The 71,129-nt window shown below is 49.1% G+C and overlaps 3 protein-coding genes across 3 annotated transcripts; 1 reads left to right on the forward strand and 2 right to left on the reverse strand.

Annotated features, from left to right (window-relative positions):
* Positions 1–2,927: 2,927 nt before the first annotated feature.
* On the reverse strand, positions 2,928–3,896 carry LOC140265364 (olfactory receptor 14J1-like). Its single transcript, XM_072361279.1, has one exon. It carries the CDS (start codon positions 3,894–3,896, stop codon positions 2,928–2,930), a length of 969 nt encoding a protein of 322 aa, XP_072217380.1.
* Positions 3,897–35,420: 31,524 nt separating this feature from the next.
* LOC140265424 (olfactory receptor 14J1-like) lies at positions 35,421–36,353 on the reverse strand. Its single transcript, XM_072361346.1, has one exon. The coding sequence runs from the start codon at positions 36,351–36,353 to the stop codon at positions 35,421–35,423; it is 933 nt and encodes a 310-aa protein (XP_072217447.1).
* A 2,852-nt stretch (positions 36,354–39,205) lies between these two features.
* Positions 39,206–52,557, forward strand: LOC140265377 (olfactory receptor 14J1-like). The gene is made up of 3 exons (XM_072361293.1): positions 39,206–39,889; positions 41,193–41,328; positions 51,566–52,557. Exons 1-3 carry the CDS (start codon positions 39,206–39,208, stop codon positions 52,555–52,557), a joined length of 1,812 nt encoding a protein of 603 aa, XP_072217394.1.
* The last annotated feature ends 18,572 nt before the right edge of the window (positions 52,558–71,129 follow it).

A 71,129-nucleotide genomic window follows, 5' to 3' on the forward strand; every position in this document is an offset into this window, starting at 1 on the left:
GGCCTGCACAAAGGAGAGGACTCAAGTCCTCAGTGCATTGTGGCAGTGTAACGAGAGCAGGAATGGAATGATGTGCAATTTATGAAAGCTGGAATAGTGCTTATTGCAACAATCTGCTGAGAGCGTGCTTGATCTCCCTGTTTCTCATGCTGTAGACAATAGGGTTAACTGTTGGAGGAGCCACTGAGTAGAGAAGTGCCACTGTCAGATGAGGAGCTTAAAAAGAAACCAGCAAGTTTCAAGGAACGTAATGGTCCTTAGTCCTCTATGCGATGCTCTTAAGATGGAGGGACCAGGAAAAGAATAAAGGAGAGATTAAGGAGTAAAGTTGAAAAAACAAAACAAAACAAAAACAAACAAACAAACAAAAACCAAAAACCAAAGGGGTTTGCTGTGACCTGGCATGTGCTAGCCCTGAGCTCTGGGAGAGGGCAAAGGGCAGAGGGTGAGCAGATAGTTTTAACAAAGAGAAAACACAGTGGCAACAATCTGTGGAGGAAGGTTAATTTACTAAATGTAACCAAATCAAACGAAACAAGAGAGAGAAGAGTACCCAAAACAGGAGTCAAACGACGATAGTGTGAGGGCATCACGTGCTTTTCCCTGCGGGGAGCTGAGACAGCCAGAGTCAGAGAGCAGCTGGGGTACGGTCCGGAGTGCAGCGATAGAATGTAAGGGCACAGGAGATATACGTTGGGTGCCATCAAGAAAAATTAAGCCAGAGGTTGGTGGTGAAAAAGAAATTGTCAGGGAATTAACAAGAGCTGAGTATCCTCTTCTAGGACCTCTTGATCGGATGCCCAAGGAATCCTGAACTGACGGAGCGCAGAAGAACTTCCTTGTGGATACTGAAGAAAAAGAAACCTAAGATCCCAGAGAAACAATCCCTGCTGCCTACAAGAACTACCATGTTAATGCTGTTTTGTCTTTTGTCTCTGTGTTGGTCACCGGTGGGGGGTGTTCATTTGATTCAACAACCTGGGAATTTGTGGGTTACTTGGGCCAAACAAACAGGGCGAAGGGACAGGGATCAGAGAGATATATCTGGAACAACTTCACTGCAAAGGCACTACTGCCAGGTATATCTTTGATTTGTGGTGACCGGACATGGCAAGGGGTACCAGCAAATGCTGTGGAGGGACCTTGTTATCTGGGAAGGCTAACCATCCAGTCCCCACGTGCCTTTGAGTGGGTACAGTTGGCCAGAGACATGACTAAAGCTCAGAAGAAGCAGAACATCCATACGCTGAAGACGGACTGCGGTGACGGAGTTCGCCTTTGGGGACCAACTGCATGAATCTTCGCATCCATTTTAACCCCAGGAGTTGCCGCAGCGCAGGCACTGAAGGAGATAGAAAGACTAGCCTGTTGGTCCATAAGACAGGCCAATGCAACTTCCGCACTGCTAAGTGAACTACTCGTGGACGTTGATAGCATTAGACATGCCGTGCTTCAAAATAGAGCGGCGATTGATTTCTTGCTTCTAGCACAGAACCATGGGTACAAGGATTTTGAAGGGATGTGTTGTTTTAATCTGAGTGATCACCGTGAATCTTTACATAAGAAATTGGAGTGGTTAAAAGAACATACGGGAAAAACTGGAATACAAGATAATCCTTTTGGGGATTGGTTGGAGAGCTGGTTTGATAAAATTGCACCATGGTTCAAGCAGTTGCTTAAGATGTTAGTTGTAGGGCTTCTTATGCTTTTTGCATTAATGTTGTGTGTGCCATGTGTATTTCACTGCTTGCTAGGTTGCTTACAGCGTATGGCTGAAAAGATGATTTTCACGCAAATAGAATATCATAAGATGCAGGATAGGCTTTAGGGTAAGAATTAGGGATTAGGTATTAGGAATGAATGGGGTTTATTAGTTGGGTGTATTAGTGGGTTTACAGTGTTGAGTATTGTAACAAGTTAGGCTTTCTTAGCATGGGGAGGGGGAGATGTTGTGTATTAGGCGAAATACGGGGAATATCGGGCTGTTACGTGGCAGGCCCTCCCCCATTTCTGGAAGGATCAGTGACGTGTACAAGGTAGTAGGCGTATTTGAAAGGCATAGTTTATATAAGTGTGTGTTTGCGTCAATAAATCGCCATTTTACCGCTCATCTCCTTGGTGTCACTTTGGTAACTGGCCTAGCTGCGAACTTCTAGGGAGTCAAGATTGTAAAGTCATCAGTGGCCGTAAAGCCTTCACCGGAGTCCCACCCTGCTTCCTCTTCATGCCACGTCCCCTGGGGATGCCGACCCCACAACCCCCAACCGGGAACCCAAAATGCCCCAAACAGTGGCAACACAGAAGGAGGACATTAACTCTTTAACTTCCACTGTTCTGCGTGATGTTCTGTTGTGGAATATCAACAATAGAAATCACAACACCACCACACAGAGGCACTGACAGACGTGAACCTGAAAGCACAGACCCCAGACAGGAGCCCAGGGATGCCCCGTCAGATGTTGCAGGATGAAGTCACCGCACAGTTTGATGAACAGCCGTGTGCTTCCTGCTGGGCTGTGGGTTTCTGAGAACATCGGACACCAACAGCTCCAGAAATGTCTCACAAGAAGGAGGGCAGACAGTGTCACTGCACATCCTTTATTCTGTTGAGGTTCACAGAGAGCCTGGTTCATTATGTACAGTGCGTCTGGTCTACACTACAAAGGTACAAGCTAAAGAGTAATTGATTTGAATAATGTTGTTATAGTGAATAGCAATACAGTATATATATATATATATATATATATATATATATATATACAGTATATATATATACAGTATATATACAGTATATATACAGCAATACAGTATATATATATATATATATATACTGTATATATACATATACACATATATATAAAAGAATATGTTTTAATACATTACAGTTATAAAAACTGATCAAAACAAAAAGAAACAAAGAGTTTGCATCAGTAAAAAGCATGAATTCTAAAAGAAGGGCAGTTCAATATTTGTGAAACACATTTTGTCATCATTTTCCTCACTGCATCCTTGACTTCCTGGCTCCTCATGCTGTAGATGAGGGGGTTCACTGCTGGAGGTACCACAGAGTACAGAAGTGCCACCATCAGGTCCATGGATGGGGAAGAGAGAGAGGGGGGTTTCAGGTAGGCAAAAATGCCAGTGCTGACAAACAGGGAGACCACAGCCAGGTGAGGGAGGCACGTGGAGAAGGCTTTGTGCCGTCCCTGCTCAGAGGGCATCCTCAGCACGGTCTTGAAGATCTGCACATAGGACACAACTATGAAAACAAAGCACACAAAGCCTAAACTGAGACTAAAAATGAGAAGCAAAACTTCCCTGAGATTGGAGCCTGAGCAGGAGAGCTTGAGGATCTGGGGGATTTCACAGAAAAACTGGTTGACAACATTGCCTTGGCAGAGAGGCAGTGAAAACGTACTGGCAGTGTGCAGCAGGGAATTGGGAACCACAGTGCCCCAGGCAGCTGCTGCCATGGTGGCACAAGCTCTGCTGTCCATCAAGGTCCCGTAGTGCAGGGGCTTGCAGATGGCAACGTAGCGGTCATAGGACATGATGGTGAGAAGGGAAAGCTCTGCTGAGAAGAAGAAGACAAAGAAAAAGATCTGTGCAGCACATCCTGCGTAGGAGATGGCCCTGGTGTCCCAGAGGGCGTTGGCCATGGCTTTGGGGAGAGTGGTGGAGATGAAGCCCAGGTCGAGGAGGGCCAGGTTGAGCAGGAAGAAGTACATGGGGGTATGCAGGCGCTGGTCGCAGGCTACGGCTGTGCTGATGAGGCCGTTGCCCAGGAGGGCAGCCAGGTAGATGCCCAGCAAGAGCCAGAAGTGCAGGAGCTGCAGCTGCCGCGTGTCTGCCAACGACAGCAGGAGGAACTCGCTGATGGAGCTGCTGTTGGGCATCTGCTGTTCCTGGGCTTGGAGTCCTGCTCAGAGTAAAGAAAATAGTGACAAGTCCAAATCAATCTCAGAGACAGTCCTGCTATACTATAAAAGTTCTCCTTTGCCTTTGGAAAACGATCATTTACCTCCAGAAGCTGAATTAATTTTCATGAGCTTCACCATCCCTTAAGAAGATTAGGGAGCTCTTGCTTTCTTCTCATTTCATAATAGTATCCCAGCCTCCTGTATATTTTCCTCTTTACTGCAGCTGCTCTTAGAGACCCCAGCCCCTGCCTCTGTGCACTTCAAATTGTCTCAGAGAAATCAGTGTGTTAACAGGACAAGTGAACTATTACTGTCTGCAGAAAAAAACTATAACTGAACATTTTAGGAAGGAGAGGCTGAAAGTAATACCTGTGTGAATGTTCACAAAACAACAGATGGATTGCAGAGATATTGGGGAGTCTCAGAGCTGTGTTCAGATTTGACAGCCCCTTTTAGATTGCTACCTGCAACCCTCTTTTCTCTCTCTAAGAACAGGAAATGGAAAATCCCTGCCTTGGTGCTTCTGTTGCAAAGAGCCCATAGAAACATCCTGCTGTGCAGTGGAGCTGTGATCCCCCTGCCCCAGGCAGCAGCTGTGGCAGCACAAGCCCTGCCGGGGGGCATCTTTCCCCCCACACGTCTCCCCGCAGCACCCTGGACAGCTCCCCGGGCAGGCTGAGTGCTGAGCCTGGCAGGCGGCAGAGTCCCATAGCCGGCACACAGCCCCTGGGGCACAGCAGGGACCCTGCTCTGCAGGACAGCCCTGGGCGCCCGCCTGCAGCCCCACATGCACAGCCTGCAGCCGTGCAGGGACACGCAGCCCTCAGGGCTGTGCTCTGATGCTTCAGCACGGAAGCCCTCAGCTGGAGCAGAAGGCTTTTTCCACAATAAAGAAACATGCAGTGCCTGCAGCCAGATCTGCTATGGGATGTCTTAATTTAGGTAACCCTCTGTTAAAAGCAGCTCACGGTCTGCACTGAGACTTACCATGTCGTGGTCTGTGAGCAATGCTCCTGCAGTGAGCTCACAGCCCGCTCACACCGTTCACATCCTGGAAGCTCTCTCCCCTTCCTCTCCTCTCTTTCTGTCACCTGCAGGCTGTGCTGTGCACATGAGCTGCTCCTGGGCACAGCTGTCTCTCTGCAGCACTGCCCACTTGTATGAGCTTGCTGTGTCCCAGGAGCCCAGCCCAGCTCAGCAGCAGAGGATGTCATCTTTATCCTTCCCACTCCTCTCCCCTGAGATGTCCCTGCATCTTCATGGTCAACATCTCCTGAAAGACAACAGCGTCATAGCAGTACATTAATGTCTGTTTAATTTAACACCAGATTTCTAGTGGTCAGTAACTAATTCCGGACATGTGGTGAGTCCTTCCAGAGAGTGTTTGCTGAAACAAAAAGGACACACATACCAGGACAAGATATCATAGTATCATAGAATCACCATGTTTGGAAAAAACCTAAAAGATTATCCTGTCCAACTGTTCACCTATCACTAATAGCTCCCACTAATCCATGTCCCTCAATACAACATCCAGTCATTCCTTGAATACCTCCATGGTCAGTGACTACACCAACCACCTGGGCAGTCCATTCCAGGTCCCAAAGTGCAGGACGTGGCATTTGGTCTTGTTGAACCTCATCCCACTGACTTCAGCCCAGCTCTCCAGCCTGTCCAGATCCCCTTGTAGGGCCTCCCCTTTCTTCATAGGGGAGATGCTCCAGTCCCTTCACTACCTTTGTGGCCCTCTGCTGGGGTGTTTCCAAGAGGTCCCTGTCTTTTTTTGTACTGGGGAGCCCAGAACTGGACACTGTTCTCCAAATGATGCCTTACCAGGGCAGAGTAAAGGGGTAGGATCACCTCCCTCGACCTGCTAGACATTCTCTTTTTCATGCACCCCAGAATGCCATTGGCCTCTTTGGCCACGAGGGCACACTGCTGGCTCATGGCCAACCTTTTGTCCTCCAGGATGCCCAGGTCCCTCTCTGCAGAGCTCCTCTCCAGCAAGTCTTCCCCCAACCTGTCCTGGTGCATGCAATTATTTCTTCCTAGGTGCAAGACTCTACACTTGCTTTTGTTAAACCTCATCTGGTTTCATACCGCCCAGCTCTCCAGCATGTCCAGGTCTCGCTGAATGGCAGCACAGCCTACAGGCGTGTCAGCCAATCCTCCCAACTTTGTGTCATCAGCAAACTAGATGTTGGTGGCCACTATTCCCTCATCTAGGTCACTGATAAAGATGTTGAACAAGACTGGACCCAGCCCTGACCACGGAGGAACACCGCTACTTACAGGTCACCAACCAGACTCTGCGCCGCCAACGACAATCCTCTGTGCTCTGCCAGTCAACCAGTTCTCATTCCACCTCACTGTCCACTCATCTATACCACACTTTCTCAGCTTTCTTATAAGAATGTAATATGAGACAGTATCAAATGCCTTGCTGAAATTAAGGTAGGCTACATCCACCGCTCTCGCCCCGTCGACCAAGCAAGTGAAAAAGTCATAGAAGGCGACCAAGTTGGTTGATCATGACCTCCTCTTGGTGGACACATGCTGACTACTCCTGATATGCTCCTTTTCTTCCAACAGTCTGGAGATGGCTTCCAGCACAAGCTGTTCCATCACCTTTCCAGGGACTGAGGTGAGGCGGCCTAGCCTGTAATAACCCAGATCTTCCTTCTTGCCCTTTTTGAAGACCGGAGTGACACTGGCTATCCTCCAGTCCTCTGGCACCTCCCCCATTCTCCATGACCTCTCAATAATGATAGAGAGCGGTTCAGCAATAACCTCTGCCATCTCCCTCAGCACTCATGGATTCATCCCATCAGATCCCATGGCTTTATGAACATTGGTGTGGCCTAGGCGCTTACGGACCACCTCTTCCCTGACTAAAGGCAAGTCTTCCATTCCCCAGACCCTCTTACTGGGTCTGGAATTTTTAAGGGAGAGCTTTTTCACTGAAGACAGAAGCAAAGAATGCCTTCAGTATCTCCAGCGTCTCAGCATCCCTCATTACCAGAATACCCCCCTCACTTAGTAGGGGACCCACAGTCTCCCTAGTCTTCCTTCTATTCATAACATACTTTAAAAATAAATAAATAAATAAATAAATAAATCTTTATTATTTTTCTTTTTTAATGAGTGTCAACCAATTTATGTAATACTACGTTCTTCTTGCAAGGAACTGTGTGAGAGATGTGGGCCAATCTGTGCTGGTTCTGGTGTTTATAACTGAATAATACAGACTGTTAATGGAAAAGTTATATGGTAGTAAGGGTGTATATGGATCTAAAAAACAGTATTGTTTGACAAACTGTTTTGATGGTAAAAGAAAGTGTAATTGTTGATGGCATATGGAAGTGTACTTGAGGGTATGTGGAAGTGTAAATGAGGGTACAAATAGTGTAATAGTTTACAGAGGAAAAAAGGGATGAAGAGGAAGTGAGTTTATCTGCACTGACATGAGAGCAACTCTCCTCACCTTTCCCCTGCGAGCAGATCAGAGCAGAGTCACAGTGCCCATGTATCATGTAGTGTTATTCTACTTACCAAATGGAGGAGGTCACAACAGAAGAGGCAGGCCTTCCTCTCTGCTCCATCTGTGGCATACTCTGGAGTTCAAGGCATTGCAAAGCTATGGCACATGTACGGTCTTTCACTGATGACACCTTAATTTGCTCTGGGCTCTCATTTCACTTGCAACTAAATAACTCTGGGGTCATGCCCATTGACAGGAAGCTGGCAAATGTTGTCTCCTTGTAAGGAAGAGCAAGAAAGATGACATGGGCAATTATGGACCTGTCAGTCTCACTCCAGTGCCTGGTGAAATTATGGAGGCAATGGTGGTGGGAGTTATGGAAAAACAGCTGAAAGACAATTCTGTCATTGGTCGCAGCCAACACAAGTTCCTGAGGGGACGGTCCTGTTTAACTTCAGGTTCTTTTATGACACGGTTATCCATTTAGCTGACCAAGGTAATCCAGTTGAAAATGGATGAAATCCTTGAGGATATCAGTAGAGCTTTTGATACTATTTCTCACAGCATCCTTCTAGACAGAATGTCCTGCATGCAGCTAGACAGAAAAAGAACGTAGTGGGTGAGCAGTTGGCCAACAGGTCAGGCCCAAAGGATTACAGTCAATGGGATCCATCGGGCAGGTAGATGGTCACTATCAGGGTTCCTTAGGGCTCCATTTTAGGGCCACTTCTCTTTCATGTTTTTGCAGATGACCTGCATGCAGGATTTGGAGTTGTTCTGAGCAAATTTGCTGATTGGAGGTGCTGTTGCCTCCAGTGAGGGTGGAGAGGACTTGCAGTGAGATGTGGACAAGTCAGAGAACCAGTTGTTCCTAAGCACCAAGTGCATAAAGCATAACAAGAACAAGTGCCTGATTGTGCACCTGGGTAGGAGCAACCCTGGACCTGGTGCTGTTGCATCCAGTGAGTCCTGGTAAACATCAAATTGAACATGAGTCAGCAGTGTGCCCAGGCACCCAGGAAGCTCAGCGGTCCATTGGAGTGCATCAAGCAAGGTATTACCAGGTCAGTGAGGGAAAGGTTTGTCCCTGTCTGCTCTGCACTGCTGCTGCCTCACCTGGAGCACTGGGTGCACTTCAGGGCACCACAGAACATAAAGGACGTTAAACCAAGGTAGGGTGTGCAAAGGAAGGCACTGGACCTGAGAGATCTGAAGTTCAGAGTTTCATCGGGATTGACTGCTTGTTCAGACTGGGCCCTTCTCACATCCCACAGCCTGCGATGAGACACGGGGCACAGATTGGACATGAACCTCACAGTGTCCCTGCAGCCCATGCAGAGCCTGGGATCTTCTGTCCCCATGTCTTTCATTTAACATCATACTGACCTCCAACCCACTGCCCCAGGAAGGATCCTTAGTCAGCATGAGGTTCTCTCTACCAAGGGTCTGGGGATCAGGACATGGCCTGTCTGCTTCATAAGACAAAGAAAGGGTTTCTAAGCATCTAGGCCACCATGCCTTTCATTGCCTGTAGTCATATCTTCCAATTATCTTCTCTAACGAGTCCCTTGGGAAGCTTGCTTGTTAATGTTCCTCAGTGGGCCCATTAATACTCCCAGAAACTTCACTGTTACTTCTGACTTTGTCTTGCTGAGCACTCTCTGCAAACTTCTCTCTGCACTGGAGGTTGATGGACTCAGCGTCAAATGCACCCTGGGGCTCATTATAATCTGAAGAGTCTCCTGTGCCTTGTGCCTTCCTGTTATCTTCTTCAAGTTTTCAGAACTTGTGCAGCAAAATGGAGGGGTACCTGGATAGATCTTAAAGAGGAAGAATCCAGCAGACATTTACTGTCTATTTATTTAGAGCTGGATATAAACAAGATTTAAAGCAGCACTGTGCAACTGGTATCAATCCAGGATGTCCCCAATGCGTTCTATTCTGTGTCGAAAAATGTTCTTCTCAACCCCCCCACCCCGTTTCTACTCACATTGGCCCCATGGGACTTGCATCACTTTTCCTCACATCACTATTTCTTTTTTTTTAATTTTCTTTTTTTTTTTTTCTTTTTTTTTTCTTTTTTTTTTTTTCTTTTTTTTTTTTTTTTTTTCTTTTTTTTTTCCAACAAACAGTAGGAAAGGTGATGCAATTGAATGAACGGTAAAACACAGTGATCTACTGCATGCCATGTCCAAGCTGCTTCTATTGAGGTTTGACATTCACAGGGAATAACTGTACAAGAAATGAGTTAGACAGAGATAGGAAGGGATTGATGGAATCACAGTGAAGGACTTGACAACTTGTGATCTCAAGCGATGTGGGCCTGGCAAAGAGCAGGATCAGGACACTGAACTTTAGAAGAGCAGATTCAAGCTACTCAATGGACTGCTAGCCAAGATCCCCTGGCGTGCTGCCCTCAAAGACAAGGATGTTGAGGAGAGCTGGCTGCTCTTCAAGGATGCCCTCCTGGAAGCACAAGAGGTCTCCATTCCACTGAATAAGAAAGTGGGCTCCACTGAATAAGAAAGGTAGGAAACCGGCATGGCTCAGCAAGGACCTGCTGAGAGAACTGAGGGCGAAGAAAGGGGTGTACAAGCTCTGGAAACAAAGCTGTGTCACCTCAGAAGAATACAGGGATGCTGTCCAGACTTGCAGACGTTGGATCAGGGAGGCCAAGGCGCAGGCAGAACTGAACTTGGCAAGGGATGTGAAAAACAATAAGAAAGCCTTCTACAGGTACATTGGCCAGAAAAGACGGGCCAAAACAGGTGTACCTACTTTGGTAAATTTAAAAGGAGAACTGGCTTCAACAGATGAAGAGAAAGCTGAGGTGCTGAATGAGTTCTTCACCTCGGTCTTCACTGGTGGCCAGGATTCTAGTCTTTTTCATGTCCCTAAGCCCTGCATCCCCAAACCTTTATGTGGGGACAGTAAGGGCACAGTAAGGGCAGAGCAAGTCCAAGAGTGCCTCCTTAGACTGAATGTGTACAAGTCTATGGGGCCAGATGGCGTGCATCCCAGGGTCCTGAAGGAGCTGGCTGAGGTGGTTGCCGAGCCGCTCTCCATCATATTTGAGAAGTTGTGGCTGTCAGGTGAGGTCCCGGATGACTGGAGGAAAGGTCACGTCAGTCCCATATACAAGAAGGTGAGCAGGGAGGACCCGGGGAACTACTGGCCGGTGAGTCTCACCTCCATGCCTGGGAAGATCATGGAATAGATCCTCCTGGACAACATGCTCAATCACATAAAGAATGAGCATGTGATCCGAGACAGCCAGCACAGCTTCACCAGGGGAAGGTCATGCTTAACTAATCCTGTGACCTTCTGTGATGGAATGACAGCTATGGTGGATGAAGGGAAGGCGACCGATGTCATTTACCTGGACCTGAGCAAGGCCTCTGACATGGCCCCCCACCACATCCTCATCTCCAAATTGGAGGGAAGTGGATTTGATGGGTGGACAACTCGATGGATAAGAAATAGGTTGAAAGGCTGCAGACAGAGGGTGGTGGTCAATGGCTCTATGTCCAGGTGGAGGCCGGTAACGAGCGGTGTCCCTCAAGGGTCTGTCTTGGGACCGGTGCTCTTTAGCATCTTTATTAATGACATCGATGAGGGAATGGAGTGCACCCTCAGCAAGTTTGCTGATGACACCAAGCTGAGTGGTGCAGTCGATACGGTGGAGGGAACGGATGCCATTCAGAGGGACCTTGACAGGCTGGAAAGCTGGGCTCAGGTGAACCTAATGAGGTTCAACACAACAAAGTGCAAGGTTTTGCACTTGGGCCGGAAGAACCTCAGGCACCTGCACAGGCTGGGAGCAGAAGTCCTTGAGAGCAGCTCGGCAGAGAAGGACCTGGGGGTCCTGATGGACGAGAGACTCAACATGAGCCAGCAGTGCGCTCTGGCAGCCCAGAAGGCAAATGGGATCCTGGGCTCCATCAGGAGAGTGGTGGTCAGCAGGGATAGGAAGGTGGTTGAACCTCTCTTCTTGACTCTTGTGAGGCCCCATCTGGAGTACTGTGTCCAGGTATGGAGCCCTCAGAACAAGAAAGATGTGGAACTGTTGGAAAGGGTCCAGAGGAGGGCCACGAAGATGATCAGGGGGCTGGAGCACCTCCCCTATGAGGACAGGCTGAAGGAGTTGGGTTTGTTCAGCCTGGAGAAGAGAAGGTTGCGGGGTGACCTCATTGCAGCCTTTCAATACCTGAAGGGAACTTACTCCCAGGAGGGGAGTAAACTCTTCGAAAGGGCTGATAATAGCAGAACAAGGGGAAATGGTTTTAAGTTGAAAGAGGGAAGATTTAGGTTGGATGTTGGGTGGAAGTTCTCTACTAGGAGAGTGGTGAGGTCCTGGAACAGGCTGCCCAGGAAGGTTGTGGATGCCCCGTCCTTGGAGGTGTTCAAGACCAGGTTGGACGGGGCCTTGGGCAACCTGATCTAGTAAAGGCGTATGTTTGGTGGCCCTGCCAGGCAGGGGGGTTGGAACTCCATGATCCTCGAGGTCCCTTCCAACCCGGGTCATTCTGTGATTCTGGGTTTTTTCAAGGCGTGTATATGTCCAGCCTCAATAGGCAGCTGTCCACCATACATCATTCCATACACTACAAGAGTCCCTCATTCACATCAAAACTATCAGTTGGTCCCTGTGTTACTGTCAAATTTTACATTTTCCAGATAATTATCAGGATAACGAATGGGTACAGCAGTAAATACTCCTCGTTACAACATGGAAAAACTTTTGTGAGCATTAGTTCTATAGAGGTTATAATACTCTCCCACTTACATATACAATTTATTCACCTATCTGAGGAGAAGTTAAAGGTTAGTTAAAATAATAGTACAATATATATATATGCGTATAGAAAAACTTGTCATGATTTCCTTCTAATTCTTTTCTTTTAAAGGTTTTTCTGTGGCAACAGTTCCCACGCCTCTGGGCTGGTGGGTGCCTTTACCAGTGTGTATGAGTCCATCCTTTCTCGGCATCCTCACAGCTGTTTCAGTCATTAGAAGTACTTGGAACGGTCCTTCCCAGTCAGGCTGCAGCTTTGTCTCCTTCCCCGTCTGGATCAGGATCCAGTCCCCAGCTTGAAATAGGTGAACTACAGATTTCAAAGATGATGTTGGTGCTAATAGTCCTTGGATCCTGGTCAGTAGCAGTTACTGCATAAACTGCCTTACATTCTCCTTGTCTCACAGAACTGCAGCTGTCAGAACCCACTTTGGACCCCTCAGGACCCACCAGGACCCCCATAGAAGTACGCAGGTCTTCCATAGGACCCATCAGGACCGCCTTAGGAGAACCCAGGACCCCCATAGGACCCATCAGGACCCTCTTAGGACCCATAGAACCCACCAGGAACTTCTACATCTTCTAGGGATTTGTCCTTCAGGTCTGACTGACCATCTGAAATGTGCAGCTCCATTTGTTTCAAAGCAGTCAGGAGATACTGGTACTCCAGGTGTTCCGCAAAGGAAAGATACTGGGTTGACAATATTAGTTACAATTATTTCTACATCATCCTGCTCTGTCAGGATGGGCCTGGTATTTCAGGGATCTTTGGGGTGAGAGCCAATGTCCCCCTTTTGCCTCCAATACAGTAAACACTGTATGAGATATTAAAACTGGCATCCTTTGGCCCAATGTAGATTTACAGGCTTCTTGAATATTGAGCACCAGTGCAGCCACCGTCCTCAGACACCCTGACCGTCCCTTACTCACTTCATCAAGCTGTTTGGAGCTTTACGACCAGTCCATGGCTGTGCATCCACAGTCAGCACCATCCTGTCATTCCTGGGAATGTATGGAGTTCCTTGGCAATGTGCGGCTCAGGGGTTTGTCAGATGGCTTCTTTCCTGGCGATCCTTAAGGTTCAAGGTCCAGCTGTAATCTCCCAAATATGTCACTTGCTGTTGAGTTATTTGTGCTTTCCGTCAACCAAGAAACTCAGCAGACTCACAGACCATTGCACCGCTCTCTTTTGTTGCTGTGGCATCCACCTGCTGCAATTAAGTTCCACCCTGGGCTGGAGGATCCCAGGTCTCAGGCTCACGAGTTGACCAGTTCTCAACAGTCATTAAGCTGTTCTCACAGCCCTGGGTAACACTGTGCTGGTTCACTGAGTCTCTTCTCACCAGATTGGCCAAACCAGGCAGAAGAGACGTGCTTCAAATCCAGAAGGTAAACTCCACCTGTTCATTCCTTAACTGGGTTAATGAGGTGCATGGATTTGCCACCACTGAGTGTATCCACTCAACAATTCCATTACTTGCCCTCAAGTCTTGTACCAAACGATTGCACTTGCGATCTAGCAATAGGTTGCAGAATATATTAGCAATAGTTTTCAGGCACTGGAAATCAATGAGGATGTGAGTGGAGAGAGGATGGAGGACCTGCCTAAAAGATTAGATTGTTGCTGCTGTATTTATTTCCATTTTCCCTGTCTTCTTCTCCTTCTGGGCCAGCGGCCAGCGGGCCGACTACCCCCTTTCATGGGTGCAGGTAGATTTTAGGGTAACCTATGACATGCAGTTTGAGCCAGGAGAATTCAAAAGTCAGTAGGGGTCAATGGGAGTCAATGGGAGTTAATGGGAGTCAATGAAAGTCAATGGGGGTCAACAGGAGTCAATGGGGGTCAATGGGAGACAATGGGGGTCTATGAGCGTCAATGGGAGTCAATCGAGGTCAATGAGGGCCAATGGGAGGCAATGAAAGTCAATGGGAGTCAATGGGGGTCAATGGGAGTCAATGAGAGTCAATGGGAGTCAATGGGGGTCAATGGGAATCAATGGGGGTCAATGGGGGTCAATGGAAGTCAATGGGGGTCAATGGGAGTCAATGGGAGTCAATGGGGGTCAATGGGAGTCAATGGGTGTCAATGAGGGTCAATAGGAGTCAATGGGAGTCAATGGGGGTCAATGAGAGTCAATGGGAGTCAATGGGAGTCAATAGGAGTCAATGGGGGTCAATGCAGGTCAATGGGGGTCAATGGGAATCAATGGGGGTCAATGGGAATCAATGGGAGTCAATCGAGGTCAATGGGAGTCAATGAGAGTCAATGGGAGTCAATGGGAATCAATGGGAGTCAATGGAGATCAAAGGGGGTCAATAGGGATCAATGGGAATCAATGGGGGTCAATGGGAATCAATGGGGGTCAATGGGGTCAATGGGAGTCAATGGGAGTCAATGGGAGTCAATGGGAGTCAATGGAGGTCAATGGGAGTCAATGGGAGTCAACGAGGGTCAATGGGAGTCAATAGGAGTCAATGGGTGTCAATGGGGGTCAATGGGAGTCAATGGAAGTCAATAGGAGTCAATAGGGGTCAATGGGAGTCTATCGGGGTCAATGGGAGTCAATGGGAATCAATGGGAGTCAAAGAGGGTCAGTGGGAGTCAATGGGAGTCAATGAAGGTCAATGGGGGTCAGTGGGAGTCAGTGGGGGTCAATGGGAGTCAATGGGAGTCAATGGGATTCAATGGGAGTCAATGGGAGTCAATCGAGGTCAATGGGAGTCAATGAGAGTCAATGGGAGTCAATGGGAATCAATGGGATTCAATGGAGATCCAAGGGGGTCAATAGGGATCAATGGGAGTCAATGGGAGTTAATGGGGGTCAATGGGAGTCAAAGGGGGTCAATGGGAGCCAATGGGACTCAATCGAGGTCAATGGCAGTAAATGAGAGTCAATGAAAGTCAATGGGGGTCCATGGGAGTCAATGGGAGTCAATGGGAGTCAATGGGAGTCAATGGGGGTCAATGGGAGTCAATTGGAGCCAATGGGAGTCAATGGGGGTCAATGGGAGTCAATGGGAGACAATGGGGGTCAATGGGGGTCAATAAGAGTCAGTGGGGGTCAGTGGGAGTCAGTGGGAGTCAATGGGGGAAAATGGGAGTCAATGGGAGTCAATGGGAGTCAATGAGAGACAATGGGGGTCAATGGGAGTCAATGGGGGTCAATGGGAGTCAATAGGAATCAATGGGGGTCAATGGGAGTCAATGGGGGTCAATGGGAGTCAATGGGGGTCAATGGGGGTCAATGGGAGTCAATAAGAGTCAATGGGGGTCAGTGGGGGTCAGTGGGAGTCAATGGGAGTCAATAAGAGTCAATGGGTGTCAATGGGAGTCAATGGGAGTCAATGGGAGTCAATGAAGGTCAATAAGTGTCAATGGGAGTTAATGGGAATCAGTGGGGATCAATGGGAATCAATGGGAGTCAATCGAGGTCAATGGGAGTCAATGAGAGTCAATGGGAGTCAATGGGGGTAAATGGGAGTCAATGGGAATCAATGGGAGTCAATGGAGATCAAAGGGGGTCAATGGGTATCAATGGGAGTCAATGGGAGTCAATGGGAGTCAATGGGGGTCAATGTGAGTCAATGGGGGTCAATGGGGGTCAGTGGGAGTTAATGGGAGTCAATGAGAGTCAATGGGAGTCAATGGGAGTCAATGGGAGTCAATGGGGGTCAATGGGAGTCAATGGGAGTCAATGGGAGTCAATAGGCGTCAATGGGTATCTATCGGGGTCAATGGGAATCAATGGGAATCAATGGGAGTCAAAGAAGGCCAGTGGGAATCAATGGGAGTCAAAGAAGGCCAGTGGGAATCAATGGGAGTCAATGAAGGTCAATGGGGGTCATAGGGAGTCAGTGGGAGTCAGTGGGGGTCAATGGGAGTCAATGGGAGTCAATGGGAGTCAATGGAGGTCAATGGGAGTCAATGGAGGTCAATGGGAGTCAATGGGAGTCAATGGAGGTCAATGGGAGTCAATGAGAGTCAATGGGAGTCAATGGGAATCAATGGGAGTCAATGGAGATCAAAGGGGGTCAATAGGGATCAATGGGAGTCAATGGGAGTTAATGGGGGTCAATGGGAGTCAAAGGGGGTCAATGGGAGTCAATGAAAGTCAATCGAGGTCAATGGGAGTAAATGAGAGTCAATGGGAGTCAAGGGGGGTCAATGAGAGTCTATGGGAATCAATGGGAGTCAATGGGAGTCAATAAGGGTCAATGGGAGTCAATGGGAGCCAATGGGAGTCAATGGGGGTCAATGGGAGTCAATGGGAGACAATGGGGGTCAATAAGAGTCAATGAGGGTCAATGGGAGTCAATGGGGGTCAATGGGAGTCAAAGGGGGTCAATGGGAGTCAATGGGAGTCAATGGGAGTCAATGGGGGTCAAAGGGGGTCAATGGGGTTCAGTGGGAGTCAAAGGGGGTCAATGGGAGTCAATGGGAATCAATGGGGGTCAATGGGAGTCAATAAGGGGTCAATGGGAGTCAATGGGAGTCAATGGGGGTCAATGGGGGTCATTGGGGTTCAATGGGAGTCAATGGAGGTCAATGGGGGTCAATGGGAGTTAAAGGGGGTCAATGGGAGTCAATGGGAGTCAATGAGAGTCAAGGGGGGTCAATGGGAGTCATTGGGGGTCAATGGGGATCAATGGGAGTCAATAGGGGTCAATAGAGGTCAATGGGGTTCAATGGGAGTCAATGGGAGTCAATGGGGGTCAATGCAGGTCAATGGGGGTCAATGGGCATCAATGGGAGTCAATGGAATTTAATGGGGGTCAATGGGAATCAATGGGGGTCAATTGGCATCAATGGGAGTCAATCGAGGTCAATGGGAGTCAATGGGAGTCAATGGGAATCAATGGGAGTCAATGGAGATCAAAGGGGGTCAATGGGTATCAATGGGAGTCAATGGGAGTCAATGGGATTCAATGGGGGTCAATGTGAGTCAATGGGGGTCAATGGGGGTCAGTGGGAGTTAATGGGAGTCAATGAGAGTCAATGGGAGTCAATGGGAGTCAATGGGAGTCAATGGGGGTCAATGGGAGTCAATGGGAGTCAATGGGAGTCAATGGGGGTCAATGGGAGTCAATGGGAGTCAATGGGAGTCAATAGGGGTCAATGGGAGTCTATCGGGGTCAATGGGAATCAATGGGAATCAATGGGAGTCAAAGAAGGCCAGTGGGAATCAATGGGAGTCAATGAAGGTCAATGGGGGTCAATGGGAGTCAGTGGGAGTCAGTGGGGGTCAATGGGAGTCAATGGGAGTCAATGGGAGTCAATGGAGGTCAATGGGAGTCAAAGGAGGTCAATGGAAGTCAATGGGAGTCAATCGAGGTCAATGGGAGTCAATGAGAGTGAATGGGAGTCAATGGGAATCAATGGGAGTCAATGGAGATCAAAGGGCGTCAATAGGGATCAATGGGAGTCAATGGAAGTTAATGGGGGTCAATGGGAGTCAAAGGGGGTCAATGGGAGTCAATGGGAGTCAATGGGGGTCAATGGGAGTCAATGGGAGCCAATGAGAGTCAATAGGGGTCAATGGGAGTCAATTGGAGACAATGGGGGTCAATAAGAGTCAATGAGGGTCAATGGGAGTCAATGGGGGTCAATGGGAGTCAGTGGGAATTAATGGGAGTCAATGGGAGTCAAAGGGGGTCAATGGGAGTTAATGGGAGTCAATGGAGGTCAATGGGAGTCAATGGGAGTCAATGGGAGTCAATAAGGGTCAATGAGAGTCTATGGGAGTCAATGGGAGTCAATGGGAGTCAATGGGGGTCAATGGGAGTCAATGGGAGCCAATGGGAGTCAATGGGGGTCAATGGGAGTCAATGGGAGACAATGGGGGTCAATAAGAGTCAGTGAGGGTCAATGGGAGTCAATGGGGTCAATGGGAGTCAATGGGAATCAATGGGAGTCAATGGGAGTCAAAGGGGGTCAATGGGAGTCAATGAAAGTCAATCGAGGTCAATGGGAGTAAATGAGAGTCAATGGGAGTCAATGGGGGTCAATGGGAGTCAATGGGAGTCAATGGGGGTCAATCCAGGTCAATGGGAGTCAATGGGAGTCACTGGGATTCAATGGGAGTCCATGGGAGTCAATGGGGGTCAATGGGAATCAATGGGGGTCAATGGGAGTCAATGGGAGGCAATGAGAGTCAAGAGGGGTCAATGTGAGTCAATGGGAGTCAATGGGAGTCAATGGGGGTCAATGGGAGTCAATGGGAGTCAATGGGAGTCAATGGGGGTCAATGGGAGTCAATAAGAGTCAATGGGGGTCAATAGGGGTCAGTGGGGTTCAATGGGAGTCAATGGAGGTCAATGGGGGTCAATGGGAGTCAAAGGGGGTCAATGGGAGTCAATGGGAGTCAATGGGAGTCAAGGGGGGTCAATGGGAGTCATTGGGGGTCAATGGGGGTCAATGGGAGTCAATGGGAGTCAATGAGAGTCAATGGGGTTCAATGGGTGTCAATGGAAGTCAATGGGGGTCAATGCAGGTCAATGGGGGTCAATGGGCATCAATGGGAGTCAATGGAATTTAATGGGGGTCAATGGGAATCAATGGGGGTCAATGGGAATCAATGGGAGTCAATGGAGATGAAAGGGGGTCAATAGGGATCAATGGGAGTCAATGGGAGTTAATGGGGGTCAATGGGAGTCAAAGGGGGTCAATGGGAGTCAATGAAAGTCAATCGAGGTCAATGGGAGTAAATGAGAGTCAATGGGAGTCAAGGGGGGTCAATGAGAGTCTATGGGAGTCAATGGGAGTCAATGGGAGTCAATAAGGGTCAATGGGAGTCAATGGGAGCCAATGGGAGTCAATGGGGGGCAATGGGAGTAAATGGGAGACAATGGGGGTCAATAAGAGTCAATGAGGGTCAATGGGAGTCAATGGGGGTCAATGGGAGTCAATGGGAATCAATGGGAGTCAATGGGGGTCAATGGGAGTCAATGGGGGTCATAGGGGGTCAATGGGGTTCAGTGGGAGTCAAAGGGGGTCAATGGGAGTCAATGGGAATCAATGGGGGTCAATGGGAGTCAATGGGGGTCAATGGGAGTCAATGGGAGTCAATGGGGGGCAATGGGGGTCAATGGGGGTCAATGGGAGTCAATGGAGGTCAATGGGGGTCAATGGGAGTCAAAGGGGGTCAATGGGAGTCAATGGGAGTCAATGGGAGTCAAGGGGGGTCAATGGGAGTCATTGGGCGTCAATGGGGGTCAATGAGAGTCAATAGGGGTCAATAGAGGTCAATGGGGTTCAATGGGAGTCAATGGGAGTCAATGGGGGTCAATGCAGGTCAATGGGGGTCAATGGGAGTCAATGGGAGTCAATGGAATTTAATGGGGGTCAATGGGAATCAATGGGGGTCAATGGGAATCAATGGGAGTCAATCGAGGTCAATGGGAGTCAATGGGAGTCAATGGGAGTCAATGGGAGTCAATGGGGGTCAATGGGAGTCAATGGGATTCAATGGGGGTCAATGTGAGTCAATGGGGGTCAATGGGTGTCAGTGGGAGTTAATGGGAGTCAATGAGAGTCAATGGGAGTCAATGGGAGTCAATGGGAGTCAATGGGGGTCAATGGGAGTCAATGGGAGTCAATGGGAGTCTATCGGGGTCAATGGGAGTCTATCGGGGTCAATGGAAATCAATGGGAATCAATGGGAGTCAAAGAAGGCCAGTGGGAATCAATGGGAGTCAATGAAGGTCAATGGGGGTCAATGGGAGTCAATGGGAGATGATGGGGGTCAATAAGAGTCAATGAGGGTCAATGGGAGTCAATGGGGGTCAATGGGAGTCAATGGGAATCAATGGGAGTCAGTGGGAGTCAATGGGAGTCAATGGGGGTCAAAGGGGGTCAATGGGGTTCAGTGGGAGTCAAAGCTGGTCAATGGGAGTCAATGGGAATCAATGGGGGTCAATGGGAGTCAATGGGGGTCAATGGGAGTCAATGGGAGTCAATGGGGGTCAATGGGGGTCAGTGGGGTTCAATGGGAGTCAATGGATCAATGGGGGTCAATGGGAGTCAAAGGGGGTCAATGGGAGTCAATGGGAGTCAATGGGAGTCAAGGGGGGTCAATGGGAGTCATTGGGGGTCAATGGGGGTCAATGGGAGTCAATAGGGCTCAATAGAGGTCAATGGGGTTCAATGGGAGTCAATGGGAGTCAATGGGGGTCAATGCAGGTCAATGGGGGTCAATGGGCATCAATGGGAGTCAATGGAATTTAATGGGGGTCAATGGGAATCTATGGGGGTCAATGGGAATCAATGGGAGTCAATCGAGGTCAATGGGGTTCAATGGGAGTCAATGGGAGTCAATGGGGGTCAATGCAGGTCAATGGGGGTCAATGGGAGTCAATGGGAGTCAATGGAATTTAATGGGGGTCAATGGGAATCAATGGGGGTCAATGGGAATCAATGGGAGTCAATCGAGGTCAATGGGAGTCAATGGAAGTCAATGGGAGTCAATGGGAGTCAATGGGGGTCAATGGGAGTCAATGGGATTCAATGGGGGTCAATGTGAGTCAATGGGGGTCAATGGGGGTCAGTGGGAGTTAATGGGAGTCAATGAGAGTCAATGGGAGTCAATGGGAGTCAATGGGAGTCAATGGGGGTCAATGGGAGTCAATGGGAGTCAATGGGAGTCTATCGGGGTCAATGGGAGTCTATCGGGGTCAATGGGAATCAATGGGAATCAATGGGAGTCAAAGAAGGCCAGTGGGAATCAATGGGAGTCAATGAAGGTCAATGGGGGTCAATGGGAGTCAATGGGAGACGATGGGGGTCAATAAGAGTCAATGAGGGTCAATGGGAGTCAATGGGGGTCAATGGGAGTCAATGGGAATCAATGGGAGTCAATGGGAGTCAATGGGAGTCAATGGGGGTCAAAGGGGGTCAATGGGGTTCAGTGGGAGTCAAAGGGGGTCAATGGGAGTCAATGGGAATCAATGGGGGTCAATGGGAGTCAATGGGGGTCAATGGGAGTCAATGGGAGTCAATGGGGGTCAATGGGGGTCAGTGGGGTTCAATGGGTGTCAATGGATCAATGGGGGTCAATGGGAGTCAAAGGGGGTCAATGGGAGTCAATGGGAGTCAATGGGAGTCAAGGGGGGTCAATGGGAGTCATTGGGGTTCAATGGGGGTCAATGGGAGTCAATAGGGGTCAATAGAGGTCAATGGGGTTCAATGGGAGTCAATGGGAGTCAATGGGGGTCAATGCAGGTCAATGGGGGTCAATGGGCATCAATGGGAGTCAATGGAATTTAATGGGGGTCAATGGGAATCTATGGGGGTCAATGGGAATCAATGGGAGTCAATCGAGGTCAATGGGGTTCAATGGGAGTCAATGGGAGTCAATGGGGGTCAATGCAGGTCAATGGGGGTCAATGGGAGTCAATGGGAGTCAATGGAATTTAATGGGGGTCAATGGGAATCAATGGGGGTCAATGGGAATCAATGGGAGTCAATCGAGGTCAATGGGAGTCAATGGGAGTCAATGGGAGTCAATGGGAGTCAATGGGGGTCAATGGGAGTCAATGGGATTCAATGGGGGTCAATGTGAGTCAATGGGGGTCAATGGGGGTCAGTGGGAGTTAATGGGAGTCAATGAGAGTCAATGGGAGTCAATGGGAGTCAATGGGAGTCAATGGGGGTCAATGGGAGTCAATGGGAGTCAATGGAGTCTATCGGGGTCAATGGGAGTCTATCGGGGTCAATGGGAATCAATGGGAATCAATGGGAGTCAAAGAAGGCCAGTGGGAATCAATGGGAGTCAATGAAGGTCAATGGGGGTCAATGGGAGTCAATGGGAGACGATGGGGGTCAATAAGAGTCAATGACGGTCAATGGGAGTCAATGGGGGTCAATGGGAGTCAATGGGAATCAATGGGAGTCAATGGGAGTCAATGGGAGTCAATGGGGGTCAAAGGGGGTCAATGGGGTTCAGTGGGAGTCAAAGGGGGTCAATGTGAGTCAATGGGAATCAATGGGGGTCAATGGGAGTCAATGGGGGTCAATGGGAGTCAATGGGAGTCAATGGGGGTCAATGGGGGTCAGTGGGGTTCAATGGGAGTCAATGGATCAATGGGGGTCAATGGGAGTCAAAGGGGGTCAATGGGAGTCAATGGGAGTCAATGGGAGTCAAGGGGGGTCAATGGGAGTCATTGGGGTTCAATGGGGGTCAATGGGAGTCAATAGGGGTCAATAGAGGTCAATGGGGTTCAATGGGAGTCAATGGGAGTCAATGGGGGTCAATGCAGGTCAATGGGGGTCAATGGGCATCAATGGGAGTCAATGGGAATCAATGGGAGTCAATCGAGGTCAATGGGAGTCAATGGGAGTCAATGGGAGTCAATGGGGGTCAATGGGGGTCAATAGAGGTCAATGGGGTTCAATGGGAGTCAATGGGAGTCAATGGGGGTCAATAGAGGTCAATGGGGGTCAATGGGAATCAATGGGGGTCAATGGGAATCAATGGGAGTCAATCGAGGTCAATGGGAGTCAATGGGAGTCAATGGGAGTCAATGGGAGTCAATGGGAGTCAATGGGAGTCAATGGGTATCAATGGGGGTCAATGGGGGTCAGTGGGAGTTAATGGGAGTCAATGAGAGTCAATGGGAGTCAATGGGAGTCAATGGGAGTCAATGGGGGTCAATGGGAGTCAATGGGAGTCAATGGGAGTCAATAGGGGTCAATGGGAGTCTATCGGGGTCAATGGGAATCAATGGGATTCAATGGGAGTCAAAGAAGGCCAGTGGGAATCAATGGGAGTCAATGAAGGTCAATGGGGGTCAATGGGAGTCAGTGGGAGTCAGTGGGGGTCAATGGGAGTCAATGGGAGTCAATGGGAGTCAATGGAGGTCAATGGGAGTCAATGAGAGTCAATGGGAGTCAATGGGAATCAATGGGAGTCAATGGAGATCAAAGGGGGTCAATAGGGATCAATGGGAGTCAATGGAAGTTAATGGGGGTCAATGGGAGTCAAAGGGGGTCAATGGGAGTCAATGGGGGTCAATGGGAATCAATGACGGTCAATGGGAGTCAATGGGAGTCAATCGAGGTCAATGGGAGTAAATGAGAGTCAATGGGAGTCAAGGGGGGTCAATGAGAGTCTATGGGAGTCAATGGGAGTCAATGGGAGTCAATGGGGGTCAATGGGAGTCAATGGGAGCCAATGGGAGTCAATGGGGGTCAATGGGAGTCAATGGGAGACAATGGGGGTCAATAAGAGTCAATGAGGGTCAATGGGAGTCAATGGGGGTCAATGGGAGTCAATGGGAATCAATGGGAGTCAATGGGAGTCAAAGGGGGTCAATGGGAGTCAATGAAAGTCAATCGAGGTCAATGGGAGTAAATGAGAGTCAATGGGAGTCAAGGGGGGTCAATGAGAGTCTATGGGAGTCAATGGGAGTCAATGGGAGTCAATGGGGGTTAATGGGAGTCTATGGGAGTCAATGGGGGTCAATGGGAGTCAATGGGAGTCAATGGGAGTCAATGGGGGTCAATGGGATTCAATGGGAGTCAATGGGGGTCAATCCAGGTCAATGGGAGTCAATGGGAGTCATTGGGAGTCAATGGGAGTCAATGGGAGTCAATGGGGGTCAATGGGAATCAATGACGGTCAATGGGGGTCAGTGGGAGTCAATGGGAGATATTGGGGGTGAATGCTGGTCATTGGGAGTCAATCGGAGTCCATGGGAGTCAATGGGGGTCAATGGGAATCAATGGGAGTCAATGGGAGTCAATGGGAGGCAATGGGAGTCAAGAGGGGTCAATGGGTGTCAATGGGAGCCAATGGGAGTCATTGGGGGTCAGTGGGAGTCAATGGGAGTCAATGGGAGTCAATGGAGATCAAAGGGGGTCAATGGGGATCAATGGGAGTCAATGGGAGTTAATGGGGGTCAATGAGAGTCAAAGGGGGTCAATGGGAGTCAATGGGAGTCAATGGAGGTCAATGGAAGTCAATGGGGTCACTGGGATTCAGTGGGAGTCAATGGGGGTCAATGGGGTCAATGGGAGTCAATGGGAGTCAATGGGGGTCAATGGGAGTCAATGGGAGTCAATGGGAGTCAATGGGGGTCAATGGGAGTCAATGGGGGTCAATGGGAGTCTATGGGGGTCAATGGGTGTCAATGGGAATCAATGGGAGTCAATGGGAGTCAATGGGAGTCAATGGGGTTCTAAGGGGGTCAATGGGGTTCAGTGGGAGTCAATGGGGGTCAATGGGAGTCAATGGGAATCACTGGGTTCAATGGGAGTAAATGGGAAACATTGGAGGTGAATGCGGGTCATTGAGAGTCAATTTGAGTCAATGGGAGTCAATGGGGGTCAATGGGGGTCAATGGGGGTCAATGGGAGTCAATGGGACTCAATGGGGGTCAATGGGAGTCAATGGGAGTCAATGGGGGTCAATCCAGGTCAATGGGAGTCAATGGGAGTCAATGAGGGTCAATGAGATTCAATGGGGGTCAATGGGTGTCAATGGGGGTCAATTGGAGTCAATGGGAGGCAATGGAAGTCAAGGGGGGTCAGTGGGAGTAAAAGGGGGTCAATGGGTGTCAATTAGAGTCAGTGGGAGTCAATGGGAGTCAATGGGGGTCAATGGGAGTCAATTGGGGTCAATGGGAGTCAATTGGGGTCAATGGAGGTCAATGGGGGTCAATGGGAGTCAATGGGAGTCAATGGGTAGTCAATGGAGGTCAATGGGGGTCAATGGGGATCAATGGGAGTCAATGGGAGTTAATGGAGTTCAATGGGAGTCAATGGGGGTCAATGGGAATCAATGGGAGTCAATCGAGGTCAATGGGAGTCAATGGGAGTCAATGGGAATCAATGGGAGTCAATGGGAGTCAATGGGGGTCCATGGAAGTCAATGGGGTCAATGGGAGTCAATGGGAGTCAATGGGGGTCAATGGGAGTCAATGGGAGTCAATGGGAGTCAATGGGAGTCAATGGGGGTCAATGCGAGTCAATGGGAGTCAATGGTGTTCAATGGGAGTCAATGGGAGTCAATGGGGGTCAATCCAGGTCAATGGGAGTCAATGGGAGTCAATGAGGGTCACTGAGATTCAATGGGGGTCAATGGGTGTCAATGGGGGTCAATTGGAGTCAATGGGAGGCAATGGAAGTCAAGGGGGGTCAGTGGGAGTCATTGGGGGTCAATGGGTGTCAATTAGAGTCAGTGGGAGTCAATGGGAGTCAATGGGAGTCAATGGGAGTCAATTGGGGTCAATGGAGGTCAATGGGGGTCAATGGGAGTCAATGGGAGTCAATGGGTAGTCAATGGAGGTCAATGGGGGTCAATGGGGATCAATGGGAGTCAATGGGAGTTAATGGGGTTCAATGGGAGTCAATGGGGGTCAATGGGAATCAATGGGAGTCAATCGAGGTCAATGGGAGTCAATGGGAGTCAATGGGAGTCAATGGGAGTCAATGGGGGTCAATGGAAATCAATGGGGTCAATGGGAGTCAATGGGAGTCAATGGGGGTCAATGGGAGTCAATGGGAGTCAATGGGAGTCAATGGGAGTCAATGGGGGTCAATGCGAGTCAATGGGAGTCAATGGTTGTAAATGGGAGTCAATGGGGGTCAATGGGAGTCAATGGGAATCAATGGCAGTTAATGGGGGTCAATGGGAGTCAATGGGGGTCAATGGGAGTTAATGGGGGTCAATGGGAGTCAATGGGAGTCAATGGGAGTCAATGGGGGTCAATGGGAGTTAATGGGGGTCAATGGGAGTCAATGGGGGTCAATGGGAGTCAATGGGAGTCAATGGGGGTCAATGGGAGTCAATGGGGGTCAATGGGAGTCAATGGGGGTCAATGGGAGTTAATGGGGGTCAGTGGGAGTCAATGGGAGTCAATGGGAGTCAATGGGGGTCAATGGGGGTCAATTAGAGTCAATGGGAGTCAATGGGATTCAATGGGATTCAATGGGGGTCAATGGAGGTCAATGGGGGTCAATGGGGATCAATGGGAGTCAATGGGAGTTAATGGGGGTCAATGGGGTCAATGGTTTATGGGGGGGTCTATGAGGCTTATTGGGGGTCTATGGGGTCCTATGAGGGTCTATGAGGGCCTATGGTGGGCCTTTGGGGGGTCTATAGGGGCCTATGGGGGTCCTGAGTGCTCCTAAGTGGGTCTGTCGGGTTCTATGTGGGGTCTTTAGGGGCCTGAGGGGTCAATGGAGCCCTATGGGGGGTCTAAGGGGGTCCTATGGGTGTCTATAGTATTCTTTGGGGGGACTATCGGGGCCTATGGGATTCTATGGTGGTCTATAGAATTCGATGGGGCTATTATGGGGACCTATAGGGGTCTGTGGGGGTCTATTGGGGCCTAGGGGGGGTCTGTGGGGTCTTACAGGGGGTCTATGGGAGTCTATGGGGGCCTATGGTAACCTATAGGGTTCTATGGGAATCTATGGGGGCCTATGGGGCCCTATGGGGTTCTATGGGGGTCTATGGGTGGCCTATGGTAACCTATAGGGTTCTATGGGAGTCTGTGGAGGCCTATGGGGGCCTATAGGGTTCTATGGGAGTCTATGGGGGCCTATGGTAACCTATAGGGTTCTATGGGAGTCTATGGGGGCCTATGGGGCCCTATGGGGTTCTATAGGGGTCTATGGGTGGCCTATGGGGCTCAATGGGGTCTGTGACAAAAGGTTGGGGGGGGAAAGGGATTTTGGGGTGAATAGCGGCAATAAAAGGCAAAAAAAAAACGAGTTAAAAAGGAGGAGTTTGAATGGGGGTAGAGGGGGGAGGGAAGGATGCCGGTGACCATGGCAACGGGAGGTGGGACGGTTGTCATGGAGATGGGTTTGATTGACAGGAGCTGCCATGGCGAACGGGGGGTGGGAAGCACTGGTTGCCATAACAGATCTATGGGGCTGGATGTACATCTATGGGGCTGGACGCACATCTATGGGGCAGGATACACATCTATGGGGCTGGACGCACATCTTTGGGTCTGGACACACATCTATGGGGCTGGATGCACATCTATGGGGCTGGATGTACATATATGGGGCAGAATGCACATCTATGGGGCTGGATGCAGATCTATGGGGCTGGATGCACATGGGGTCCTTATAGATCCTATGGAGTTCTTGGGGGGACCTGAGTGCTGTTATGGGGGCCATCAGGTCAACCCTTAGAGCCCTATAGGAGCACACAGCCGTCATGTCAACCCTTAGAGCCCTATGGAAATACACAGCCATCAGGTCAACCCATAGAGCCCTATAGAAATACACAGCCATCAGGTCAACCCATAGAGCGCTATGGGAGCACACAGCCATCAGGTCAGCCCTTAGAGCCCTATGGAAATACACAGCCATCAGGTCAACCCATAGAGGCCCAATGTTCTAGAATTAGGGTCCCTTAATTAGGGTCCGTTAATTAGTGTCCATTAATGAGGGTCATGCCAGGTGAGGTAAGAAGGACGTGACAGGGACAGATGTGTTGTTATTGTCTATTTATTGGGATTTTGGGGGATAGGGGGGAGGGGCTTCTCCCACCTCCTATAGGATAATGTGTGTGGGGGGGCATCTCCCATCTCCTATAGGATTAATTGGGGGGGGGGCTCTATAGACATCCGTATGGCTCTATAGGTATCCATAAGTCTCTATAGGCATCCTTAAGGCTCTATATGTATCCATAAGGCTCTAAAGGTACCCATAGGGCTCTATAGGCATCCTTAAGGCTCTATAGGCGTCCTCAAGGCTCTATAGGTATCCTCAAGGCTCTCTAGGCATCCATAAAGCTCTATAGGTATCCTCAAGGCTCTATAGGTACTCTTAGGGCTCTATAGGCATCCTTAAGGCTCTATAGGCGTCCTCAAGGCTCTATAGGTATTCTCAAGGCTCTCTAAGCATCCATAAGGCTCTATAGGTATCCTCAAGGCTCTATAGGTACCCATAGGGCTCTATAGGCATCCTTATGTTTCTATAGGCATCCATAAGGCTCTATAGGCAGCCTTAAGGCTCTATAGGCATCCATAAGGCTCTATAGGCAGCCTTATGGCATCCATAAGGCTCTATAGGTATCCATATACTTTGAAAGCTGAATGTTTATAAGTCCATGGGGCCGGATGGGTTGCACCCTAGAGTGCTGAGGGAGTTGGTGGATGTGGTCGCAGAACCACTGTCCATCATTTTCCAGCAGTCTTGGCTGACTGGAGATGTCCCAGTGGATTGGGGGCTGACGAATGTGACGCCCGTCTTCAAAAAGGGCCGGAAAGATGATCCTGGCAGCTACAGGCCCATCAGTCTCACCTCGGTGCCTGGGAAGGTTATGGAAAGTGTTGTATTAGACGAAATAGGGGGATATCGGGCTGTCACGCGACAGGCCCTCCCTAATTTCTGGAAGGATCGATGACGTGTACTAGAGAGGCGTACACGAAGAGCATAGTTTATATAAGTGTGTGTTTGCTTTAAGAAATCGCCATTTTGCTGCTCACCCTCTTGGTGTTACTTCGGTAATTGGCCCAGCTGCGGACTTCTAGGGTCTTAAATTCTACAAATGGTGACCCGCCGACGTGATAAGCTGCGATTTACAACAGTGCAGACTGATAAGGAGACTTAGAAGACCTAGAAGAGACGGGGGCAGCTGTTAGCATAACGGCAAGGATCCTACCACGGACGGCGTTTCACTTCCCTTTGCCGTGGGTGGTAGAAGCCCGGGACGGAGAGATCGTGGCCAAGATTCTTCGTCGGGGGAGAGAGAGAGAGCGCTCGGAATCCCCAGGAGCTGTCTGGGAAGCGCCCAGGGGCGGCCGGAGACGTGGGCCGGGGCGACATGGAAGCCGTTATCAAGGTAATTCTTCATGCCTGTAAACTTCACTGTGGAAAGCAGACTCCTTCTAAGAAGGAGGTTACAGCAGTCCTCTTGCTGCTGGAGAAAGAAGGACTATTAGTATCCCCCTCTGATTTATACAATCCTGACAACTGGGATAGAATTACGACCGCGTTATCTCAGCGAACGCTAGCCATCCGTAGGGTGTCGGAATTCAAGGTCTGGGGATTTATCTTAGAGGTGTTGAAAGCGGCTCGGGAGGAGAAACTCGCAAACCAGCGCGCTAGGGAGCTATTGGGGTTGGAGGCGGGGGGGAATCTTGTCTCTTCTGCAGGTTCGGAAGGGGCCAAGATGGCGCCGACCCCCTCAATCCCACCCAATGCTTCACCTTCGAGAACAAGCCAGAAGGAAGTTGCGCAAGACCACTCTGACCAGGACGACACCCAGCCCCCACCTCCTTATCCTGCTTGGAGCCCATATCCTTCCTTGAAACTTTTCAGGGACAAGGGGGGAGGGAAGCCCACTGAGGAATGTGGAGTTATTTGCATATCTGATAAGAACGTACAGGGGGCGGATAAGCCGAATGGGGGAGGCGTGGTGCAGCCAATGAAATCTGAGGTGGGCAGTACTTCCCTACTGTCGGGTTCTGCCTGCTGCTGTGTCCACTCCCAAAAAGGGGTGGATCGCACCGCCCAGTACGATAGTGGACGTGGATGTGGGGGTGGTGATTCGATGTGGGCAGCACAGGAGCCCGCCCAGGGGGGATGTGGCCCCTCAGCACCCACCCATGAGTCGGCTGGAGGAGTTATTGCACAACGTGGGAAATGTGATAGCAGGGAGCGTATCAGTGAGGTGTTGTTTTCTCTTTGTAAAGAATACTGTGGAGAAAGTGCTCCATCTGTGAAGGAGATTGCTGCAGTACTTAGTTATCTTGAGCGGGACAGGGAACTTTTATCACCCTGCGAGATCCTGGACTATCGTAAATGGGATCCGCTCACTGATGTGCTTGCAGAGCATGCAGAGACTACCCAGACGTTTGCAGAGCTTGCGACCTGGGGTCTGATTTTGGGTTCTCTTAAAGCCTCCAGGATGGAGGGGAAGCTTGTTGAAGCGTGTTTGTCGCTTGGGCTTGTACTTGACCGGGACCAGCCGGGAAAAGCAGCTGAGAGATTGGATCAGGGAGAGCAAGTATTACAGCCAGTCACTGCTCCAGTGCTAGCTGCGCCTCCCGGAGAGAGGAAAAAGTTGCAGTCAGCTGCTGCTCTAACGGCGCTGGTTGCACCCCCACAGGGAGATGGTGAATTCCAGTCGACCGCATCCCCTCTCGACCCCTCTCCTTTGTCATTGAGGGGCGGGGAGTGCGGGCGCGCGGTTAATTCAAGTGGTTGGAGAAGTAGGCGTGTTCCAGACCCGGGGGGAGCACAAACGTGGTGCTATCCCGGGGGGGGGAGTAACCAGGTCCAAAGGGGACCGACAGGGCCCGCAGCTGCAAGTTGTTCGCTCGCTGTGGCTCCTGCTGCCTGCCTGTCATGCAGGGGACCGGGGCTCGATTCGCTGGCGCGGAGCCGCTCCGCCTTCCGGCATCGGGCTGCTGGCTGCTGCCGAGAGTTTCGTTTGCCTCTAGCTTTAAACACAGCGGAAACTTTGACGGTGCATGGCCCTGTGCTCTCTCATGACACTGAAAGCCTCGCATGCGTGATTCTCAAGTGGGTGCAATACACACTCTGGAAAGAAGGGTGGATGACAGAGCTTGGGAGAGTGTTGGCAGCTGAGCAGGATGATTCCTTTCACCCTGTGCATGGTATAGGCATGCAGGGGAGGATTGGAGCAGAGTGCTTGGGATATAAGTTTAGTCCTGAGATAATGCAGCTGGTGGGTCTTGATATTCAACCACATGTAAAGACACTATGGGATGTGCAGAATATGGTAGGAACCCTCCAGTGGGTTCGGAGCGCTTTGGGAATGCCTTCAGGATTGAGGAAACTCTTGTATGGTCAGCTAAAGGGATCCAACGCAAAAGAAGAACCCAAAACTCGGTCTAACGAAAGGGCTGCAGCTTGGCAAAAGATCGTACAGAGCTGCATGGAAGGATCGCTTGTGCAGCATGAGACTCTTAGTCTCAGGGCGATGGTTTGGCAGAATTCCAACAGTAGTTGGCAGGCTGCTGTCTTCACAAACAGAAAGGTCAGCGTGCAGATGCTTGAGGTGATGGCTGTAACAGCTGCAGTGCACCTCTGGCGAATGATACCCTCTAACATTGTTGCAGATTCCATCTTTGCAGTCAAGCAGTTGGCCCGGATGGGCCAGGAAGGTCTCTCAAGTACAGAGGCTGCTGGAACTCTGGAAGAGGCCTTGGTCTTCCGCACAGCTCCTGTTGCACCCTTACGTGTGTGTGATCACTCTGGGGTGCCAAGCCTTTTTGCCACAGGTAATGCAATAGCAGATAAAGTTACCAGCACACCTGTCATTGGCCTTGGATCGCTGCAGATCTGGCAAATGGATGTCACCTGGGAGCCTTGCTTGTCTCCCTGCCAATGATTGGTTATTGCTGTGAGTACCTCCTCTATTGTCATTATGGCCACTCAGCATGTCAGGTCTGGCTCGACTGCAGTCCGATACCATTGGACAATCGCTGTTGCTGTGGTTGGTTTACCCAGTCACGTTAGGACTCACAATGGGTCCTGCTTCATTTCTCGCTTTACTGACTATGGGAAGTGGGATAAGAGTTCTTTCTTTACAGGAGCAGTCAATGGGGAATCTGGTACCTGAGGTTGTTCTGCTCCTGTTGGTCTCAGTGATAAGTATCGCTCGAACAACAAGTGCAGGGACCTTTGGGATTCAGTCTGGAATTGTTGGGTCTCAGCCAACAGTAGATTCACATAATCTGTGGTTACAACTTCACTTATCTCTTAAGGTGTGATCTTCTTATCCTATAGGTTGAGATTCTAGTTACCTAGTCGCTACATATCAAGTACGCGTTAATGCAACGATGGTGCATGTTGCCGTGTGCTGATGAGCTGATGGACGCTATCGAGGAAATGGACAGAAAGACTTTGACGGATGTTCACCATACAGAGAAGATACATCAGGCGTAAGAAGAATGAAGAGGGATGGAAAACATCGCGGACAAGAACTGCTTCTCGAAAGGTTCCTGACAACAAGAGGACTATTCAATCACTTGCTCCACACAGTTGTGGTGGTGTTTTCATAACATGGTTGTGCCTTATGCTACTAATTATATTATAGAGAGTTTGTTAAGGTTTAGTTAAGGGTTCATATAGAGTACTATATAATATTAGTTATGGTAAGAGTGTATTTTAAGGTTATGCATAGTATGTTAAGGTATAGCAAATAAGACGGATAATTCAATAGAGTTTCTTTAGGTATTTCCATTAGAGTATAGAATACCATCGAATGCAGGATAAGCTTTAAGCATTGGTTAGGTTTATAGTGTTGCGTATTGTAACGGGTTAAGTTTTCTTAGCATGGGGAGGGGGAGATGTTGTATTAGGCGAAATACGGGGATATCGGGCTGTCACGCGACAGGCCCTCCCTAGTTTCTGGAAGGATCGATGACGTGTACAAGAGAGGCGTACACGAAGAGCATAGTTTATATCAGTGTGTGTTTGCTTTAAGAAATCGCCATTTTACCGCTCACCCTCTTGGTGTTACTTCGGTAATTGGCCCAGCTGCGGACTTCTAGGGTCTTAAAGTCTTCAAACCACGGTTTATTTGTAATACACAATGCTGACAACGTCTTTTAGTTGGAATCTTAGTATCTCTCGTACCCTGATCGACCAGTTCCAAACTTTAAGAGTATTCCCAGTCAGCTTAACCTTCAATTATTAGATACAAGGTGCCAAACACTTGTAGCAGATGATGATAATGGTCATACAACCTATAACTCTTGTGATTACAGCTAGGAGATCCCAGGTTACCATTTGAGAGCATAGCCACTATATCCCATACCCGTAGGAGAGACCAGCCTAGGTCTGACCTACAGCCAACCACCTGGGGGAGAGCACTTGCTCGTTTTTCAATACATATGACTTAAAGCTCCCCTTCATAGGAACTCCCCCAAGGACTCTTCCTACCCCAGCAGCAACCTAACCCGTGAGTTCACCTCCCAAGGGGCAGCACGGATGGCTATACTCTGTGTAGGATGTCTCCTCACAATTTATAGGCTCCCCTTACCATACACATACATCATCCACCTATGGATGGTTCTTGTCTGTCCCCTCAGTGATCATGTGTAAATGCCAGACCTGGAAAGCTCTGCTCCTGGCCCTTAATAAAAAAAGACACACAGACAAGGACAGGGACTCTCTGACTCCCCCTTTGCAGGGCTGTCATTCAGCTGAGGCAATCAGTGCAGGTGTCTGATCTCCAGATGTAAAACCCTGGGGTTGAAAGGAGATTCACTTCCCAAAGACCAATGGGAGATGGGATTCCTCTTGACTCAAAGCAGACGAGCACAAGGAGTTGCCTGCATGCGTGAGCCCCAGGTCTGAATCCTTAGTGTTTCTTAAGATGGAAGTTACTTGCTCAAAAACAGACACTTGATGAGCACAAGGTGCCTGTGGTGCTCATGGATGTGTGCAGCAGTGCCTGCAAGCTGTGGTAGACAACATCTGAGAGAGCTGCCTCCTTCCTGAGCATCAGCTGGAGGCCAGATGGGGCATGGCAGTATTCGTGGCATCCTGAATGAAATCAGATCTGGTCGGCATTTAAACAGCTCTTCTTCCAACCTCAGGATCAGTGTGTCCCTGTGAGCAAGAAATCAGGAAATGGTGACAGGAGACCTGCGTGGATGAGCAAGGAGCTCACACAGAAACTCAAAAGGAAAAAGAAGGTGAACAAAATGTGGAAAAAGGGTCTGACCACTTGGGAAGAGTACAGAAATTCTGTCTGGACATGCATGGATGTAACGAAGAAGGCAAATGATCACCTGGGATTAAATCTGGCAAAAGTGATAAAGGATAAAAAAAAAAATGATTTTCTGACTATATTGATTGTAAAAGGAAGGCTAGGTAGACTGTAGGTCCCCTACTAAGTGAGGAGGGTGTTCTGGTAATGGGGGATGCTATAAAGTGGAAACAATGAAAGCCTTCCTTGCTTCTGTCTGCAGCAAAAAGGCTCTCTGTCAGGAATCCCAGACCCTGGAGCTTATTGAGAGAGTCAGGGGAATGGAAGACTTCCCATTAGTTAGGGAAGAGTCAGGCAATGAGTGGATTTATCATATCCCCTACCATGCACCAGCTCTGGTAAAATTGAATGACACAATGGGGTATTGATAACTATGTTGAAAGCAATGGGAGGTGGAACATTTACGCACTGGGAGAAGCATTGTGCAGAAGCCACTTGGTTGGTCAATACTAGAGGATCTGTCAATCGTGATGGTCCTACCCAATCCAGCCCCCTACACACTATAGAAGGAGATAAGATCTCTGTTGTACATGTAAAGAACATGTTGGGAAAAGCTGTTTGGGTCCTTCCAGCCTCTGGAAAGGGCAAACCTCTCTGTGGAATGTTTTTTGCCCAGGAACCTGGGTGCACTTGGTGGGTGATGCAGGAAGATGGGGATGCTCAATGTGTACCACAAGGGAATTTGATGTTGGGAGAGTGCAGTTATTAATTCCGTCTATATATATATGTATACAGACCGGTGTGTGTAATGCATGTTAATTATTGTTTATTTCTATATAGATATGTTTTCTAAGCATGATGTAATGATGTAGAATAAGGGGCGGAATGTCATAGTTTTGTAGTTTTTCCGATTGGTATTCCACATATTATGGTTAGTAGAACTCCTTAGGTCATTGCCGCTGTTCTGTTGGTTTCCTTGAGCCTAGCTCCCATCTGCCCACCCTGTTCCCTTTTAATTTGTTGGGGCCCAGGGGGGCCACAAGCCTACTGCCCCCTCTGTCATGGACATAGATTGATCTAGATAACTACAAGACATTGCCAGCAAGGAGACCAGCCCTGGCGCAGCCATTCATTTTACCGATTACTGACTGCTGTCCCAGAGTGCTGCTGTAGAGAAAACAGGGCTTTATTGATACACGCAAGACCTTTCAGGCCTGCACAAATGCGAGGACTTGAGAGCATTGTGGCAGTGTAAATAGAGCAAGATTGAAAAGAGCATGTTGTGCTCCTGTGCCTATGGCTGTACCTGCACACGACCCAGGCAAGGAAGGAAGAGAGAAGAGATAAGAAAAAGTCTATTTTGAAAGCTTTTTAGGTACCTTTTAACCAACTAGGGAATCTGGTTTCATGTTTACATGAGCCCTTGGAGTGAGAAAATGGAAAATGGATTGGAAAGAAATAGTGAAATAAATTGCAGGGTATTTTTGCAGATTAGTGTATCACAAATAATCAAAAATAGAAACTAGTCTAAAAAATAAAGAACCACCACAGGGAATTATGTGAGGAAGATGTGCACTTTATTGATTGTGAAGTGTGTATTGCAACAACATGCTGAGAGCATGCTTGATCTCCCTGTTCCTCATGCCGTAGATAATAGGGTTTAGAGTTGGAGGAAACACAGAGTACAGAATTGCCATCATCAGATCCACAGATGGGGAGGAAATGGAGAAGGGCTTCAGGTAGGCAAAAATGCCAGTGCTGACAAATAGGGAGACCACGGCCAGGTGAGGGAGGCACGTGGAGAAGGCTTTGTGCCGTCCCTGCTCAGAGGGCATCCTCAGCACAGCAAGGAAGATCTGCACATAGGACACCACTATGAAAACAAAGCACCCAAAGGCTAAACTGACACTAAAAATGAGAAGCACAACTTCCCTGAGGTAGGAGTCTGAGCAGGAGAGCTTGAGGATCTGGGGGATTTCACAGAAAAACTGGTTGACAACATTGCCTTGGCAGAGAGGCAGTGAAAACGTACTGGCAGTGTGCAGCAGGGAATAGAGAAGCCCAGCGCCCCAGGCAGCTGCTGCCATGGTGGCACAAGCTCTGCTGTCCATCAAGGTCCCGTAGTGCAGGGGCTTGCAGATGGCAACGTAGCGGTCATAGGACATGATGGTGAGAAGGGATAACTCTGCTGACATGAACAAGACAAAGAAAAAGATCTGTGCAGCACATCCTGTGTAGGAGATGGCCCTGGTGTCCCAGAGGGCGTTGGCCATGGCTTTGGGGAGAGTGGTGGAGATGCAGCCCAGGTCGAGGAGGGCCAGGTTGAGGAGGAAGAAGTACATGGGGGTGTGCAGGCGGCGGTCGCAGGCTATGGCTGTGCTGATGAGGCCGTTGCCCAGGAGGGCAGCCAGGTAGATGCCCAGCAAGAGCCAGAAGTGCAGGAGCTGCAGCTGCCGCGTGTCTGCCAACGGCAGCAGGAGGAACTCGCTGATGGAGCTGCTGTTGGGCATCTGCTGATCCTGGGCTTGGAGTCCTGTTCAGAGTGCAGAAGATAATGACAAGTGCAGACCATTCTCAGAGACACTCCTTCTGCTGCACTGTGAAATGTTTTCACTCTCTTATGGCAGTGTTCATTTAGAACCATTGCATGCATTTAATTTAATGAAGTTCAGCATTGCTTAAGCAGAAGAAGTGTTTGGAGATGTAAACATCCTTTGATTTTCTAATATTATCCCATCTCCCTGGATATTTCCATATGTTTCATGTCTGATGTCTTTACCCCAATTGCTCTTAGAGCCCCCAGCCTCTGTGACTTCCAGTTTCTGTTTGAAAAAGCTGCCTGTTGGCAGGTTAGGTGAATTATTCATGTCTACAGAAAATGATGATAATTTCAACTGGTTCCACCCTGCGAGAAAGGAGAGACTGAAAGCACATCACGTGTTTCACAATACAACTGTTTGATGGAAGAAAAATACTCAGAGCTGTGACAGCCCCTTTTAGATTTCTGCCTCCAATCCTTTCTCCCTCCTATCAGAACGGGAAATGGAAAATCCCTGCCTTGGCTCTGCTCTTGAAAAGAACCCTCACAAACATCCTGCTGTGCAGTGGAGCTGTGATCCCCCTGCCCCAGGCAGCAGCTGTGGCAGCACAAGCCTTTCTACCGGGGGGCTCCTTCCCCCCTCAACACGTCTCCCCGCAGCACCCTGGACAGCTCCCCGGGCAGGCTGAGTGCTGAGCCTGGCAGGCGGCAGAGTCCCATAGCCGGCACACAGCCCCTGGGGCACAGCAGGGACCCTGCTCTGCAGGACAGCCCTGGGCACCCGCCTGCAGCCCCAGCTGCACAGCCTGCAGCCGTGATGCGACACACAGACCTCAGGGCTGTGCTCTGACGCTGCAGCATGGAAGCCCTCAGCTGGAGCGGAAGGCTTTTTTCACTGTAAAGAAACATACAGTGCCTGCAGCCAGATCTGCTATGGGATATCCCACATTTAGATAACCCTCTATCAAAAGCAGCTGCATTACGTACTGCAAGAGACTTACCGTGTCGTGTTCTGTGAGCAATGCTCCTGCAGTGAGCTCACAGCCTGCTCACACCATACACATCCTGTAAGTTCTCTCCAGTTTCTCTCCTCTCTGTCTGGCTGTGCTGTGCACAAGAGCTGCTCCTGGGCACAACTGTTTCTCTACAGCACTGCCCACTTGTATGAGCTCCCTGTGTCCCAGGAGCCTGGCCCAGCTCAGCAGCAAAGAATGACATTTTTATCCTTCCCACTCATCTCCCTTGAGATGACCCTGGGTCCCCACGGCCATCAGCTCCTGAAAGACAACAGCATCATAAATGTTCTTGAAACAAGTCCCGTCTTGTTCAGCATCTTTATCAATGACCTTGACAAAGGGGTAGTGGCCACCCTTAGATATTTGCTGATCATAAAAAGTTGGGAGGATTGGGAGGATTTGCAGACATACTTGAAAGCTGTGCTGCTATTCAGTGAGACCTGGACAGGCTGGAGAGCTGAGCAGCAAGAAAACAAATGAGTTTTAACAAAAGCAAATGTGGAGTCTTTCGCCTAGGGAGGAATAATTGCATGCACCAGGATAGGTTGAGGGATGAGCTTCTGGAGAGGAGCTCTGCTGAGAGGGACCTGGGTGTCCTGATGGACAACAGGTTGGCCATGAGCCAGCAGTGTGCCCTCATGGCCAAAAAGGCCAGTGGCATTCTGGAGTTCATGAAAAGGAGCATGGCCAGCAAGTCGCGGGAATTGATCCTCCCTCTTTACTCTGCCCTAGTAAGAACTCATCTGGAGTACTGTGTCCAGTTCTGGGCTCACCAGTACAAGAAAGACAGGGATCTCTTGGAAGAAGTTCAACTGAGGGCCACAAAGATGGTGAAGGGTCGGGAGCATCTCCCCAATGAAGAAAGGCTAAGTGAGATGGGTCTGTTTAGCCTTGAAAAAAGAAGATTAAAAGGGACCTGATCCTGGTCTGTAATATCTGAGTTGTTATATGGATGTCATGGGGGACAGTATCAAATGCCATGCTGAAATCAAGGCTGACAACATCCACCGCTCTTGCCCCATCAACCCAGCCAGTGAAAATGTCATATAAGGCTACCTGGTTGGCTGAGCATGACCTACCTTTGGTGGACACATACTGACGACTCCTGATAACCTCCTTTTCTTCCAACTGTCTGGAGATGGCATCCAGCACAAGCTGTTCCATCACATTTCCAGGGACAGAGCTGAGGCTGCCTAGCCTGTAATTGCCCGGATCTTCCTTCTTGCCCTTTTTGAAGACCAGAGTGACATTGTCTGTCGTCCAGTCTTCAGGCACCTCCCCTATTCTCCAAGACCTCTCAAAGATGATCGTGAGTGGTGCAGAAATCACTGCTGCTAGCTCCCTCAGCATCCATGGATACATCCCATAATGTCCCATGGCTTTATGAACATCGGGGGGCGTTGCCAAGGCAACAGCGGGAGATTTAAACGGGTGCAAACCCGTCAGAGACCCTTTTGATCGCCGTGGTTCGCTGCTTCGGAGCTGCCCCTGGCAGAGCTGAGGCTGTTTATCGCGGGGTGTCCAGGGGATTCGCTCGGCTCTTCCCTCATCCAGGGACTTTCTGAGGTAGGAGCAGCCCGGCAGCTCGAGAGAGAGCGGCCCACGTGGAGGGGGCGTTCCCAGGCTACACGTGGAGGGGGCGTTGCCAAGGCAACGGCTCTCCAACCTCGCTTCTTCTGCCCACACGGAAGAAAAGGAACAACCTAGTCTCTGTGAAGTCTCTGCCCGCCAGAGACGGCTAGGAGGAGGCACGGCTCGTGCACCTCTTGACTTCCTGTTTCAGCTGTGGTAAGTATTCTGCTTCGACATGGGTGCTCCCCGGCGAAAGGCTGCTGCCAGGAATACTGAGGAGGCCCAGACAAATACTGAGGAGGCCCAGACAAGGGTCCCAATCTCTCAGAAATGGGAGGCAGCAACCAAGAAGACTGCAGAGACCCAGACTGAGGTCCTGCACATGCCTTATAGGAAGGTTTCTGCCAAAATGTCTGCGGAATCACAGACTGAGCCCCCAACCCAAGATGCTGGAGTGCAGGTCTCTGGCTGTACTGAGTGCCAGAGCCTGGCCCTTGCAGTGCTGGGTGAGGGAGGCAGTGATTGTGTTCACTGCGACCAGGTGAACTACTTGCTCAGCCTCGTGGTTGACCTGAAGGAGGAAGTGGAGAGGCTGAGAACTATAAAAGAGTGTGAGAGAGAGATCGACTGGTGGTGTCAGTCCCTCTCAGCTTCAAGTTCTCAACACACAGCCGAAGCTCCTAATGGAGCATGTCAGTCCCTGCCACCTCATACACAGGTGGTAAAGGGGAACCAGCCAGCTGGCAGCACTGCAGCGAGCCCCCTGTCCTCTCTTCCCCTCAGCAGTAATTTGAGAAGGGAGGAGGAGTGGAAACGGGTACCTGCTCGGCGGAAGGGGCATCCCCCATCCCGACCATCCTCGGCTCCCCAGGTGCCTCTGCAAAACCGGTTTGAGGCCCTGGAAATTGAGGGGGGACTAGTGAGAGTGGGGAGGCAGGTGCACCCCTGAAGTTGCCTCAGGTGAAGCGGTCACCCCGAAGCCTCAAGACTGCTTCTACACGTAAGGACAGAAGGGTGATTGTTGTAGGTGACTCCCTTCTGCAAGGAACAGAAGGTCCTATATGCCGGCCCGACCCTACCCGAAGAGAAGTGTGCTGCCTTCCTGGGGCACGGGTCAGGGACATTTCAAAGAAAATTTCTAGGTTGATTCAGCCTTCAGATTACTATCCACTTTTAATAATTCAGGCTGGCAGTGAGGAAGTTGGCAAGGAAAGCCTGAGGTCCATCAAGAAAGACTTCAGGGGATTGGGGCGAATACTTGAAGGAGCCGGGGTGCAGGTGATCTTTTCTTCTACGCCCGTGGTGTCAGGAAAAGGTACAGGGAGGATCCAAAAAACCCAGCTCTTAAATAGATGGCTTAAGAGCTGGTGCAGACACAAGAATTTCGGTTTTTTTGACCATGGGGCAATCTACACTGCACCTGGCATGATGGCTGCTGATGCACGCAGCCTGTCCCTGAGGGGTAAGAGGGTATTAGCTGAAGAATTAGCGGGACTCATTGACAGGTCTTTAAACTAGGAACGAAGGGGGAAGGGGGCAAAATAAGGGCTACTGGGGTTGAACGGTTCATTCGAGGGATTGTACCGAACTCCGCGGGCAATGATTGCAAAGTGCAACAGGAGGGAGTAGGGCAGGGGGATGCTGGGGATGCTGCTGTTCTAGCAGATCCTGGATCGCTTATGAAGGTGGTGAGACAGACAGCCTGGCTGAAGTGCCTTTATACTAATGCACAGAGCCTGAGTAACAAGCAGGAGGAACTGGAAACTGTGATGCACTCTGAAAGTTATGACATTGTTGCTATCACAGAAACATGGTGGGATGACTCCCACAATTGGGATACTGCCATCGATGGCTATAGACTCTTTAGGAGAGACAGGCGAGGTAGGAAGGGTGGGGGAGTCGCTCTCTATGTCAGAGATTGGATAAACTGTGAGGAGCTCCCCATGAAAAACAGTCAAGAACAGGTAGAGAGCCTGTGGGTTAGGATTAGAGAAGGGACTAATAAAGGTCAGCTGGTATTAGGGGTATACTACAGGCCACCTGATCAAGGGGAGGCTGCTGATGAGGCTTTCTTGCTCCAGATGCGTGAGGCGTCTGGCTCACGGGCTCTTGTCCTGGTGGGGGACTTCAACCATCCGGACATTTGTTGGAAAAACCACACGGCGAGCTGCAAGAGCTCCAGAAGGCTCTTGGAATCCATTGATGATAGCTTTCTGGTTCAGGTATTGGACAGACCGACCAGAGGTCAAGCGTTGCTGGACCTGCTGCTCACCAACGCTGAGGAGATCATCAGAGGCGTCAAGGTTGGAGGATGCCTGGGCTCCAGCGATCATGCCCTGGTTGAGTTTGTGATCTCAAGTGATGTGGGCCTGACAAAGAGCAGGACCAGGACGCTGAACTTTAGAAGAGCAGATTTCAAGCTACTCAATGGAATGCTGGCCAAGATCCCCTGGCGCGCTGCCCTCAAAGACAAGGATGTTGAGGAGAGCTGGCTGCTCTTCAAGGATGCCCTCCTGGCAGCACAAGAGATCTCCATTCCCCTGATTAAGAAAGTGGGCAGGAGAGGTGGAAAACCAGCATGGCTCAGCAAGGACCTGCTGAGAGAACTGAGGGTGAAGAAAGGGGTGTACAAGTTCTGGAAACAAGGCTGTGTCACCCGGGAAGAATACAGGGATGCCGTCCGGATTTGCAGACGTGGGATCAGGAAAGCCAAGGCGCAGGCAGAACTGAACTTGGCGAGGGACGTGAAAAACAATAAGAAAACCTTCTACAGGTACATTGGCCAGAAGAGACAGGCCAAAACGGACGTACCTACTTTGGTAAATTTAAAAGGAGAAATGGCTTCAACAGATGAAGAGAAAGCTGAGGTGCTGAATGAGTTCTTCACCTCAGTCTTTACTGGTGGCCAGGATTCTGGTCTTTTTCACGTCCCTAAGTCTTGCACTACCATACCTCTATGTGGGGACCAAGGAGGTAAATCCCTTCCCACTGTAAGGGTAGAGCAAGTCAGAGAGTGCCTCCTTAGACTGAATGTGTACAAGTCTATGGGGCCAGATGGCGTGCATCCCAGGGTCCTGAAGGAGCTGGCTGAGGTGGATGCCGAGCCGCTCTCCATCATATTTGAGAAGTCGTGGCTGTCAGGTGAGGTCCCGGATGATTGGAGGAAGGGTCACGTCACTCCCATTTACAAGAAGGGGAGCAGGGAGGACCCGGGTAACTACAGGCCGGTGAGTCTCACTTCCGTGCCTGGGAAGATTATGGAACAGATCATCCTGGACAACATGCTTGATCACATAAAGAACGAGCACGTGATCCTAGACAGCCAGCATGGCTTCACCAGGGGAAGGTCATGCTTAACTAATCTTGTGGCCTTCTATGATGGAGTGACGGCGTTGGTGGACGAAGGGAAGGCGACCGATGTCATTTACCTGGACCTGAGCAAGGCCTTTGACATGGTCCCCCATCACATCCTCATCTCCAAATTGGAGGGAAGTGGATTTGATGGGTGGACAACTAGATGGATAAGCAATTGGTTGAAAGGCCGCAGACAGAGGGTGGTGGTCAATGGCTCTATGTCCAGGTGGAGGCCGGTAACGAGCGGTGTCCCTCAAGGGTCTGTCTTGGGACCGGTGCTCTTTAACATCTTTATTAATGACATCGATGAGGGAATGGAGTGCACCCTCAGCAAGTTTGCTGATGACAACAAGCTGAGTGGTGCAGTCGATACGGTGGAGGGAACGGATGCCATTCAGAGGGACCTGGACAGGCTGGAAAGCTGGGCTCGGGTGAACCTAATGAGGTTCAACACGGCAAAGTGCAAGGTTTTGCACTTGGGCTGGAAGAACCCCAGGCACTTGTACAGGCTGGGAGGAGTTGTCCTTGAGAGCAGCTTGGCAGAGAAGGACCTAGGGGTCCTAATAGATGAGAAACTTAACATGAGCCAGCAGTGCGCTCTGGCAGCCCGGAAGGCAAATGGGATCCTGGGCTCCATCAGGAGAGGGGTGGTCAGCAGGGATAGGGAGGTGATTGTCCCTCTCTACTCTGCTCTTGTGAGGCCCCATCTGGAGTACTGTGTCCAGGTGTGGAGCCCTCAGTACAAAAAAGATATGGAGATTTTGGAAAGGGTCCAGAGGAGGGCCACGAAGATGATCAGGGGGCTGGAGCACCTCCCCTATGAGGACAGGCTGAGGGAGTTGGGTTTGTTCTGCCTGGAGAAGAGAAGGTTGCGGGGTGACCTCATTGCAGCCTTTCAATACCTGAAGGGAACTTACTCCCAGGAGGGGAGCAAACTCTTCGAAAGGGCTGATAATAGCAGGACTAGGGGAAATGGTTTTAAGTTAAAAGAGGGAAGATTTAGGTTGGATGTTAGGGGGAAGTTCTTTACTAGGAGAGTGGTTAGGCCCTGGAACAGGCTGCTCAGGGAGGTTGTGGATGCCCCGTCCTTGGAGGTGTTCAAGGCCAGGTTGGACGGGGCTCTGCGCAACCTGATCTAGTAAAGGCGTATGTTGGTGGCCCTGCCAGGCAGGGGGGTTGGAGCTACATGATCCTTGAGGTCCCTTCCAACCCGGGTGATTCTGTGATTCTGTGATCTGTGATTCTGTGATCGGTGTGGCCTAGGTGCTCATGGACCAGCTCTTCCCTGACTAATGGCACTTCTTCCATTCCCTAGACCCTCATACTAATCACCAGGGTCTGGCATTCCTGAGGGAGAGTTTTTTCACAAAAGACAGAAGCAAAGAAGGCCTACAGCTTCTCAGCACACTCCATTACCATAACACCCCCCTCACTTAGTAGGGGACCCACAGTCTCCTTAATTTTTACTCTTAACATAGTCTAAAAAGCATTTTTTATTATCCAATTTAATAAGTGTCAACCCATTTATGTAATACGATGTACTGCCTGTGAGAAAGTGTGTGAGGTAGGTGAGCCAGTCAGTGCAGGTTCTGTGGCGAGATGTTTATAACTGAACAATACAGACTGTTAATGGAAAGATACACGGTATTAAGGGTGTTGATGGGAAGAACTGTATTGTTTGACAAACTGTTCTGAAGGTATAAGAAAGTATAATTTTTGATGGCATATGGAAGTGTACTTGAGGGTATGTGGAAGTATAAATGAGGGTTCAAATAGTGGAAGAGTTTACAGAGGAAAAAAGGGTTAAAGAGGAAGTGAGTTTATCTGCACTGACATGAGAGCAACCCCCTGCACCGCTCCTCTGTGAGCAGAGCAGAGCAAAGAAGAGACAGAGTCCCCATGTATCAGGTAGTGTTATTCTACTTATACAAGGATGAGCTCAAAAGAGAAGAGGCGGATATTCCTCTCTGCTCCATCTGTGGCATACTCTGGAGTTCAAGGCATTGCAAAGCTATGGCACGTCTACGTTCTTGAACTGATGACACCTTAGTGTGCTCAGGGCTCTCATTTCAATTGCATCTAAATAAATGTAGGGTCATGTCAGTTGACAGGAAGCTGGCAAATGTTGTCTCGTAAGGAAGAGCAAGAAAGGTGACAGGGGCAATTATGGACCTGTCAGTCTCACTCCAGTGCCTGGTAAAATGATGGAGACAATGATGGTGGGAGTTATGGAAAATCAGCTGAAGGACAACTCTGTCATTGGTCACAGCCAACACAGCTTCCAGAGGGGAAGGTCCTGTTTAACTATCGGACTTTTTATGACAAGGTTAGCAAATTGGTTGATCAAGGGAAGCCAGTTGAAGTTATCTTTGAGGATTTCAGTAGAGCTTTTGATACTATTTCTCACAACACCCTTCTGAGCAGAATGTCCTTCATTCCGCTAGGCAGAAATATAACATGGTGGGTGAACAGTTAGTCAATAGGTCAGGCCCAAAGCACTATAGTCGCTGGGTTCCATCAGGCTGGTAGATGGTCACTATCAGGGTTCCCCAGGGCACCATTTTAGGGCCACTTCTCTTTCATGTTTCTGCGGATGACTTGCATGAAGGACTAGAAGATGTTCTGAGCAAGTTTGCTGATGAGACCAGATGAGGAGGTGCTGTTGCCTTCAATGAGTGGGGAGAGATGTGGACAACTCAGAGAAGTGGGTACCAGTTGGTCCTAAGCACCAAGTGCATAAAGCATAACAAGTGCCTGATTGTGCACCTGGGTAGGGGCAATCCTGGACATACACACTGTCTGGATATGGGACACTAGAGAGTGGTCTGACTGAAAAGGATTGGGGGTCCTGGTCAACATCAAATTGAACATGAGTCAGCAGTGTGCCCAGGCACCCAGGAAGCTCAGCGGTCCATTGGAGTGCATCAAGCAAGGCATTGCCAGCAGGGTGAGGGAAAGGATTGTCCCTGTCTGCTCTGCACTGCTGCTGCCTCACCTGGAGCACTGGGTGCACTTCTGGGCAACACAGAACATAAAGGACGTTAAACCATGGGAGGGTGTGCAAAGGAAGGCACTGGAACTGAGAGAGCTGAAGTTCAGAGTTTCATTGGGATTGACTGCTTGTTCAGACTGGGCCCTTCTCACATCCCACATCCTGCCATGAGACACAGGACTCACATGGAACATGAACCTCACAGTGTCCCTGCAGCCCATGCAGAGCCTGGGATCTTCTGTCCCCATGTCTTTCATTTAACATCATACTGACCTCCAACCTACTGCCCCAGGAAGGATCCTTAGTCAGCATGAGGTTCTCTCTACCAAGGGTCTGGGGATCAGGGCTTGGCCTGTCTGCTTCATAAGACAAAGAAAGGATTTCTCAGCATCAGAGCCACCATGCCAGTGCCTTTGCCTGCCTGTAGTCATATCTTCCAATTATCTGCTCTAACTAGTCCCTAGGGAAGCATGCTTGTTATTGTTCCTCAGTGGGCCCATTAATACTCCAAGAAAGTTCACTGTTACTTCTGACTTTGTCTTGCTGAGCACTCTGTGCAAACTTCTCTCTGCACTGGAGGTTGATGGACTCAGCACCAAATGCACCCTGGGGCTCATTATAACCTGAAGAGCCTCCTGTGCCTTGTGCCTTCCTGTCATTTTCTTCAAGTTTTCAGACCTTGTGCAGCAAAATGGAGGGGTACCTGGAGAGATCTTAAAGAGGAAGAATCCAGCAGACATTTACTGTCTATTTATTTAGAGCTGGGTATAAACAAGTTTTAAAGCAGCACTGTGCAACTGGTATCAATCCAGGATGTCCCCAATGCGTTCTATTCTGTGTCAGCAAATGTTCTTCTCAACCACCCCACCCCATTTCTACTCACATTGGCCCCATGGGACTTGCATCACTTTTCCTCACATCACTCTTCTCCTCTGCAGCCACCCGCTCAGTGTTTAGTCTCCCTTTCAGCAACTCGAACAGGCTTTCCTCAGAGAATCAGCTGCAAACGGGCAAGGAAAGAATTCTTTTTTTTTTTTTTTTTTTTTTTTTTTTTTTTGCCAACAAACAGTAGGAAAGGTGATGCAATTGAATGAACGGTAAAACACAGTGATCTACTGCATGTCATGTCCAAGCTGCTTCTATTGAGGTTTGACATTCACAGGGAATAACTGTACAAGAAGTGAGTTAGACATAGATAGGAAGGGACTGATGGAATCACAGTGAAGGACTGGACAACTTGTGATCTCGAGCGATGTGGGCCTGGCAAAGAGCAGGATCAGGACACTGAACTTTAGAAGAGCAGACTTCAAGCTACTCAATGGACTGCTAGCCAAGATCCCCTGGCGTGCTGCCCTCAAAGACAAGGATGTTGAGGAGAGCTGGCTGCTCTTCAAGGATGCCCTCCTGGAACCACAAGAGGTCTCCATTCCACTGAATAAGAAAGTGGGCTCCACTGAATAAGAAAGGTAGGAAACCGGCATGGCTCAGCAAGGACCTGCTGAGAGAACTGAGGGCGAAGAAAGGGGTGTACAAGCTCTGGAAACAAAGCTGTGTCACCTCAGAAGAATACAGGGATGCTGTCCAGACTTGCAGACGTTGGATCAGGGAGGCCAAGGCGCAGGCAGAACTGAACTTGGCAAGGGATGTGAAAAACAATAAGAAAGCCTTCTACAGGTACATTGGCCAGAAAAGACGGGCCAAAACAGGTGTACCTACTTTGGTAAATTTAAAAGGAGAACTGGCTTCAACAGATGAAGAGAAAGCTGAGGTGCTGAATGAGTTCTTCACCTCGGTCTTCACTGGTGGCCAGGATTCTAGTCTTTTTCATGTCCCTAAGCCCTGCATCCCCAAACCTTTATGTGGGGACAGTAAGGGCACAGTAAGGGCAGAGCAAGTCCAAGAGTGCCTCCTTAGACTGAATGTGTACAAGTCTATGGGGCCAGATGGCGTGCATCCCAGGGTCCTGAAGGAGCTGGCTGAGGTGGTTGCCGAGCCACTCTCCATCATATTTGAGAAGTCGTGGCTGTCAGGTGAGGTCCCGGATGACTGGAGGAAGGGTCACGTCACTCCCATATACAAGAAGGGGAGCATGGAGGACCCGGGGAACTACAGGCCGGTGAGTCTCACCTCCGTGCCTGGGAAGATCATGGAACAGATTCTCCTGGACAACATGCTCAATCACAGAAAGAATGTGAATGTGATCCGAGACAGCCAGCACGGCTTCACCAGGGGAAGGTCATGCTTGACCAATCCTGTGGCCCTCTATGATGGAGTGACGGCGATGGTGGATGAAGGGAAGGCAACCAATGTCATTTACCTGGACCTGAGCAAGGCCTTTGACATGGTCCCCCACCACATCCTCATCTCCAAATTGGAGGGAAGTGGATTTGATGGGTGGACAACTCGATGGATAAGCAATTGGTTGAAAGGCCGCAGACAGAGGGTGGTAGTCAGTGGCTCTATGTTCTGGTGGAAGCTGGTAGCGAGTGGTGTCCCCCAAGGGTCTGTTTTGGGACCGGTGCTCTTTAACATCTTTGTTAATGACATCGATGAGGGAATTGAGTGCACCCTCAGCAAGTTTGCTGATGACACCAAACTGAGTGGCACAGTTGATACGATGGAAGGAAGGGATGCCATCCAGAGAGACCTCAACAGGCTGGAAAGCTGGGCTCAGGTGAACCTAATGAGGTTCAACACGGCAAAGTGCAAGGTTTTGCACTTGGGCCGGAAGAACCCCAGGCACCTGTACAGGCTGGGATCAGAAGTCCTTGAGAGCAACTCGGCAGAGCAGGACCTGGGGGTCCTGATGGACGAGAGACTCAACATGAGCCAGCAGTGCGCTCTGGCAGCCCAGAAGGCAAATGGGATCCTGGGCTCCATCAGAAAAGGGGTGGTCAGCAGGGATAGGGAGGTGATTGTCCCTCTCTACTCGGCTCTTGTGAGGCCCCATCTGGAGTACTGTGTCCAGTGTGGAGCCCTCAGTACAAGAAAGACGTGGAGATTTTGGAAAGGGTCCAGAGGAGGGTCACAAAGATGATCAGGGGGCTGAAGCACCTCCCTTATGAGGACAGGCTGAAGGACCTGTGCTTTTTAAGCCTGGAGGAAAGAAGGCTGAAGGGTGACCTCATTGCAGCCTTTCACTACGAGAAGGGATCCTATAATCAGGAGGGGAGTAAGCTCTTTGAAAGGGCCGATAATAGCAGGACAAGGGGGAATGGATTTAAGTTGAAAGAGGGAAGATTTGGGTTGGATGTTAGGGGGAAGTTCTTTACTAGGAGAGTGGTGAGATTCTGGAAGAGGCTACCAAGGGAGGTTGTGGATGCCCTGTTCCTGGAGGTGTTCAAGGCCAGGTTGGACAGGGCCCTGGGCAGCATGATCTGTTAAGTGTGGAAGTTTGGTAGCCCTGCCAGGCAGGGGGGTTGGATCTTCATGATCCTTGAGGTGCCTTCCAACCTGGGTCATTCTGTGATTCTGTGATTCTTTGATTCTTTGATCCCATTCCAGAAGCAGGATTTAATTTAGGCTGGCTGGGGCTGGCATCTACACCATGGTACTAGTGTTCAGAAGTTGGCGCACAGTTATGAGACGCATTGTGGGGCTGAAAGTTGTCCAGCAAGCATTGTCACTACCAGGGCATGGCTTTCCTGAAGGTTCTCATCTGCACTTGCCAGCTGGCAGGGGGTGTGCTGGAGGCCCCAGGGAATTGCCATTCCAATGAGAGCCCAGAATAAACAAACATGTCAACTGTGAGAAAATGTAGGTGTGTCACAGCTGTGGAATGCCTTAAGCTCTGGAATTTGCAATAGATGGAGAATATAGAACGATCAGTTCTGAATAACGCTGCACTCTCAGGTGCCCATTACTCGAACATCTGATGTCATTCAGGATGCCCAAAAATACTCCCATGCCTTGTCTGGCCCCCAGCTAATGCTCAGGAAGGAGGTGGTTCTCTCAGATGTCTACCACAGCCTGCAGGCCCTGCTGCATACATCTATGAGCACCACAGGCACCTTGTGCTCACTGAATGACTGTTTTTGAGCAAGTCATTCCATCTTAAGAAAGGCCAAGGATTCAGACCAGGGGCTCATGCATACTGTCAACTCCTTGTGCACATCTGCTTCGAGTCAAGAGGAGTACCATCTCCCATGGGTCTGTGGGGAAGTGAATCTGCTTTCAACCCCAGGGTTTTACATCTGGACATGAGACACCTGCACTGATTGCCTCATCTGAATGACAGCCCTGCAAAGGGGGAGTCAGAGAGTCCCTGTCCTTGTCTCTGTGTTGTTTTTATTAAGGGCCAGGAGCAGAGCTTTCCAGGTGAGGCATTTACACTCCTGCTAGGCAAACACAATCTGTTAGGACGACCTGATACAGTAAAAGAGTTAGTCTCAAAGGTAGAAGACAGGTATATGGGCCCATAAACAGGTAGGATGAGCAGTTACATTAAAGGAATAGCATCCTGCACCCTAAATTGAAAAAGCCAGACAGAACCAGGCTACTTCTATCAAACATGATGGGGTAAAAGGGACAGAATGAGGAAGACATTGAGTGTTTGCAAGGAAGATGCCTGATTTCATCCCCACGACCACTGCAGGAAGAACCCAGCTACAAACAGCGCATGTGCCAGAGGGAGGAACAGAACGTAAATGAGTTCCTGGAAAATAATGAATATGTAGATGAGTTCCAGGAGATCTGCTGAATATGGATCAGCGTGACAGTAAAATAAGTAACACTTCTGCTTGCTGGTGTGCAAGGAAGGACTGATCCCCTTTGCACCCTGTGCCAAATACATGCATTCCTGCATTAAAACCTAACTCCAGGTTAGAGAGGTTGTTTCCTCAACTCCAAACCATGCTTCTGGAATCAGTCTGTCCAGTTTATCTGACATCCAAGAGCCTTTTTCAGAGATGACCCTGCTGTCTATCAGGAACATTCAGCTCAGGAGCCCCAGGGAAATCTCCAGAGGAAGCACTGAGGAAGAGAAACTCAAATACTCTGGTGTGCTGAGCTGGGCTGGGCTCCTGGGGCACAGGGAGCTCATAAAAGAGGATGGTGCTGCAGAGACGGCTGTGCCCAGGAGCAGATCTCGTGCACAGCACAGCCTGCAGGTGACAGAAGGAGAGGAGAGAAAGGGGAGAGAGCTTCCAGGATGTGTATGCAGTGAGCAGGCTCAGAGCATGCTGCAGGAGCATTGCTGACAGACAATGACATGGTAAGTCTCACTTCAGGCTATACAGATGCTATTCATAGAGGGTTAACTATAACTGTGAAATCCCATAGCAGATCTGGCTGCAGGCACTGCATGTTTCATTAGAGTGGAAAAAGCCTTCTGCTCCAGCTGAGGGCTTCCGTGCTTCAGCATCAGAGCACAGCCCTGAGGGCTGCGTGTCCCAGCACGGCTGCAGGCTGTGCATGTGGGGCTGCAGGCGGGTGCCCAGGGCTGTCCTGCAGAGCAGGGTCCCTGCTGTGCCCCAGGGGCTGTGTGCCGGCTATGGGACTCTGCCGCCTGCCAGGCTCAGCACTCAGCCTGCCCGGTGAGTTGCCCAGGGTGCTGCGGGGAGACGTGTTGGGGGGGGAAGGAGCCCCCCGGTAGAAAGGCTTGTGCTGCCACAGCTGCTGCCTGGGGCAGGGGGATCACAGCTCCACTGCACAACTGAATGTTTCTAAGAGTTCTTTGCAAGAGGACAGCCTAGCCTAGACCGGGACTTTCCATCTCCTGTTCTTAGGGAAGGCAAGAAGGATTGTAGGCAGAAATCTAAAATGGGCTGCCTCATCTGGACACAGCTCTGAGATTCCTGAAATTCTCTTCAGTCTATTGTTTGTTTTGAGAGCAGTCACATGTGTTGTGTTTCAGCTTCTTCTCTCTCAAAGGGTGGAATTAGTTGAAATTATTATCATTTCCTCTTGACAAGAATAATGCACTTATCTTGCAAACAGGCATGTTTATCCTATAGATACTGAAAGGAACAGAGGTTGGGTTTGGGGGCTCTAAGAGCTGTGTGGGAAAAGATATGAGACAAGAAACAGATGAGAATAACCACGGAGATGGGATAAGATTAGAAGATGATAGGAAGGCTACAACTCCATATGCTTCTTCTGATAAGGCAATGTTGAACTTCATGAAATGAAATTGAAGTTATGGTGCTAAATGAACAATGTCAAAGGAGAATTAAAAGATTTCATAATACAGCAGAAAGAGTGTCTCTGAGAATGGTTTGAACCTGTTATTATCTTCTGCACTCTGAACAGGACTCCAAGCCCAGGAACAGCAGATGTCCAACAGCAGCTCCATCAGCGAGTTCCTCCTGCTGCCGTTGGCAGACACGCGGCAGCTGCAGCTCCTGCACTTCTGGCTCTTGCTGGGCATCTACCTGGCTGCCCTCCTGGGCAACGGCCTCATCAGCACAGCCGTAGCCTGCGACCGCCGCCTGCACACCCCCATGTACTTCTTCCTGCTCAACCTGGCCCTCCTCGACCTGGGCTGCATCTCCACCACTCTCCCCAAAGCCATGGCCAACGCCCTCTGGGACACCAGGGCCATCTCCTATGCAGGATGTGCTGCACAGGTCTTCTTCTTCTTTTTCTTCATGTCAGCAGAGTATTCTCTTCTCACCATCATGTCCTATGACCGCTACGTTGCCATCTGCAAGCCCCTGCACTACGGGACCTTGATGGACAGCAGAGCTTGTGCCACCATGGCAGCAGCTGCCTGGGGGACTGGGGTTCTCATTTCCCTGCTGCACACTGCCAGTACGTTTTCACTGCCTCTCTGCCAAGGCAATGTTGTCAACCAGTTTTTCTGTGAGGTCCCCCAGATCCTCAAGCTCTCCTGCTCAGCCTCCTATCTCAGGGAAGTTGTGCTTCTCTTTTTTGGTTCCAGTTTAGTCTTTGGGTGCTTTGTTTTCATAGTTGTGTCCTATGTGCAGATCTTCAAGACCGTGCTGAGGATGCCCTCTGAGCAGGGAAGGCACAAAGCCTTCTCCACGTGCCTCCCTCACCTGGCTGTGGTCTCTTTGCTTGTCATCACTGGCATTTTTGCCTACCTGAAACCCCCCTCTCTCTCTTCCCCATCCATGGACCTGCTGGTGGCACTTCTGTACTCTGTGGTACCTCCAGCAGTGAACCCCCTCATCTACAGCATGAGGAGCCAGGAAGTCAAGGATGCAGTGATGAAAATGATGACAAAATGTGTTTCACAAATATTGAACTGCCCTTCTTTTAGAATTCATGCTTTTTACTGATGCAAACTCTTTGTTTCTTTTTGTTTTGATCAGTTTTTATAACTGTAATGTATTAAAACTTATTCTTTTTTATTTTATACATATATATATATATATATATACTGCAATGCTATTCACTAAAACAACATTATTCAAGTCAATTACTCTTTAACTTGTAACTTCATAGTGTAGCCCAGATGCACTGTACATAATGAACCAGGCTCTCTGTGAACCTTAAAGGATGTGCAGTGACTCTGTCTGTCCTCCTTCTTGTGAGACATTTCTGGAGCTGCTGGAGATGGATGTTCTAAGAAACCCACAGTCCAGCAGGAAGCACACGGCTGTTCATCAAGCTGTGCGGTGACTTCATCCTGCAACAGCTGATGGGCTATCCCTGGGCTCCTGGCTGGGTTCTGTGCTTTCAGGTTCACGTCTGTCAGTGCCTCTGTGTGTTGGTGTTGTGATTTCTATTGTTGATATTCCACCACAGATCATCATGCAGAACAGTGGAAGTTAAAGAGTTAATGTCCTCTTTCTGTGTTACCACTGTTTGGGGCATTTTGGGTTCCCGGTTGGGGGTTGTGGGGTCGGCATCCCCAGGGGACGTGGCATGAAGAGGAAGCAGGGTGGGACTCTGGTGAAGGCTTTAGGGCCGCTGATGACTTTACGATCTTGACTCCCTAGATGTTCGCAGCTAGGCCAGTTACCAAAGTGACACCAAGGAGATGAGAGGTAAAATGGCGATTTATTCAAGCAAACACACACTTATATAAACTATGCCTTTCAAATACGCCTACTACCTTGTACACGTCACTGATCCTTCCAGAAATGGGGGAGGGCCTGCCACGTAACAGCCCGATATTCCCCGTATTTCGCCTAATACACAACATCTCCCCCTCCCCATGCTAAGAAAGCCTAAATTGTTACAATACTCAACACTATAAACCCACTAATACACCCAACTAATAAACCCCATTCATTCCTAATACCTAATCCCTAATTCTTACCCTAAAGCCTATCCTGCATCTTATGATATTCTATTTGTGTGAAAATAATCTTTTCAGCCAAACACTGTAAGCAACCTAGCAAGCAGTGAAATACACATGGCACACACAACACTAATGCAAAAAGCATAAGAAGCCCTACAACTAACATCTTAAGCAACTGCTTGAACCATGGTGCAATTTTATCAAACCAACTCTCCAACCAATCCCCAAAAGGATCATCCTGTATTCCAGTTTTTCCCGTATGTTCTTTTAACCACTCCAATTTCTTATGTAAAGATTCACGGTGATCACTCAGATTAAAACAACACATCCCTTCAAAATCCTTGTACCCATGGTTCTGTGCTAGAAGCAAGAAATCAATCGCCGCTCTATTTTGAAGCACGGCATGTCTAATGCTATCAACGTCCACGAGTAGTTCACTTAGCAGTGCGGAAGTTGCATTGGCCTGTCTTATGGACCAACAGGCTAGTCTTTCTATCTCCTTCAGTGCCTGCGCTGCGGCAACTCCTGGGGTTAAAATGGATGCGAAGATTCGTGCAGTTGGTCCCCAAAGGCAAACTCCGTCACCGCAGTCCGACTTCAGCGTATGGATGTTCTGCTTCTTCTGAGCTTTAGTCATGTCTCTGGCCAACTGTACCCTCGTGAAGGCACGTGGGGACAGGATGGTTAGCCTTCCCAGATAACAAGGTCCCTCCACAGCATTTGCTGGTACCCCTTGCCATGTCCAGTCACCACAAATCAAGAATATACCTGGCAGTAGTGCCTTTGCAGTGAAGTTGTTCCAGATATATCTCTCCGATCCCTATACTTCGCCCTGTTTGTTTGGCCCAAGTAACCCACAAATTCCCAGGTTGTTGAATCAAATGAACACCCCCCACCGGTGACCAACACAGAGACAAAAGACACAACAGCATTAACATGGCAGTTCTTGTAGGCAGCAGGGATTGTTTCTCTGGGATCTTAGGTTTCTTTTTCTTCAGTATCCACAAGGAAGTTCTTCTGCGCTCCGTCAGTTCAGAATTCCTTGGGCGTCCGATCAAGAGGTCCTAGAAGAGGATACTCAGCTCTTGTTAATTCCCCGACAATTTCTTTTTCACCACCAACCTCTGGCTTAATTTTTCTTGATGGCACCCAACGTATATCTCCCGTGCCCTTACATTCTATCGCTGCACTCCGGACCGTATCCCAGCTGCTCTCTGACTCTGGCTGTCTCAGCTCCCCGCAGGGAAAAGCACGTGATGCCCTCACACTATCGTCGTTTGACTCCTGTTTTGGGTACTCTTCTCTCTCTTGTTTTGTTTGATTTGGTTACATATAGTAAATTACCCTTCCTCCACAGATTGTTGCCACTGTATTTTCTCTTTGTTAAAAATATCTGCTCACCCTCTGCCCTTCCCCCTCTCCCGGAGCTCAGGGCTAGCACATGCCAGGTCACAGCAAACCCCTTTGGATTTTTTTGTTTCTTTGTTTGTTTGTTTGTTTGTTTGTTTTGTTTTGTTTTGTTTTGTTTTGTTTTTTTCAACTTTACTCCTTAATCTCTCCTTCATTCTTTTCCTGGTTCCTCCATCTTAAGAGCATCGCATAGATGACTAAGGACCATTACGTTCCTTGGAACTTGCTGATTTCTTTTTAAGCTCCTCATCTGACAGTGGCACTTCTCTACTCAGTGGCTCCTCCAACAGTTAACCCTATTGTCTACAGCATAAGAAACAGGGAGATCAGTCACGCTCTCAGCAGAGTGTTGCAATAAGCATTATTCCAGCTTGCATAACTTGCACATCATTCCATTCCTGCTCTTGTTACACTGCCACAGTGCACTGAGGACTTGAGTCCTCTCCTTTGTGCAGGCCTGAAGGTCTTGTGTGTCTGACAACAGTCCTGTTGTCTCTACAGCAGCACTGCTGTGCTGCAGTCAGTAGCTGGCAATATGAACAGCTGTGTCAGAGCTGGTCTCCTTGCAGGCACTGCCATAACAAGAGGGCCTCTTCAGAGCAGGACCAGAGAACTGGAGGCCTCTTCCAAAGCTGGTGTAAGGAATATACCTCAGGAACTGCTCTCTAAGATGACATCGAGATTTTCTGGTGCTCTTCTCTGCATGACCTGGACAGATTCAAGAGTCCCAAGGAGATCTGTAAGGGACTCAGGGCAGTGCAGTGGTTTAGAATTTTCTCGGTTAAAGCTATTTACTAAGACAGAGAAAAAGAAAAGGATAATAATTATGACCTATGCTTATATGATACATATAGTGTATTTTCACATACACAAACGTATGCATAGATACCAATAGATATGCATATCTGTTTACACGTCCAGGACCTTTTGCAGGGATTTTAACAGCCAAGGGGTTAACTGCAGGAGCTGGAGCAGCTGTTGGGCTGTTGCAGGAATTGGAGCAACTGCAGAGCTCACCGCCAGAGCTGGAATCACCACAGGAATCATCTTAGGGCAGATCTCTCAGGGACATTCTTGAATAATTGTTTAATCTGAGACATAACCTGAAACACATTAAGGACACATAGCAGTGGGAGCATGCTGGTTTGAGCATCCCACAGATAGTCAAAATCCTCAGGAGCTAGAGCAACTAGCTCTGGAGCTCCAGGGAAAGAAGAAGTGAGAGGGAGGCTTTGGGACTGCTGGAAAGTGGACTGGATGATCTTGTAGGTCCTATCCAACCTTGTGATTCTAGGATTCTATGGAAGTGTCCTCCCTTCTCTCCTCCATAGCCAGGCTCCCTGAGGGCACAAAGTAAAGGGTGTCATTACTAATCGTATCAACTATCATAGAATCATAGAATTACCCAGTTTGGAAGAGATCTTGAAGATCATCAAGTCCAACTGCAGCCTAACCATAGTACCCCAACTCTAACAACCCTCTGCTAAATCATATCTCTGAGCACCACATCCAAATGGCTCTTAAACACATCCAGAGAGTACCACCTCCCTTGGGAGGCTATTCTAGTGTTTAGCTATCCTTTCTGTATAGAAGTGTTTCTTAATGTCCAACCTAAACTTACCTTGGTGCAACTTGTGGCCATTTCCCCTCATCCTGTAACTTGTCACTAGTGGGAAGAGACGTGTCCCGCTCTCACTGTAAGCACCTTTCAGATACTGGAAGAGAGCGATAAGGTCTCCCCTCAGCCTCCTCTTCCCCAGACTAAACAGCCCCAGCTTCCTCAGCCTCACCACATAGGGTTGATTTTCTAAGCCCTTCACAAGCCTCTTTGCCCTTCTCTGGACCTGCTTCATTACCTCTATGTCTTTTTTGTACTGAGGTGCCCAAAACTGGACACAGTACTCGAGGTGAGGCCTCACCAATACCGAGTACAGGGGCAAGATGACTTCCTTAGTCCTGCTCACCACACCATTCCTGACCCAAGCCAGGATGCCATTGGCCCTCTTGGCCACCTGGGCACACTGCTGGCTCATATTCAGCTGACTGTCCATCAGCACACCAAGGTCCCTTTCCAGCAGGCAGCTTTCCAGCCACACCTCCCCAAGCCTGTAGGGTTGCCTGGGGTTGTTGTGACCAAAATGCAGGACCCGACACTTGGCCCTGTTGAAACTCATGTCGTTAACCTTGGCCCATCTATTGAGTCTATGGTCCCTCTGTAGTGCCCTTCCCCCTCAGGCAGATCAATACTCCCTCCCTAGTTGGTGTCATCTGTAAACTTACTGAGGGTGCACACAATCCCCCCATCAAGATCACAGAATCACATAATTGTAGGGGTTGGAAGGGACCTCTAGAGATCATCAAGTCCAACCCCCCTGCCAAAGCAGGCTCCCTACAACACGTCGCACAGGTAGGCGTCCAGGAGGGTCTTGAATATCTCCAGAGAAGGAGACTCCACCGCCTCCCTGGGCAGCCTGTTCCAGTGCTCCGTCACCCTCACCGTAAAGAAGTTCTTGCGCACATTCGTGCGGAACTTCCTATGCTGAAGTTTCAGCCCATTTCCCCTAGTCCTGTCCCCACGCACTACTGAAAACAGACCAGCCTCAACACTATGGCTCCCACACCTCAGGTATTTATAAACCTGGATCAAGTCCCCTCTCAGCCTTCTTTTCACAAGGCTAAACAGACCCAGTTCCTAAGTCTCTCCTCATAGGGGAGATGCTCCAGGCCCTTCACCATCTTTGTGTCCCTCCACTGGATTCTTTCCAAGAGATCCCTGTCTTTTTTGTACTGGGGAGCCCAGAACTGGACACAGTATTCCAGATGAGGCCTCACCAGAGCAGAGAAGAGGGGGAGGCTGGGACATGATTAGGAAGTGAGAAGAAATTAAGAGCTCCATAATCTTCTGCTCCTTAACAGATGGTGAAGCTCATGAATATAAATTTTAGTTCTGGAGTTAAATGAATATTTTCCAAAGGGAAAGTCAAACGTTGATAGTGTAGCAGGAGGAGTGTCTCTGAGAGTGGTCTGGACTTGTCAGTATCAGGGAGTTTCCCACGGAGAACCTTCCATGTGAAACTGCTATCAAGTGTCATCCACCTGCTTTGCACTGATCTCAAAGAATATTAGAGGATGGACTGGCCTGAAGGTAAAAAGTTTGGAACATCACCAGCAGAAGAAGTGTCACGTGCTAAAGAGGCCCCACCATGCAACGGACTACCAGAAAATGAAAAGAAATATGCCCTGTTCACTGATGGATCATGTCGTATTGTATGGAAGCATTGAAGATGGAAAGCTGCTGTGTGGAGCCCCTCACAACAGGTTGCAGAGGTCACTGAAGGTAAAGGAGAATCAAATCAGTTGGCAGAGGTAAAGGCTGTTCAGCTGGCCTTACTTGTTGCTGAACGGGAGAGGTGGCCAGTGCTTTATCTTTATCCTGACTCATGGATGGTGGCAAATGCCTTATGGGGGTGGTTACAGCAGTGGGAACAATATAACTGGCAACAGAAGGGTAAAACTATTTGGGCTGCAGAACTGTGGAAAGACATTACTGCTCAAACAGAAGATATGGTTGTAAAGGTGTGTCACGTGGATGCACACATGCCCAAGATTCGGGCTACCAAAGAACAACAAAACAACCATCAGGTAGATCGAGCTGCCAGAATTGAGGTGGCTCAAATAGACTTGGACTGGCAGAACAAGTGTGAATTACTCCTAGCTTGATGGGCCCATAAGACCTCAGGCCATCAAGGAAGAGACGCGACATATAGGTGAGTTAGAGACCAAGGGTGGACTTAATTACGGATGCTATTGCTCAGGTTATTCATGACTGTGAAACATGTGCCATAATTAAATTAAAAATAAGCCAAGAAAATGAAACCTCTCTGGGGGGAAGGGTGATGGCAAAAGTATAAATATGGGGAGGCATGGCAGGTTGATGATATCACTTTCCACGATCTCTCAATTGTAAGTCTTATGTGCTTACCATGTTGGTGGCAACCACTGGTTGGCTTGAAACATACACAATACCCCTTGCTACCTCTGGAAAGACCATATTAGGTCTTGAGAAACAAGTCCTGTTGCAACATGGCACCCCAGAAAGAACTGAGTCTGATAAATGGACCTCATTTCAAAAATTCCCTTATAAATACTTGGGCCAAAGATCATAGCAGTGAGTAGATTTATCATATCACAGTATCACAGTATAACAGTATCATGTGAGTTGGAAGGGACCTTAGAGATCATCGAGTCCAACTCCCGGGATTCAAGCCTTCTGTGTAGCAGAGCAGCAATTCTACCACTCGCTCCACAGTGAGATTCAAACCCGGGACTCCGGTGTTGCAAGCGGCACTTCTACTACTGCGCCAACGGGGCACACATATCCCCTAACATGAACCTGTTTCTGGTAAAATTGAACGAAAGAATGGGTTGTTGAAAACTATGCTGAAATCAATGGGTGGTGGATCATTGAAGCACTGGTAGAAGCATTGTTCAGAAGCCACTTGCTTAGTCAATACTAGAGGATCTGTCAATCATGATGGTCCTAGCCAATCCAGCCCCCTACACACTATAGAAGGAGATAAGGTCCATGCTGTACATGTAAAGAACATGTTGGGAAAAGCTGTTTGGGTCCTTCCAGCCTCTGGAATTGGCAAACCTCTCTGTGGAACTGTTTTTGCCCAGGGGCCTGGGTGCACTTGGTGAGTGATGCAGAAGGATGGGGATGTTCAATGTGTACCACAAGGGAATCTGATTTTGGGGGAGTACAGTCAGTAATTCCTTGTATATGTACATATACAGACATGTGTGTGTAATACATTTTAATTATTGTTTATTTCTATATAGATAAGTTTTCTACGCATAATGTAGTGATGTAGAATAAGGGCTGGAATGTCATGGTTTTGAAATTTTTCCTATTGGTATTCCACATTTCATAGTAAAAAAAGTTTTCCTGCTTAGGTCATTGCCGCTGCTGTTTTGGTTTCCTTGGGCACAGCTCCAATCTCACTACCGCATTCCCTTTTCGCTTCCCATTTGCTGAGGGCCAGGCATCCCAAGGGCCTACTTTCCCCCCTGTCATAGACATAGATTGATCTAGATAACAGCACTAAAGTGCTAGCAAGGAGACCAGTTCTGACAGTGCTGTTCATGTTGCTGGCAACTAACTGCTCTCCCAGAGTGCTGCTGTAGAGAAAGCAGGATGGTTGTCAGAAAGAAAAAGACCTTCAGGCCTGCACAGCTATGAGGACTTGAGAGCACTGTGGCAGTGTAAATAGAACAGGAATGAAAAGAGCACACTGTGCTGCTGTCCGTGGCTGTACCTCCCCCAGACCCAAACAAGGTAGGAAGAGAGAAGAGCTAAGGAAATGTCTATATTTAAAGCTTTTTATTTATCTCTTGACCTGTTCAGAGAATCTGATTCCATGTTTACATGGGTTCCTGGAGTGAGGAAATGCAAATTAGGTAGGAAAGAATTAGTGAAATAAATTGCTTTTAATAATAAACTTTTTAAATAAACTTTTCTTGCAGATTACTGTATCACAAACAATCAAAAATATGATCAAACCTAAACATAAAAAACAATCACTGGGAATTGTGTGAAGAAGATGAGCACTTTATTGAAGCTGGATTAGTGTGTACAGCAACACTTTCTTGAGAGCATGTTTGATCTCCTTGTTCCTCATGCTGTAGATAATAGGGTTCAGTGTTGGAGGAACCACTGAGTACAGAAGGGACACCGTCAGGTCCAGGAGTGGAAAGGAAATTGATGGGGGCTTCAGGTGGGCAAAAAATGCAGTGCTGAGAAACAGGGAGACCACAGCCAGGTGAGGGAAACATGTGGAGAAGGCTTTGTGCCGTCCCTTCTCTGAGGGCATCCGCAGCACGGCAAGGAAAATCTGCACATAGGACACAACTATGAAAACAAAGCATCCAAAGACTAAACTGATAGTAAAAATGAGAAACACAGCTTCCCTGAGATTTGATTCTGAGCAGGAGATCTTGAGGATCTGTGGGATTTCACAGAAAAACTGGTTGACAACATTGCCTTGGCAGAGAGGCAGTGAAAACGTACTGGCAGTGTGCAGCAGGGAATTGAGAAGCCCAGCGCCCCAGGCAGCTGCTGCCATGGTGGCACAAGCTCTGCTGTCCATCAAGGTCCCGTAGTGCAGGGGCTTGCAGATGGCAACGTAGCGGTCATAGGACATGATGGTGAGAACGGAAAACTCTGCTGATATGAACAAGACAAAGAAAAAGAGCTGTGCAGCACATCCTGCGTAGGAGATGGCCCTGGTGTCCCAGAGGGCGTTGGCCATGGCTTTGGGGAGAGTGGTGGAGATGCAGCCCAGGTCGAGGAGGGCCAGGTTGAGCAGGAAGAAGTACATGGGGGTGTGCAGGCGCTGGTCGCAGGCTACGGCTGTGCTGATGAGGCCGTTGCCCAGAAGGGCAGCCAGGTAGATGCCCAGCAAGAGCCAGAAGAGCAGGAGCTGCAGCTGCCGCGTGTCTGCCAACGGCAGCAGGAGGAACTCGCTGATGGAGCTGCTGTTGGGCATCTGCTGTTCCTGGGCTTGGAGTTCTGTTCAGAATGGAGAAAATAGTGACAAATGCAGACCATTCTCTGAGACACTCCTCCAGCTATACTATAAAAGTTCTCCTTTCTGCTCACTTCTGTTCTATAAAAAATGGCCTTTTCCTTTGGAAAAAGTTCATTTAACTCCAGAACTTGAATTTATTTTCATGGAAAACCATGACAATGAAATTCACAGTCACTTAATGAGTAGATGATTAGGGACCTCTTACTTTCTTCTCATTTCCAAATCATAGCTCAGCCTCCTGGATATTTTCCTGTTTACTTCAAGTTGTCTTCGAGACTCCTGCACCAGTCTCTGTGAACTTCAGCTTCTCGTAGGGAAATCAGACTATTTGCAGTACGTATGAAATATTAATGTCTGCAGAAAACCACAAGAACTGAAACTGATTGTATCCTTTCAGGAAAGAGAGGCTGAATCTACTTTCTTTGACACTGTTCACAAAACAACCGATGGACTGAGAAAGTACTGGGGATTCTCAGAGTTGTGTTTAAATTTGACAGCCCCTTTTAGATTTCTGCCCGCTATCCTCTTTCCTTCGCTGAGAACAGGACATGGAAAATCCCCGCCTTGACTGTCCATTTGCCAAGAACCCTTACAAACATTCAGTTGCGCAGTGGAGCTGTGATCCCCCTGCCCCAGGCAGCAGCTGTGGCAGCACAAGCCCCTCTACCGGGGGGCTCCTTCCCCCCACACGTCTCCCCGCAGCACCCTGGACAGCTCCCCGGGCAGGCTGAGTGCTGAGCCTGGCAGGCGGCAGAGTCCCATAGCCGGCACACAGCCCCTGGGGCACAGCAGGGACCCTGCTCTGCAGGACAGCCCTGGGCACCCGCCTGCAGCCCCACATGCACAGCCTGCAGCCGTGCTGGGACACGCAGCACTCAGGGCTGTGCTTTCGTACTGCAGAATGGAAACCCTTAGCGAAAGCAGAAGTCTTTTTCCACAATAAAGAAACATGCAGTGCCTACAGCCAGATCTGCTATGGGATGTCCCGCATTTAGTTAACCCTCTATGGAAAGCAGCTTACGGTCTGCAGTGAGACTTACCATGTCGTGATCTGTGAGCAGTGCTCCTGCACCGAGCTCACAGCCTGCGCACTGCATACACATCCTGCAAGCTCTCTCCCCTTTCTCTCCTCTCCTTCTGTCACCTGCAGGCTGTGCTGTGCACATGAGCTGCTTCTGGGCACAGCTGTCTCACTGCAGCACCATCCAATTTTATGAGCTTCCTGTGTCCCAGGAGCCCGGCCCGGCTCAGTAGCAAAGCATGTCATTTTTATCCTTCCCACTCGTATCCCCTGAGATGTCCCTGCATCTTCATGGTCAACAGCTCCTGAAAGACAACAGCATCATGACAGTACATTAAAATCTGTTGAATTTAACACCAGATTTCTAGTGGTCAGTGACTTATACCAGACATGTGGTAAGTCCTCCCAGAGAGTGTTTGTTGAAACTAAAAGGGCACACAGATAAGGACACAATATCATAGAATCATAGAATCACCAAGGTTGGCAAAGACCTACAAGATCATCCAGTTCAGCTGTTCACCTATCACCAATAGCTCTTACTAATCCATGTTCTTCAACACAATATCCATTCATTCCTTGAATATATTGAACTGGTGAATCCACCACCCCCCTGGGAAGTCCATTCCATGTCCCAAAGTGCAGGATGTGGCATTTGGTCTTGGTGTACTTCTTCCCATTGACTTCAGCCCAGCTCTCCAGCCTATCCAGATCCCTCAGTAGGGCCTTGCTAACTCCAGACTGATCCACACTCCCAGCCAATTTGGTGTCATCTGTAAACTTACTTAGGGTGCACTTGATGCCTTCATCCAGATCAACAATAAAGGTATTGAAGAGGAAAGGCACCAGCACTGTCCTCTGGGGAACACCAAATAGGCACACAGGTAGGCGTCCAGCCGAGTCTTGAATATCTCCAGACAAGGAGACTCCACAACCCCGTTGGGCAGCCTGTTCCAGTGCTCCGTCACCCTCACTGTAAAGAAGTTCTTGCACACATTCGTGTGGAACTTCCTATGCTCCAGTTTCTGGCATTTCCCCTTGTCCTGTCTCCACACACTGCTGAAAAGAGTTTGGTCTCGCCACTTTGCCACCCACACCTCAGATATTTATAGACCTGGATCAGGTCCCCTCTCAGTCTTCTTTTCTCAAGGCTAAACAGACCCAGTTCACATAGTTTTTCTTCATACGGGAGATGCTCCAGGCCCTTCACCATCTCTGTAGCCCTTTGCATCACTCTTTCCAAGAGATCCGTGTATTTTTTTTATAATGGTGAGCCCAGAACTGGACACAGTACTCCAGATGAGGCCTTACCAGGGCAGATTAGAGGTGAAGGATCACCTCCCTCGACCCCCTGGACACACTCTTTTTCATGCACCCCAGAATGCCATTGGCCTTTTTGGCCACGAGGGCACACTGCCGGCTCATGGCCAACCTGTTGTCCATCAGGATACCCAGGTCCCTCTCTGCAGAGCTCCTATGCGGCAACTCATCCCCCAGCCTGTCCTGGTGCATGCAATTATTCCTCCCTAGGTGCAAGACTCTCCACTATCTTTTGTTAAACCTCATCTGGTTTATTACTGCTCAGCTCTCCAGCCTGCCAGGCCTCGCTGAATGACAGCACAGACTTCAGGTATGTCAGCCAATCCTCCCAAGTTCCTGTCATCAGCAAACTTGCTGAGGGTGGCCACTATCCTCTTGTCAAGGACACTGATAAAGAAGTGGAGAAAGACTGGACCCAGCACTGACACCTGGGGAACACCGCTACTAACTGTTTTCCAACTGGGCTCTGCACCACCAACGACGACCCTTTGTGCTCTGCCCGTCAACCAGTTCTCGACTCACCTCACTATCCATTCATCTATCCCACATGCCCTCAGCTTTTTTCTAAGCAAACTTTCGTAGGAGACAGTATCAAATGCCTTGCTGAAATCAATGTAGAAGACATCCACCACTCTCCCCTCATCCACACAGCCGGTGACAATGTCATATCAGGCTGTCAGGTTGATTGAGCATGACCTCTCCTTGGTGAACCCATGCTGACTACTCCTGACAACCTCCTTTTCATCCAACTGTCTGGTGATGGCTTCCAGCACAAGCTGTTTCAGCACCTTTCCAGGGACAGAGCTGAGGCTGTCTAGCCTGTAATTGCCCTGTTCTTCCTTCTTGCCCTTTTTGAAGAACATAGTGACACTGTCAGACACCTCCCCTATTCTTCAAGACCTTTCAAAGATGATTGTAAGTGGTGCAGAAATCACCGCTGCTAGCTCCCTCAGCATCCGTGGATACACCCTATTGGGCCCTATGTCTTTACGAACATCAGTGTGGCCTAGGCGCTCACGGACCAGCTCTTCCCTGACTAAAGGCAAGTCTTCCATTCCACAGACCCTCATACTAAGCTCCAAGGTCTGGGATGGTTGAGGGAGAGCTTTCTCATGGAAGATGGAAGCAAAGAAGTCCTTCCGTTTCTCCACCTTCACAACATCCCCCATTACCAGAACACCCCCCCCACTTAGTAGGGGACCCACAATCTCACTAGTCTTCCTGTTAATCTTAACATACTTAAAATAAACAAACAAATAAATAAATAAATAAACCTTTTTAATATCCTTTTTTTAATGAGTGTCAACCCATTTATATAATACTATGCTCTGTTTGCAGGGAAGTGTGTGAGAGAGGTGGGCCAATGAGTGCTGGTTCTGCGGTGATGTGTTTATAACTGAATAATACAGGCTGTTCATGGAAAGATAGATGGTATTAAGGGTGTAACTAAAAAACAGTATTGTTTGACAAACACTTTTGATGGTATATGCAAGTGCACTTGAGGGTATGTGGAAGTGTAAATGAGGGTACAAATAGTGGAATAGTCTACAGAGGAAAAGGAGTTAAAGGGAAAGTGAGTTAATCTGCACTGACATGTGAGCAACCCCCCACACCACTCCTCTGTGAGAAGAGCAGAGCAGAGCAGAGAAGAGAAGAGTCACAGTCCCCACGTATCAGGCAGTGTTATTCTGCTACCAAATGGATGAGCTCACAACAGAAGAGGCATTTCTTCCTCTCTGCTCCACCTGTGGCATACTCTGGAGTTCAAGGCACTGGAAAACTATGGCACATCTAAGTTCTATCATTGATTAGCCCTTAGTATGCACTGGGCTCTCATTTCAATTGCATCTAATTCAGTCTAGGGTCACACCAGTTGACAGGAAGCTGGCAAATGTTGTCTCATTGTAAGGAAGAGCAAGAAAGATGACAGGGGCAATTATGGACCTGACAGTCTCACTCCAGTGCTTGGTAAAATGATGGAGAAAATGATGATGGGAGTTATGGAAAAACAGCTGAAGGACAATTCTGTCATAGGTTGCAGCCAACACAAGTTCACGAGGGGTAGGTCCTGCTTAACTTAAGGCCTTATTGTGACACGTTTATCCCTTTAGCTGAACAAGGGAAGCCAGTTGATGTTATCCTTGAGGATTTCAGTAGAGCTTTTGATACTTTTTCTCACAGCAACCTTCTGGAATGAATGTCCTGCATATGGCTAGACAGAAATAGAACGTGGTGGGTGAGGAGTTGGCCAATAGGTCAGGCCCAAAAGATTATAGTCAATGGGTTTCATCGGGTCACTGTCAGGGTTCCCCGGGGCTCCATTTAAAAGCTATTCTCTTCCATGTTTTTGTGGATGACTTGCATGCAGGACTAGAAGATGTTCTGAGCAAGTCTGCTGATGATACCAGATGAGGAGGTGCAGTTGCCTCCACTGAGGATGGACAGGACATGCAGAGAGATGTGGACAAGTCAGAGAAATGGGTATCAGTTTTTACTAAGCACCAAGTGCATAAAGCATAACAAGAACAAGTGCTTGATTGTGAACCTGGGTAGGGACAACACTGGACATGCATGCTGACTGGATATGGAACACTGGAGGGCATTCTGAATGGAAAGGATTGGGGTGTATATGGGATCTAAAAAACAATATTGTTTGACAAACTGCTTTGATGGTATAAGAAAGTGTAATTGTTGATGGCATATGGAAGTGTACTTGAGGGTACGTGGAAGTGTAAATGAGGGTACAAATAGTGGAATAGTCTACAGAGGAAAAGGAGTTAAAGGGAAATTGAGTTTATCTGCACTGACATGAGAGCAACCCCCCGCACCACTCCTCTGTGAGAAGAGCAGAGCAGAGAAGAGCAGAGAAGAGACACAGACCCCATGTATCATGTAGTGTTATTCTGTTTACCAAATGGAGGAGGTCACAACAGAAGAGGCAGGCCTTCCTCTCTGCTCCATCAGTGGCATACTCTGGAGTTCAAGGCACTGGAAAACTATGGCACATCTAAGTTCTATCATTGATTAGCCCTTAGTATGCACTGGGCTCTCATTTCAATTGCATCTAATTCAGTCTAGGGTCACACCAGTTGACAGGAAGCTGGCAGATGTTGTCTCATTGTAAGGAAGAGCAAGAAAGGTGACAGGGGCAATTATGAATCAATCCAGTGCCTGGTAAAATGATGGAGACAATGATGGTGGATGTTATGGAAAAACAGCTGAAGGACAATTCTGTCATTGGTCACAGCCAACACAGCTTCCAGAGGGGAAGGTCCTGTTTAACTATCAGACTTTTTATGACAAGGTTAGCAAATTGGTTGATCAAGGGAAGCCAGTTGAAGTTATACTTGAGGATTTCAGTAGAGCTTTTGATACTATTTCTCACAACAACCTTCTGAGCAGAATGTCCTTCATACAGCTAGGCACAAACATAACGTGGTGGGTGAACAGTTGGTCAGTATGTCAGGCCCAAAGGACTATAGTCACTGGGTTCCATCAGGCTGGTAGATGGTCACTATCAGGGTTCCCCAGGGCGCCATTTTAGGGCCACTTCTCTTTCATGTTTTTGCGGATGACTTGCATGCAGGACTAGAAGATGTTCTGAGCAAGTTTGCTGATGAGACCAGATGAGGAGGTGCTGTTGCCTCCAATGAGTGGGAAGAGATGTGGACAAGTCAGAGAAGTGGGTACCAGTTGGTCCTAAGCACCAAGTGCATAAAGTATAACTAGAACAAGTGCCTGATTGTGCACCTGGGTAGGGGCAATCCTGGACATACACACTGACTGGATATGGGACACTAGAGAGTGGTCTGACTGAAAAGGATTGGGGGTCCTGGTCAACATCAAATTGAACATGAGTCTGCAGTGTGCCCAGGCACCCAGGAAGCTCAGCGGTCCATTGGAGTGCATCAAGCAAGGTATTACCAGGTCAGTGAGGGAAAGGATTGTCCCTGTCTGCTCTGCACTGCTGCAGCCTCACCTGGAGCACTGGGTGCACTTCTGGGCACTGAAGAGCATAAAAGACATCAAATTATGGGAGAGTGTGCATAGGATGTCACCAGAACTGAGAAATGTGAAGTTTAGAGTTTCATTAGGATTGACTGCTTGTTCAGACTGGGCCCTTCTCACATCCCACAGCCTGCAAGGACACACAGGGCACACATGGGACATGCACTTCACAGCATCCTTGCACCCCATGCAGAGCCTGGGATCTTCTGTCCCCATGTCTTTCTTTTAACATCATACAGACTTCCATCCACTGCCCCAGGAAGGATCCTTAGTCAGCATGAGGTTCTCTCTACCAAGGGCCTGGGAATCAGGGCTTGGCCTTTCTGCTTCATAAGAAAAAGCAGGGGTTTCTCAGCATCAGAGCCACCATGCCAGTGCCTTTGCCTGCCTGTAGTCATGGCTTCCAATTATCTGCTCTAACAAGTCCCTGGGGAAGCTTGCTTGTTAGTGTCCCTCAGTGGGCCCATTAATACTCCAAGAATCTTCACTGTTACTTCTGCCTTTGTCTTGTTGAGCACTTTGTGCAGTCTTCTCTCTGCACTGGAGGTTGACGGACTTGTCATCAAGTATCGCCTGGGGCCCATTATCACCTGAAGAGCCTTCTGAGCCTTGTGCCTTCCTGTCATCATCTTAAGGTATTCAGAACCTGTACAGCAAAATAGAGAGCAATATGGAGAGAGCTTAAAGTGGCCGAAGCCAGCAGTCGTTTATTGTTTATTTATTTATATTTGAGTTTAAACAAGTCATTAAAGCAGCACTGTGCAACTGGTATCAATCCGGAATGTTCCCAATGAGTTCTATTCTGTTACTGTGTGGGCAAATGTCCTCCTCAACCTCCCCACCCTATTTCTACTCACATTGGCCCCATGGGACTTGCATCACTTTTTTTCACATCAATCTTCTCCTCTGCATTCACCCGCTCAGTGTTAAAATTCATTTGCACCAGCTCCAACTAGCTTTCCACAGAGAACCAGAGGCACATGGTCCATGAAAGAATTCCCTTTGTTTTTGGCCAACAAACAGCAGGAAAAGTGTTGCAATAGACTGAACAGGAAAACACAGTGGTCAACTGCATGCCATGTCCATTCCGCTACTGTTGAGGTTTGTCTTTCACTGGGAAAATTTGTACAAGAAATGAGTTAGACACAGTCATGATGCTGTTGACTTTCAGGAGCTGTTGGCCATCAGGACCCAGGGATATCTCAGGGGAGACGAGTGGGAAGGATGAAAATGTCATCCTATTCTGCTGGGCTGGGCTGGGCTCCTGGGACTCAGAGAGCTCATACAAATGGGCAGTGCTGCAGAGAGACAGCTGTGCCCAGGAGCAGCTCTTGTGCACAGCACAGCCTGCAGGTGACAGAAAGAGAGGAGAGAAAGGGGAGAGACCTTGCAGGATGTGAATGGTCTGAGCAGGATGTGAGCTCAGTGCAGGAGCATTGCTCACAGATCACGACACGGTAAGTCTCACTGCAGACCGTGAGCTGCTTTTCATAGAGGGTTAACTAAAAGCGGGACTAAATGTGGATAGTTCTGAAGCAGAACTGGCTTCAGGCACTGCATGTTTCTTTTCAGGGGAAAAAGACTTCTGTTTTAGCTGAGGGTTTCCATTCTGCAGTATGAAAGCACAGCCCTGAGGGCTGCGTGTCCCAGCACGGCTGCAGTCTGTGCAGACGCGGCTGCAGGCGGGTGCCAAGGGCTGTCCTGCAGAGCAGGGTCCCTGCTGTTCAGGGGGATGATGTGCGGGTGGAAGGAGCCCCCTGGAAGGGCTTGTGCTGCCACAGCTGCTGCCTGGGGCAGTGGATCACAGCTCCACAGCACAACTGAATGTTTGTAAGGGTGCTTTGCAAGAGGAAAGCCAAGGCAGGGATTTTTCATTTCCTGTTCTGAGGGAAGGCAGAAAGGACTGGTGGCAGAAATCTAAAAGGGGCTCTCACAGCTCTGAGAATTTTTCTTCAGTCAATTGCTTGTTTTGTGAACAGTCACACATGATGCGCTGTCAGTCTCCTCTTTCTCAAAGGATGGAACCAATTGAAATGATCATTTTCAGCAGACATGAATAATTCACTTAACCTGAGAACAAGCAGCTTTTTCAAACTGAAACTGAATGGCACAGAGGTTGGGTTTGGGACGCTAAGAGCAGTTGGGGTAAGGATATGAGGCATAAAACAGATGAAAATATCCAGGGAGACAGGATAAGATAAGAAAATATGTGGAAGGTTAGAGCTCCAAATGCTGCTTCTGCTTAAGGAATGATGAACTACATGAAATTAAAAGCAAGTAATGGTGCTAAATGTACACTGTTGTAGGAAAATGAAAACATTTCATATAAAAGCAGGAGGAGTATCTCTGAAAATGGTCTGGACTTGTCATTGTCTTCTGCACTCTGAGCAGGACTCCAAGCCCAGAACAGCAGATGCCCAACAGCAGCTCCATCAGCGAGTTCCTCCTGCTGCCGTTGGCAGACACGCGGCAGCTGCAGCTCCTGCACTTCTGGCTCTTGCTGGGCATCTACCTGGCTGCCCTCCTGGGCAACGGCCTCATCAGCACAGCCGTAGCCTGCGACCGCCGCCTGCACACCCCCATGTACTTCTTCCTGCTCAACCTGGCCCTCCTCGACCTGGGCTGCATCTCCACCACTCTCCCCAAAGCCATGGCCAACGCCCTCTGGGACACCAGGGCCATCTCCTACACAGGATGTGCTGCACAGGTGTTTTGCTTTTTCTTCTTCTTCTCAGCAGAGTATTCCCTTCTAACCATCATGTCCTATGACCGCTACGTTGCCATCTGCAAGCCCCTGCACTACGGGACCTTGATGGACAGCAGAGCTTGTGCCACCATGGCAGCAGCTGCCTGGGGCGCTGGGCTTCTCAATTCCCTGCTGCACACTGCCAGTACGTTTTCACTGCCTCTCTGCCAAGGCAATGTTGTCAACCAGTTTTTCTGTGAAATCCCCCAGATCCTCAAGCTCTCCTGCTCAGGCTCCTACTTCAGGGAAGTTGTGCTTATCATTTTTAGTGCCAGTTTATCCTTTGGGTGCTTTGTTTTCATAGTGGTGTCCTATGCACAGATCTGTCTTGCTGTGCTGAGGATGCCCTCAGAGCAGGGACGGCACAAAGCCTTCTCCACGTGCCTCCCTCACCTGGCCGTGCTCTCCCTGCTTGTCATTACTGGCTTTTTTACCTACCTGAAGCCCCCCTCTCTCTCCTCCCCATCCATGGACCTGACGGTGGTACTTCTGTACACAGTGGTGCCTCCATC

Source organism: Excalfactoria chinensis, unplaced genomic scaffold (genome assembly GCF_039878825.1).
Source record: "Excalfactoria chinensis isolate bCotChi1 unplaced genomic scaffold, bCotChi1.hap2 Scaffold_85, whole genome shotgun sequence".
Taxonomy (NCBI): Eukaryota; Metazoa; Chordata; class Aves; order Galliformes; family Phasianidae; genus Excalfactoria; species Excalfactoria chinensis.

Excerpts from the sequence above, each read along its gene's own strand:
- LOC140265364 (XM_072361279.1), bottom strand. The coding sequence starts at position 3,896 with ATGCCCAACAGCAGCTCCATCAGCGAGTTCCTCCTGCTGTCGTTGGCA.
- LOC140265424 (XM_072361346.1), bottom strand. The coding sequence starts at position 36,353 with ATGCCCAACAGCAGCTCCATCAGCGAGTTCCTCCTGCTGCCGTTGGCA.
- LOC140265377 (XM_072361293.1), top strand. The coding sequence starts at position 39,206 with ATGGGTGCTCCCCGGCGAAAGGCTGCTGCCAGGAATACTGAGGAGGCC. Across the intron at positions 39,890-41,192 it reads TGGAAATTGAGGGGGGACTA|GTATTGGACAGACCGACCAG; the intron begins GTGAGAGTGGGG and ends TTTCTGGTTCAG. Across the intron at positions 41,329-51,565 it reads GGTTGAGTTTGTGATCTCAA|GACTCCAAGCCCAGGAACAG; the intron begins GTGATGTGGGCC and ends CACTCTGAACAG.